Below are 72,089 nucleotides of genomic sequence, written 5' to 3' on the forward strand. Positions count from 1 at the left end.
CCGGGAGTAAAGGTGGGCTGCAGTTTCGTGGCCCGCCAAAAAAATCCTTTACTCCCGGTTGGTAATACGCACCGGGAGTAAAGGGTTTTTACTCCCGGTTGGTGGCTAGCACCGGGAGTAATTCTCTCTGGTATATAACCTCCAGCGCCTGGCGCAGATCGATCCGCTCGTCTTCTTCCTCGTCGAACACCGCCGCCCTCTTCTTCCTTGCGCCACGTCCGTTCGCCTTCCGTGACACCGGCGCCGCCCTCTTCTTCCTCGTGCGGCCTCCACCGCACGCGCCCATGCCCCTCCTCCGCACGCGCCCGTGGCCCTCCACCGTGCCCTCCTCCGCGCCGAGGCCCTCCACCGCGCATGTTGCCCCACCGCGCCCGAGGCCCTCCACTGCCGAGCTTGAGGTGATATGTTCGTCGATCTCTTTGTACATTCGCCCGAGCCCTCCACTGTCGAGTTATAGATCACGTCGAAAACTACAACTTTGGTGTAAGCCATGTCAACGCTCGAGGTCGATTGAAAATTCCAAATTTTGAATCACAAAATCTAGGAACTAAAAATGAATATTTGGAACTCTAAATGATTTTAAATAAAAAACATATCTTAATGCAAGTTTTGAATATTTGGATATTATATGGATAAATTAGCAAGTTTAATTAGAGTGTCAAAAACTGCATTTTATGGTACTAAAATACATTTTAAGATCACTGGGACCTGAACTCATGACAAGTTTAATTAAGGACCACCAATGAAATTACTTTAGAAATTAATTAGATCGATGTAAATCCATGGCTTGTATAATAAACATGCTATATATTATTTGGAAACAACGCTACGAACCATCCGTTAATGAACTTTCGTACAAACTCCTCAGGATGGCAACCATTGTCGTTGTCACTAAAGCTGAAAATGATCCAGCCCATCAACCGCCATATATTCATCACTATATGATATTGTCGTTGTAGGATATATAATGGTCAAATAGGAACTCAATTTTGATACCCAATTTGTAAACTAAGCGTTTTTTAGTTTATAAAAAAATATCACATGTGATGATGTAAGCAGTTTTGGTTGGACTTGCATGCATGGCTACAGACAAATGAAGGAAAACTTCAATGTTTCTTCATTTGTGAACTTTGAATATACAGATATAATATATTAATGTTGCTAAAGTAATATGAGCATTACATATTTTTTCCGGGAAGACTATCTTCAAACTTTATATCATAGCATCAGAGATCGCCTGTAGAAGAAGAAAATAAATTCTTATCATTTCGGAAATAGTAATGGTTATATTAGCAATAAGACACATATACTTACATTTCATAATGACTTATACTTACATTATTAACATAGAATTTTCTCATATGATGAATGACTACATGGTTCACATGGTACATAGGATCACAACATCACGCACCGACACCGCCCCGGCCCGCCTCACGTCGTCGTCGTCGTCAGCACGCCGGCCCGCCTCACGTCGTCGTCGTCAGCACACCGGCCACCGCGTCGACACATATATATACGTCATTTGTATTCATATGCATGTATATATATACGTCGCGGAGCATCGCCGCCATCGTTCGTCCATGCGTTTCTATGTATACGGCAGAGCACCGCCGCCCTCGTTCACCCATGTGTACAGACATATATACGGCGGAGTGGAACACCACCACTCTTGTCTCACCGCCCTTTCTCGTGGCCTAGTTGATCAACATTCGTATTATCATTATCGTTAATGCTAAACAATCACACCAGGGCGAACCACGCTGTTGATGTCACCGACGTGGTTCGCCCTAGTCACCGACGCAATTTGCCCTCGGTCGTTTATGTATAGCCCTAATTCACCCTAGTACCAACGTAGTTCGTCCTAGTGTGGCAAATTGCGTCCGTGACCGAGGGGCAAGATTTAATAATGCATATTGTTCGTAGATTTTACGCATGTAAGCAAAGATTTGACGTACTATATATTGGTTTTGTTTTTTGAAGCTAGATGGCCGACCCGAGAAACATGAATGAGGAGGAGTTGATGATGAATTTGATCAACACTGGCACTCAAGTTGCCGGCGATGATGGTGCTAAAAATAACGTGCAAGAGGATGCAGATGATGGGAGTCAGTACTTAGCTCTTGAACAAAATGAGCAACAACATATCGGCCAAGTATATATTTTTTATTATTAGCTATATATATTATCATATGTCTTATGTGTGCTCATGACATTAAAAATAATATTTATGTTTTGCAGCCCTCTGGATCGACATCAACAACTACAACGAAGAGTAAAAATGTTCGAGGTCCCAAAAAGCCATTGGAGGGTCGCTTCATCATCTTGGAGTTCAATGTGGATACAGGAGAAACGGGGGGGCCGAATAAAATGAAATTTGTGCACCACTGTGGTTACCTTGTACGGGACCGGCTCCCGATTAGTACCCGTAAATGGAAGAAGAAGACCAATGCTCCTTATATCAGTTTTGTCTCCGATCATGACAAGGCGTTAATTTGGAATGATGTCTTGGTACATTTCACGCTCCAAACAGATGGTTATGATGATATAATAGATGGTGATGAATTGATGGAGCGAGTTAGGGATTGGGCAATGAAGAAGATGGCCACCCAGTTTCAGACTTGGAAGAAACACCTATACACGACGTATGTCAAGAAGAACATAGCACCAGATTTTACTGTCCTAGGCCCGATCTCAAAGCAGAGGCCCTATTGGGATGAGTTTGTACAGTACAAGACTTCGGAAGAGGGTGTGAGTCGGGTAATAAAGAACCAACATAATGCCCAACAGAAGACATACCACCATACCTTGGGATCAGGTGGCTACCCGACTGCCATTAAGAAGTGGAACAAAATGGAAGCAGACCTTCTTGCCAAGGGTATCAGATCAGAATCACTCGAGTGGGGGAGAACGTGCAAAGAATTGGTTTTTCGCTCATGGGGGAACACTAGACCAGGAGACAGGGAAGTGCGTTTATGGTGCAAGACTGCAAGAAGCAGCAGAAAGATTGTTTTATGCTCAGAGAGCTACTGCTAGTGGTGCGTTCAGGCCCAATAGAGAGAAGGATGAGCTGACATACGCCATCGGGACTATTGAACATGGTGGCCGAACTAGAGGCAAAGGAAGTGTCTCGTGGGAGCATGGATTCCCTTAGGACAGACCTTCCTATAGAAGTTGCCAGAGAAAGAAGGAAGAAGAGGCACAGTGGCTCTAGAGGTTGGAGGAAGCGGTGCGTGAAGCACAGGAGCGGGAAAAAAACCTTGAAGCGAGAATGCAAGAGGAAATCAGAAGGCAAGTGCAAATAGTAGTGAGTGCAAGCAAGCAGGCATCAGAGCCAGGAATCAACATTAGCCAATCTGTTCAGTTGAAAAGCAGCTGCGCTTCCATGGAGATACCAAATCAAGGGGACACAGGACTGCGCTTCCCTATGGATGACGTCACTGAACCTTGTACAACGTGTGAGCTACACATTCTAAAGGAGAATTCCACAATCAAGGTGGCTATCGGTCTTGTTAATCCTATCGACCAAACCAAGACACCAAGGATTCATGGGAATATAATCCAAGAAGGATATGCTACCATCTCGGTAGATAAAGCTGAAAAAGGTTTTAGTGATTTGCCTCTTGACATTCCTGGAGGTGATGGCGAGAAGACTCTAGGAGAAGCGGAGAAGACATTCAGTCTATGGCGCAAGCGCTACATCATCATTCCAGGGATGTCGGCTCCACCTCCTCCTGAACTACCTCACCATAGGTACGTGCGGATGAAAACACTACATCATTAATTTGTATTGGCTTAAATAATTAACAATCTGCTCATAATAATATGTCATTCCTTTTTTTGTAGCAGATCCTCCCCCAACCTAAATCCAATTGTTCAATCGCCAGATCATCATAGTGCTCTGTACGATGACATTGTGTTGGAAGACGAGGCTGCATCCACACCATCTCCAAGGAGGTCTCCAACGCCGTAGCCGCCACCTCCAAGGAGGTCTCCAACGCCGCTGCCAACACCTCCAAGGAGGTCTCCAACGCCTCCCCCGCCCCCGCCTACCAAGAAGCCTAGCAAGAGGCCAGCCCCTCAAACGAAAAACCAGTCCCCACCTGCAAAGAAAGCCACCGTGAAATCAAGGGTGTAACACCCTAGAATTTGAATAAATTTAAATTGGCTAAATTGGTTTATCTTTATTTATGTGAGCATTTAAACCACATTAAGTTTATAACAATGAAATCAATATCAAAGTTAAATACATGCTTGAGCATTCATGCTGGTGCATATTTTGTGTTGAGTTGGTTTGGATTTTGTTCTAGTTTAAAAAGGGAATTCAAATTCATCTGAAAAAGGATTCAAAAACTTAGAAAATAAAAAGAAAAGGGAAATTTTCTCTCTGCCTGGTTTCTAGCCCAGTTGGCCTGCTCCGTCCTCCTCAGCCCAGCGCTATGCAGGCCAGCCCAGCAACCGAAGCCCGCAGCGCAGGCCGCCTGGTTTCCTTCCCCTTCTCCTCTTTCTGGGCCGAGCCGAGGCCCAACATGCAGCTTGCTGCTCACGCGTCGCTGCAGCCCGCCTCCTTGTGCCACCGACAGCTGGGGCCCGCACCCGTCTTCCTCTCTGAGTCGGCAACGAGGTGGACACCGACCCGGTGTTGATCCACGTGACTTCCTCGCGTCACGGTGCAACCCGTGTGCCGTGTCGTCTATAAAGCCCAGCGTCCGCGTCCGCGACGCCTCTGCAACCCTAGCAAACCGCCGCCTTCACTCCTGCACTCAGGATCGCAGCAGCACCGGAACCCTTGCCGCAAGGCATCCAAGCTGCTGAGCTTGTTCCTGGCATTCCGCAGTTCTTTCGTCACCGTAAGTCTGAGGCCGAGTTTCGTACCAATCTCGCAAAGCCGCCGAACATTCCTTTCTCCGTTTTTCGCTCGGTTTTGGTCTCTGACCGTCGCCGAACCTTGCAGAGCGCCGTTGACCAACCGTCAGCGGCACGCCGTCCTTGGATCGCCTCAACTCACGCTGTTGCCCTAGGTGAGTTGCCTTCGATCTCCTCTATTGAATCTTACCGGCCCTGTGCAGTTTGGTGCACGAAATCGCCCAAGCCGATGACGCCGGCGAGCTTCCCCCAGCCGGTAATGGCAGCCACCGCGCCGGCGTACTGTGCCGGCGGCCAGCTCTTTTTCCCCTTGGATCTGATCTCAGCCGTCCGATCGGGATCGGACGATCCATAATGGAGGATACCCCTTCGGCGGCAAACTTCATAAAGAGCCCCTGCAGTTTTTAAATATAGAACCCGCAGTCCCATGGCGTATTCCTGTGAAGACGTTTTCTCGTTTTTGAAAACGTATTTTCTAATTTGCAGATTCAAATGGAAGTTCTAATTAATTATAGTTTTGCCATTGCCTTTATTTGCTCATAACTTCTTCGTTTTAACTCCAAATTGATCCGTTCAACTTGCGTTAGATTTGTCTTTCCGAGATCTATCTGTTCATATAATTTGTCACCATGTTTTTGAACTCTAAATTTCGAGTTTAGATTTGATCTATTTCTTTAATAGGGAAACTTGTTTTAATCCTAACTTTCTCGTTGTAAATCCGTTTTTCGTGATCTTCGTGTCTGTGTGATCGTAGCAACGTGTAGAATAGTTTTATGAACTTTTCAAAACTGTTTGCCTCTGTTGGTGTACTGTTCTAATTGAATTTATTTGTTTGCCTCGTGTATGATTGCTCGGATGATTGTATGTTGCTGCTTGGTGTTGTTGATCGAGTTTAGACGGTGAGGTTTACGTTGGCGATCAAGAGAACTTCTACGACCAGCAAGACCAGCAAGACTTCCAGGAGAACTCTGATCAAGGCAAGTATAGCTAAGGACCTTCCTTGTTGTCCTATTCATGATGCTCACTAAAATACATATGCATGCGTCTTCCTTGCTACCTATGGTAGGAATTCCTAGATTTTGAACACTCAGTTACCTTGTCACCTTGGGAGGTTTGCATTGGGTAGTTCTATTGCTAGTGCAACAAAACATGATCTTGAAACTTGATTAATGAATATGCTATAAACATATACAAGATGACTTTTTAGCAATAGAAGGACTTGTCTTGTAACTGATTATCCGGGATTAACGTACAGCTGTGAGGGCTATATGGCTCTGGCTCTAGTTATTTGAGAAACCCTTTTCTAGCTGGTTAGAGGTCTGCGAGTTGGGTATAGGACAGCCTCTGTCCTGTTGAGCCTAGCTTTGTAAGCGGCCTTTTATATGATTGGAAGGGGGGTTCCTATATCTGATGACCCTGCGACCCTGGCCGGTTAGACGAGCTCTTGGGTGGCTCTATATGGTTTCCGGTGTTTTGGGAGTAATTAACCCACTCATTTGGAAAACATGACTTACAGTGAAAGTGTACACCTCTGCGCAGAGTTAACAAACTGGTATACTAGCCATGCTCATGGATACGAGCGGCCTTGGAACACTTACATAAGAGATGATGACTTTTACTTGTTAAGATGATCATTTATGTTAATTGTTTAAGATATTGATTATTCATGTTCATTGATTATGTGTTAAGGGGTTATTGCTATCTTGTTGTTAATAAATGCTAAACTTGATGATGACTTAAATGCTAACCGCAGTAAACCAGTGTCAGCTATTTGAGCCTCATGAACCCTTAGTTATCTTGTTAAGTACGACATGTACTTATGCCTTGCTTTATCTTTTATATTGGAAAAATCCTGGATGGGTAACAGATCAAGATTGGATTGAAGATTATCGTGAAGAGTATTAGGCTTGATGTTCACCAGTTGACGTCCCTATTGGAGCTTCCGCAAGAGAGTTATCTTAGTAGTTATTATATTTATGCTTGAGACTATGTATTGAATACTTATTCGCTATGTAATAAACATTGTGATGGTACAATTCAAAATTTGTCCACTTATGTGTGCGACCATTCCTGGGGTGCACATAAGACTTTTATACACCCTCTTTTGTTCTTAAAATTGGGTGTGACAAAGGGCTATTCCCAAAATAATATCTGAAGAGAAGGATGAAGGAACTGATGCATATAAAAAAGACATGTCTAGATTCTATGACAAACTTAAAATGAATCAAGAAGCAAGGAGAAACCCGGAGAAACCGTACTTCTTCGTAGCTCCAGATATTCTAAGAAAAAAGGTGACTTCTTACCAGCAACAACAGCGGGAATCTCGTAAGCCGTCCAAATCAACGTTATCAGACTATGACCGCACTCTCACCAAGTCAATTGAGGCGGCACAGAAAAAGAAGCGGGCAGGGAAAGGAGTTGCCCAACTCGGACAACAAGCGCACCAATCAATCCCCCCGCTAGTTGTTGGTAATGAATATGGTTCGAATTTAGGATTAATGCATCAGGCAAACATACCTCCGGATGTCGATTTGGATCACCTTGGTGAATTTCTTGATGAGACTGGTCTCGACCTTTACCAGATGTTTGGTGATGGAAACATTGAGAGTGCGGCGGAGGTTGATATTTGGAAGAAAAAATTTGTACTAGGCCAGAGTCTATACAACCCTCAAGCCTTATCTGATCTGGGGACGCAAATGTACCTGCTAAACAAGTGGTACCTGCAGGCGTCTACCTATGGAGACTTCTGCGTTGGTGTCAGAATTAGAGACGAATATTGGTTCCGTGGCGATGATGTTATGTATGTTGACTTTGCAGAATTTCATCAACTATACCACCTGACCTCTCTGGACAAAGTTATCATTAGCTGCTATTGCCTGTAAGTAATAATTCTTTCGATCTATTATTAAACTCATCATATGTGTGTATATGCATATAAATTATCCTAACAAGTACTATATATATGCAGATTTACAATGACAGAGCTCAGAAAAGAAGGCTACAATGAAATTGGTTTTGTTGATCCCCATATAGTATTCAAAGACCCAATTACTCCAAAGACTAATTGGAAGTCTGAGTCAGAGAGTAACCTCATGAACTTCTTAGTGAACCAACGCCACAAGAAGGATATACTCTTTCCCTATAACTTCAAGTGAGTGTTAATCATGTCGATCATATCCTTAATGGCTCATATGTTGATTCTAGTTAATTAATGAGTGTTATGCGTTATATCCTATAAACACATGCAGCAATCACTGGATATTGATGGACATCGATCTGGTGAAAAGTCACTTGATAATCTATGACTCGATGAGAAAACCACAACAAGACTACCAAGATATGATAGATATTATCCAGAGGTAATTTCGGGATCTCTAGCAACTATATATACACACAAACATGATGATTAACTATATATGATGACGTGGCAAATTTTTTATTGGGCAGTGTTTGGAAAACCTTTATTGAGAAGCAACACATGGAAAAATGCAAAGCGCCACTGAATGTAATCCCTTTGAAAGTAAGTCCCCTGAATCGCATCATCTTTATTAATTAAACATATAGCTTTCACCGGATCACCAGATTGGATGACAAATCTTTTTCTCGTAAAGTGGTGTTTGAGGCAGGAACAGGGGAACAACTACTGTGGTTACTATATTTGCAAGTTTATCAAGGTGCTCTCTCAAAGAACTCCTACAGAGAGACTCAAAGTACGTTAAAAAATACACTATATATTCATTTAATTATTATTATTGATTGTGTTACTATGTCTTTATATATATATATATATATGTACATATATTAATTTATTTTCCTTTAATTCAAACCTGTAGACTCGATGGTTGGAGGAAAAGGTCATACGGCAAGACCAAATCAAAGCAATTCAAGAGTCTATAGCCGGATTTTTTAATGAGCAGGTCATCGATTCCAAGGGCGAGTTCTAATTCAACCCAACACTGCCATTGAAAGCAAGCTAGAGGATGAGAGGAAACTTGTTATGTCACAACAACTATAATGCAATCTTTTGTAATATATGCACATGAAATAATATAATGTAAAATACACATATGCATGCATGCATGTAAATATATATATGATGCATGCATGCATATATATATATATATATATATATATATATATATATATATATATATATATATATTTCTATGCTTGAATTGTGTGATTTAATACGTTCATTGTGCTTGAACCGAAACATACTATATGCGCGTATAAATGTATAATTAGCAGCGTACAATACGACTTCGAAAACCTATTTTGAAAAGAAAAAAAAAATGAAAAGAAAAGAAAAAAGAAAAAAACCTTTAGTCCCGGTTCGTATTACCAACCGGGACTAAAGGTGCCGGCCATCGTGGCATGTCAGGAGGCACCTTTAGTCCCGGTTGGTGTTATAACACCAGGAGTAAAGCTCGGTTCTCTACCAGTGGTGCCTCCTGCAAGCTACTCCTACATACATTGACCAATAAAATATATTTAGGCGTGCTCAATTTCGTCTAAACTAAACCTACGTAATATGTACCACATGAGTAATGTTCTTGGTTGAAACTGTATACATGCATGCATATGCCTCATCAATTTAGTCGTCGATAAGAGCTCTTCAATTAGTCTCGTGAACAGTACAGTCATCACCAGTTCGTACCGATCTACTTTCCTATATATGTTGGGATTATTGAATGAACCAATTAATCAAAGTAGCCCGTATACATACACTTGTTTTCGAAATGCATGGCACAAGTCAATGAATGCCAAATATCTTAGATAAAAAAATAGAAAAAAACGTATGAATGCCAATTATAACACTGATTTGTTTATTTGCTGCACTACACGTGCTGGCTGAAAGGACCGGCCAAATATCTTAGACATTCGAACATGTTGTCCCTGTCTTCTTTGCTAAGCGTGTAGCTAGCAGGACTTAAGTAACGATGTCCATCATTTGTCTTCTCTAGATGAAGGTTGTCTCATTCTTTCATGCCCTATAAGTCCTGGCGTGCTTCAAGTGAATCTTTTGGCTTCCCGTACACACTCATGAATCCTAACAGGTTCACACAAAGATTCTTTGTTAGGTGCATCACGTCGATTGCGTTGCGGACCTCTAGGACTTGCCAATAGGGTAGCTCCCAAAAGATGGACTTCTTCTTCCACATGGGTGCGTGTCCCTTAGCATCTTTGGGAACAGATTCGCTGCCTTGTCCCTTTCCAAATACTACTTTCACATCCTTGACTATTGCGAGTACATCTTCCCCGGTTCGGTTATGAGGCTTCTTCCGGTGGTCTGGCTTACCTTTAAAATGCTTACCTTTCTTTATTACTTGGTGATTCAAAGGAAGGAATCAACGATGGCCAAGGTACATGACCTTTTGACATCTTTTCAAATATATACTATCAAGGTCATCAAAACAATGTGTGCATGCTTTATATCCTTTGTTTGTTTGACCTAAAAGATTATTTAAAGCAGGCCAATCATTGATTGTTACGAACAACATTGCTCGTAGATCAAAGTGTTCTTATTTGTACTCATCCCAGACACATACACCTGGTTTGTTCCATAAAACTAGAAGTTCTTCAACTAATGGCTTCAGATAGACATCAATATCATTGCCAGGTTGCCTCAGACCTTGGATGAGGATCGGCATCATAATGAACTTCCGCTTCATGCATAACCATGGAGGAAGGTTGTAGATACATAGAGTAACTGGCCAAGTGCTATGACTAGTGCTCTGCTCCCCAAAAGGATTCATACCATCTGTACTTAAGGCGAACATTAAGTTTCTAGCCTCATTTGCAAACTCTAGAAATTCCCTGTCTATCGCTCTCCAGTGGGACCCATCAGCTAGGTGTCTTAGCATATTGTCTACCTTACGGTCTTCTTTATGCCACCGCAACAACTTTGCATGGTCTTTATTTCTGAACAAACATTTTAAGCGTGGTATTATAGGAGCATACCACATAACCTTGGTAGGGATTTTCTTTCTAGGACGTTGTTCACCCTCGACGTCACTAGGATCATTGCGCCTGATCTTATACCGCGCTGCTTTACATACTGTGTATTCATCCAAATTCTCGTATTCATTGTCATGGTAGAGGATGCAGTCATTAGGACATGCATGTATCTTCTGGATTTTTAATCCCAAAGGGCAGACAACCTTTTTTGCTTCGTACATAGTGGTGGGCAATTCATTTGGCTTTGGAAGCATCTTCTTTGTGAGGTTCAATAAATTCGTAAATGCCTTGTCAGATACACCATTCTTTGCCTTCCACTGTAGCAATTCCAGTGTTGTACCCAGCTTTTTTTGCCCCTCTTCGGTCATTGGGTATAGCAACTTCCTATGATCCTCAAGCATGCGCTCGAACTTAACTTTTTCTTTTTCACTTTCGCATTCTTGTTGTGCATCACGAATGGCATCGCCAAGAGCATCACCGAGATCATCTTCTGCTGCTACCTCTTCTTCATCTCTCCCCATTGTAGTATCATCAAAGGCACCATACTGAGCAATAATGTCATCAATGTCTAAATCTTCTCCTTCACCTTCTTCCATCATGATCTAGCTTTCTCCATGCTTAGTCCAACATATATAGTTTGACATGAAACCTAACTTAAGCAAATGTGAATGAAGACTCATTGAGCTTGAATATTCCTTTAAATTCTTACATATGGCACATGGACAACACATGAAACCATCCTGCTTATTTGCCTCGGCCACACCTAAGAAATAGTGCACGCCCTCAATAAAGTCTTGGGTGCGGCGATCGGCATTGTACATCCAATGGCGTGACATAATCTGCATTACACGACAAATTATGAAAACCTTGAACATAATTAAGTATTTTATTACACAACATAGATGACACACATACGGTTGATTAATTAACTAAGCCTGGCTACAACGTAAGCAATCCCAACTATCACTAAACAAACTAAAACTACAATGCACTTCAGTAACATAATTATTTCGTGATCGTACGCAACTAAAACAGACAAATCATTCTTCTGTTGAATATCAATAAGCTTCTCCTGCTGGTTCACTGCCTCATCATCAGCAGCTGCTACCTCAAGTGCACCCGAATTCTGCACGTATGTAGCATAATCTTCCTCCCAGTACCAACCATCGCATCCATTGCCCTCCCATTGAAATTAAAACCAAAAAATATTTAGTCAAAAATATTCAAGAAAAGCATGTCAATTAGCCATAATAATCAAATACGTAAGAAACTCACATCGTGATCCGAGCACTTGTAGAAAACACGACGCTTATTGGGTCCCTGTCTCTTGACTCAGTACTCCATCACAATCTTCTGCTTACACTTTCCGCAGATAATGAGAGGGAGTTCTGGCCTCAGTCGTTTCACAACCGAACGAGAGGCCGAGGATCCGGTACCAGTTGTCATCTACTTTCTATACTTATTTTTGCAAACTAGTGTAAATTTCACATTTTCTAAAATGATATATTTAAACAAAACTAAAATTATTTATTTATCTAACTAAACCATGAAATATGTACTATGTATAATAGTAAAATACCAAACTATCAAGTGATTTTACTATTGTAAATCATCATGTGATTTTGAGCTAAAAATAACATAGAAATCACATAGCTCAAAAATATGTTTCAATAAATAACCATCCGTACTAGTTGACCTTGCTTACGTGATCATCTCGGCGAGCATTTCTCCACCGGACAGCACCGTACTTGGCCAAGGAAGAGCTCTGATTCTACGAGAAAGGGAACACGGTCTTCCACGACCGTTGCCGCCCTCCCTCGTAGAATCAAAGCTCCTCCTTGACGTCCGTTACCGCTCGGCAGAGAACATGCTCGCCGAGCTGAACACGGTCCGCAAGTTGAACTAGTACGGATTTTCTATAATTTTCTAACTATTTTCTAAGTTTTTCATTTCATGGAAAATTTAATTCTAAAAAATAAAAGGCATGATTTCTAAGTAGTTCATTTTATGGAAAAAATAATTCTAAGTGACCTGCTCGATATCGACGAGCTCGCTGGCGTTTAGGTTGCCGAGGATAGTAACATTTGTAGATGACATTTGTAGGTCTGAAGTTATCAAATATCCATCAAATTATTACTCAAAAACATTTTTCAATAAATAACCATCCGTACTAGTTGACCTTGCTTACGTGATCATCTCAGCGAGCATTTCTCCACTAGACGGCACCGTACTTGGTCAAGGAAGAGCTCCGATTCTATGAGAAAAGGAACACGGTCTTCCACGACCATTGCCGCTCTCCCTCATAGAATCAAAGCTCCTCCTTGACGTCCGTTACCGCTCGGCAGAGAATATGCTCGCCGAGCTGAACACGGTCTGCAAGTTCAACTAGTACGGATTTTCTACAATTTTCTAACTATTTTCTAAGTTTTTTATTTCATGGAAAAATTAATTCTAAGATCACGTAAGCCGCTGGGGATGAGGATGGCGCGTGCTCCAGCGAGGACGAGCGAGGCGTGATTTTGATGAACTAATTTAACTTTTGTTTATCCAAACATATATGCAAATCATCATGTGATTTTGAGCTAAAAATGACATATAAAATCATAATAAAGTCCAACATATAAAGTTACACATGCATCTATATCACAAAATGAGATAAGCTACTGATAAAACATAAGAGGATTAAGTTTGTTACCTCCAAAATCGAAGAGCAACACCAATAGAGGGGGAGAGAGCAAGAACAACAGCAAGCTGAAGAACAGAGGCAGTGAGTTTGAATGGAATGGCTCGGGCTCGGGGAGGAAGAAATAAGCTGGATTATAGGCCAAGATAATTAGTTCCGATTAGGGGGTCAAACCGGGACTAAAGATTAATCTTTATTCCCGGGGCATCACCCAAACCGAGACTAAAAGCTTTAGTCCCGGCTGGTATTACCAACCGGGACTAAAGGTAAACCTTTAGTCCCGGTTGGTAATACCAGCCGAGACTAAAGATCCCTGCCCCACGGACGACCGTTGGGCAGGGACCTTTAGTCCTGGTTGGTATTACCAACTGGGACTAAAGGGTCCTTTAGTCCCGGGGGCAAAAAATGCCGAGGCTAATGCTAAATTGGGACATCGTTCTAAAGTCTGTTCTCTAGTAGTGAGATTGTTTCCTAGTTTGTTATAATAGATTGATCCTCGCTATCATCTAAATATGCCTACCTTGGTTTGCCTTGATCTCCATGTTGGTTGATCACATCAACCCTTGTGGGCCTCCTCCTTGATGGTTGCTGGGCTAATAGCTCAGTGGTAGTCATATATATAGGCAGTGTAGGTACCCCTAGCCCATATCTTTGACAGTAGCCCCCATAGGACTTAATGATAAGCTAGCATGTAGCTTTAAGCCCTTGGGACGTCGTAGTCTCCCCTATAAGTTCTGCGTATTGTAAGTACATAGTGAGCATCTTTGGGTGCCAAGGTGTTGAGCAGTGCAATTAGATATTCCCAAGAATTGGGGAGCTAATATGTTGTCATTCGAGTACCAAGAGCATTTCTTGGGTAGCGTGAATCTTCTTCAAGCATCGAGTGCGGTAGTGGTACACCAAACATCAAGGAATGTTGTTTGCTGGCAGCTATAAGTGCTTGGCTCGGGTGGTTCACCCCATATCGGGAGCAGAGGGGGGTTAGTAAGCCTATGTTGAAGCTTTTATACACTTACCTTCTATTGTTAGCCGTAGCTTTCCTTGGACTTTTATTCATCATCCATGGCCAGCGGCAAACGCGTGAGGGTGGAGACAGAGGAGGAGGGAGGCACCGAGAAGTGCATGTTCTAGGGTCCCATTCTTCTCTGCGAGGCATTGGTGCAACCTGGGTAAGTATGAATCTTTCTCTTTTTCTTATTGACAGGAGGGAAGATCTGAGGGAATTATACATTGCAGGGTGGTCTAGATGGCGCATCATGCTCCATGACCCCCCACTAATGGGGGCGCTCTGTCGTTGTCATGAATCTCATTAGGATGGGGAGGTGTTCTTGCCATGGTATAGGAAGCCGATGTGACGCGTGAAGCCCTTCATGATGTCACCTAGGAAGAGAGGCGACTGAGAGAGTATATCTCGGTCGTGAGGGCTATGCTTGACGCCATGAATGAGGAGGCTGGCAAGGCCAAGGCCGTGGTTGTGGCGACCTAGGCAGAGCTCGCTGGTAAGTTAGATCCCACCTTATTTGGGATTTGCCCGATCTGGATAGGGACAGTTTTGAGTGTTTCTTTTTTTTCTCCCTAGGTGCTAGGGAGCAACTGGCTGTCGCACAGGCTGAGGTGGTGGAATTGTGGCAGGCCAGCGAAGATCTGGCCGGGCAGTTGGCGTAGGTGCCTGTGAGCGGGACAGTGCTGCTGTTTGGGCTTGTTCCTCCGTGGCCCTAGCACTATCTAGCAGTGGGCGTCACTCGACGCTTCATAACGCGGCAATTGTCACCGTTACGATGGTATTGCCAGCGGGGGCAAATGTTTCTGATTGGCTTCGATATCTCCCGATGCAGATCCAGGAGGTGGTTGCCCATGGAGTCCGCCATGGAGCTGTAGGGACCTTGACTATGGCTTGTCTCTGTCTTAGTCATAAGATGGATTTGCACGAGGTGGCACCCAGGTTCTCGATGGCGGACGTGATCCTCGATGACATCAACATTAGCCGGTTGATTGCTGAGTTTAGCAATTATGCTGAGGCAATTGCCACCATTATTGATGTAGAGCAGGCCATCAAGGACACCCCCTTTAGGAGTAGATTTTGTACCTCTTTGTGAAAGAAAGTATAACAAAGTTCGGGCTTTACTGTTATGCGATGTCTCTATAGATCAGATTCTCTATGCATGGTGATTATGTGTGATAGTATGTAGCCCTCAAACGCTCGGGTGGATTAGTGTGGCACACCTATGGGTTGGAGTCGCATCACGATCATCATGATCCCGTGGGATAGAAGATGTCCTAAGACCTTTTTTGATTCCATGACAAGTATTGTCGTTTGCGCATAGCCCCCGAGTATTTTGGTTGAGCATCATTCGATTGATTGCCGTCGCACTTCAGGTGGCATGCTTATCGGTTGGCGTAGCTGCACCGATATTAGCCACACTTAAACAAACATAAATTTTGAGTTTAAACAAACATAAATCTTGATTGGTTGGCTTGCTTATCGCACTCCTCTAACTTTGAGTTTAAACAAACATAAATCTTGATCACTAAAATTAAACTCAATTTATCCCTAATATCTTCTCCTAATGAACAATGCCCCTATTCACCACAGAAGCTTGCATAAAGTTTGTTCCATATACATACACTTGTGCTTGTGGGAAAATATTCTAATAGGGCAATCATGTTGACTAAGTTGTTGTGAGGTGTGATATAGTTCTGACTTAGAAATCCTACCATTTCTATTCAAGGTACTTGGAGAATTTATTTTGATAAAAAATTGTTATAAAACTGTAGTATCACATACTCCTCAGTTGGTGAGCAATTCCTACCAAAGCCAAATATAACATCTTGCAAGTTTCAAGCCTTCCACATACGCTACTTGTTATTGTATTGAGTTTGGTCGAGTCTTGTTGACCCTTGTTGAGAGATTTATCATGCTCCCAAGATCAAGATCTACACTGGGAGTGCACAAAAACATGCTTCCATTTAGACCCACCAAAAACTCTGCTCCTACACTAGGAGTAGATAAAAAACGTTTGTTAGGTAAATACTCCATATTCTAAAAGATAGTGATCTCTCTCTAAATATATGGTTTAGAAAAAGAGACATGGGCTATGCAAAAAGTTTATGATAAAAAATGTGAACACATGAAGGTCCAGGTGACATGAAGGTCCAACGTTCAAAAAGAAAAAAATGATGAGCACTTGAAGGCTCATGTATTGAAAAAAGAGAAACGAAGAAAGATAGCCATGTTTCAAAATAATAAGTTATAGAGAGATCATATCTACAAAAGGAGTATAGTTTTAGTTTACCATTTTTCCACACACATGCACATCTTGATCTAAGAATATGACACTTCTCTCCTTGGATCCTCGATTTGACTTTACAACATGCAATACAAGTATGCTATATTGTTTATCCCTACCTAAAGCTCCACATAAACCTTTTTAGAAGTAGGTGAAGGCAAAATATTGCTATGCCTTGGTAAGGATTTATACACCATTGAGTGATTTGAGAGTGCCATTTGAGGAGTATAAAGTGAGCTATACTTTTTCTTGAGAAAAAAAACTCTCCAAAACTCCAAGGTGCTAAGATGTGAAATTAGAGAGATGACTTTGTTTCAAGCACTATTCCCCTTTTCAACAACCCAAGGACACATGTTAGCTAACACCACATATCCCACTGGTATAAAAAATGTGTTGGAATAACTTTTATGTAAGGCATATATATTAGGATGTTATGCTCTTGATTACTTTTATATCTAAACTTTGCTCGAGGACAAGCAAAGGACTAAGTGTGGGGAGCTTATTGGCGGTCCTTAACGACCAAATCCAATCACCAATTAAGACATAAAAGGAGAGAAATTAACAAACTTAAACACATATGCATTTACCACTGACCTAGTTCCACATGTATTTGGAAGATTATTGTTTTTGCAGGACATATACACAAATACCTAGGAGAATACACCAAAAGGCGCTTCCCAACGCTGAATTGCGCAAAGAATAAATAGAAAGGTCCATCAATTTAAGATATCTGCGCAGAATACCACCTAAGGAGTGGCCTAGGAGCACTCACCAATCCACCAAGTGAAGGCGGTGGGAGCCAGTCAAGGGCCGGCCGCCCCCTGGGGTCAACTGCCCCCACCTGGCACCACTCGTCCTCTCCTTCATGTGGCAGTTGCATGCCTCCATGCAGAAGGCGGTGGTGCATGGGCTTCATGCCAGGAATAGTCACAACACCGCCTCTCATTCATGTATAAATAGAGGGGCAACCCCCCTTTACAACACTCTTGGAAAGCACACAACACAAGATACACAATGTAGCAAGAAGAGAAGGAGCTCCACTTTCATATCTTAGCTCTTTGGCTTAGTTTAGGGAGTGAGTGAGGAAGGAAAAGAGATGGAGAAGTACTAGAATTGTTGGCTACCTCCATTTGTGTACTTGGGGCCCCGTGTACACATAGCGGAAGGAATGCCGGCTCCCTCTTCACTTGTACCTCGATGAATCTAGTACTATTTGGAGTGTAAAGGACCGTGTTTATCTTTGGTGGTGAGTTCTACTTTAAGTTAGTCTTGTTTACTATTTACTTGTGGGTTCATCGTCCATTCTCGTAGTAGATACTCTAGTAGAGGGCTCCTGATAAAGATGAATAACCCTGTACGGTGCTAGAGTAGTAGTCGATAGCGTAGACGTGGCGTCTAGGCTAGAGGCTACCTTTGTTTACCTTGTTCCCATGGTTGAGGGGTAGATGGTAGGTGGTGACAGCCCTATCCGTCCCTCGTATTTCCCCATGTCTAGGTTCAACGTAGGCTACTGGCTAGCCTCGCCTGGCAGACCAGGTGTGATTCGGTGCCTATACCTGGCCATGCAGCCTGCGGGCTCGTGGCCCGACAATTTGGCCCAGCCCAAGCATGGAACAGCTCGGTGGCCATCAAGCCCACGTCAGCCTGGTCCAAAGGACCAGGACATGCCTGGGCCACCACCTAGGCCCGCGGCATGGCATGGGCATGACCTAGTGAAAGAGGTGGCCCGGTGCCTCCAACGGCTAGTGAGGCAGGCCGTAGGTAGCCCAGCCCACGAAGCCGCCTCCCCTGTGGCCGTATATATGCTGCCCCCCAGCCCACCCCTGATCCCTAACGCTAATCCCACTCCATTCTCACCGCTTGCAGTCGTAGTCATCTCATCTCGCTCGCTCTCGATCCGCCGCCTAGAGCTCACCGCCGCTCGCCTTGAGCTCACCAGCCCTGCTTCGGTGACCTCGTCACCGCTCATCCACCTTGACCTGAGTTTGCTAACCATATCCTCCCTCTTTTCCCTTCCTATCCCCTCTTCCCCCCTCCTCTGGTGTACCATGTGAGTTCGTCGTGTCTATCCTTCTGCCGCCGCTCATCGTCGTTCTAACTGTTGTCTGTCTCCTCCTCTGGCTGCCTCCCTGGCCTCTTCTCTAGCACTAGGCTCCGGTGGCATAGGTCAGGGTTCACCCTAACCCTAACCTTAGATCTGTGTTGTGTCTATCCATCTTTCACTCACTCATTGACTCACCCTTGTTCTTCTGTTCTGTCCTCTGTTCTTTGTAGGTTGGTGGTGCCTGACGCCACATCTTCCTCCTCTGGAGGTGCCATGGCTAGGTCACCAACACCAAAGCGCCAGCGTCCACCATTAAGGGACGATGTTGGAGCTAGAGGTCAGGGCCGTGGCTAGCCGTCTGGCCCTTCATCTATGAGCTTTTGTGAAAATGGTGATGAAAATGATGGAATCTTGTTCAAAACTGGTGAAAATGAAGAAGTGGTTCAAACACTCGGTGAAAATCTGGTGAAAATGAGATGTTTTTTTGGTTGTCGGGCTATGGACCAGCACGGCACGGGGAAAATGGCCGTGCCCATCGGGCGGCACGGCATGGTCAGATGGCCCGTGGGCCGTGACATGGGCCGTAGGCCAGGCACGAAGCCTGTGGAGGCACGGCACGGTAGGCACGATAGCCCATCGAGGCAAGACCCCCATTGGGCTGGCACGACCCGTTGGCCATCTATATCGGTGCCCAAAGTATATAGTGGCAAAACAATCTTAGCTTAGGATCTCTATCCCTAGAAAACCTCGCTACCCGAGCTATCTTTCTTCTTGTTATCTTAGGTGAACTAGTTAAGAGACTCTAACACATCTGTTCCCTGAGGAAATATGATACCCTAAATACTTCTGGGTGAAAGCTACAATGGTAATTTCGTGCGCTTGCGGATTATTTTTGTATGCGTTAAGAAACACCAACAAGGTTTTTAGGGTCAAGGTGCTCGAAGGTATTTGTTGCATGGGACCATGGCTTCACTCAATCTAGGGAAGAAGCGTGAAGCTTTGGTTCATGATAGATATTGACCAAGTTTGGGTGGTTCACCCGATGTGTTCGGAGTGGAGCGATAATGCTTGAAGCAAGTTTTTGCTCAGCTTAGCCTGCAGACCTTTCTATTTCTCATCTTTCTTTGTCTTTAGTGTTTGATGCTGGTTTAAGCTTTTGGACTAACTAACTAGGGATTATTCAACCAAAACGGAATGTCTTGGTAGAGTCCACGCATGGTCTTGTTAAGTCACTTATACCATTTCAAGGCCTATGAGACTCCGATCGGTGAAAGGAGAAAGGGGAATAGGTGTGCGGTTCGTAGGATGGCCTTTGCGGTTTCTGATCGCCACAATAGGCTAGTATAACCTTTTGAGCATGACGGCTGCAAAGGGTTGTAGCTAGGTCAGTTTGATACAACCAACCCCTGAGTAATTCAGGAATTTCCTTATCGAGGTGCCCAAGAGGTGTTGATACATTCATATGAAATGGATATATGTGAATTCTTGCAAAATGTAATGCAACAAGAAGAAACATGGAATGATAGAGTGGGATTAGACATAACTACCGGCTATCGGTTATTGCCCTGATATTTGTCAAGTTCTTGCTCTATTGGATCCATCCTCATGATCCTTCGCTGTCCATCTCGCTCCTAGGTGACCTTTTCATCGATGATGGGAGATCTATTTAGGTTTCTGACCCTAGGTGATAGGGGAGTCGAGAGCGATTAGATCTTTTGGAGGACAAGAACACGACAAGATGACTGGTGTAGTCGTGCAGTTATGCTCATAGGCCGACACGTGGAGTTTCCAGCCTTGCTTAGCTTGGGAGGTGCGACTAGTCATATGGGCCCTCTCTTTGGGTGATACTATTGGTAATCTATCAGCTAAAGGGGGTTCCCTTCTCATCGAGGGAGGGACAACGACCCCCTCTTACCGATGGCCATTGACCACCAGATGCAAATGCATAGCTTAGATTAGGCGTGTGCTGAATATAGATGAAAACATATCGGATATGAACGAATATCCCTGATGTTACATTTGTTTTCATATTTCTATCTGGATTTAGATTCAAATATGGATATTGTCAACCATGACGGATAGGATATGATTGGATATCGACGTCATAAATATGCGATTTGATGATTTGGATATGGATTTGGTATCGGATGTTGAATGTCTGGACTCGGATATGGATAGATCTGAACTCCTCTAAACGGATTCAATCTCGAATACGGTCAGAAAATATCCATACTATTTTCACCCCGAGTCCCGAAGCAGGGTCAGTGCTCGAGTAATCACCGTGCTGCCCCATTACCCTTCCCGTTCGTGGAAAAGGTCTCATTCTTTCATCGATGGGGACTACCCAAGTTTTGGTTGCCTGTCCGGTGACAACCTGATGTTAATGCTCGATGCTCGCGGGATGGCCTCATCACCATCACTATCGGAGTCCGAGTTCTTGAGTAGCTAGTCACAACCATGAAGAAAATGGCAGAAGGCCTCCGGATCATTGACTCCGGATACGTCGGCATCATCCCACCAATTGTTTTGATTGAGGGCGCTGTTGATGTCATCATGGTTTGTCGGCTCCTGTGGCTGGTGTTCTGCTGTAGGAGGTTCGGTGGGTTCCACTATAGCCTGCGAGAGTGTCCCGCTGTGGGACATCATTGCACGCCCTGATCTAGAAGATTGAGGGGCATGGCAGTGAGGTATGGGTATCGGATCCAAAGCGGAGTCGAGATCCATGGTTTTGCTGATGTGTAAAGTGGGGACGATTTCACCTTCTCGCCCATCTTTGACAAAATGATGAGCATAGCATTTTAGGTATACCATGAGGGCATCCAGTCTGGTGTCCATAGCCTTCTCCTACCTAGCAATGAGAGCATGGATCTAGAGGGACTATTCTGCTTCTTCGGTTGGCTTGGGTTCCTAAAGGCACAGGTCCCCGAATTGATCGGCGATGAAGTCAAGCTTGATGAAGGTGATCCTCTTGCCCGGCTGCTCCTGCTTTGGTTCATCGCCGATGTTCAAGATGACTCCCAACTAAAACACAAAATTAGTCTAAACACGAAAGGCCCCTACCTGGCGCGCTAACTTTTAGATTATTTTGATCTGATAATATCCAGCAACGTGATCGCATAGATGGAATTAGATGGTAGCACACAAGACATAAGGATTTATGCTAGTTTAGGGCGTGGTGCACGCTAGTACCTACTCTAGTGGTGCGGCTGCTCTTATATTTGTATGCTCAATTATAGGGGTTGTTGCTCCTAGCTATGCTATAGATGGAGTAGGTGGAAGATTGAATCCCAAGCCCAAGGTTCCTATCCTCCTTTATATAGGTGAAAGGTCCTAATATGGCTAGAGGGGGGTTAATAGCCTATTTAAAAAATTTACAAGATCACTAGAGCAATTTAATTAGTATGACAAATAGCGAAATGCGAAGTTGCTCTAGCTCTATAAGGGTTGCAGGCCACCTATCCAACAATTTTAGTTACTATAATCACTTGGCACACAAATGGCTAAGTCACTACTCACTAAGAGCTTTCACACTTGCTACACTAAAGAGCTCCACTAGATGATCTTAAGCTACAAAGCAAGCTCTAAATTCTAGCTATACTAAAGAGCTTGCTACAACTAGTTTGCGGGAATATAAACGAGTGAGTAGGGTGATTATACCGCCACGTAGAGGAGTGAACCAATCACAAGATGAATACCAATTCAATCACCGGGAGAATACCAAAGGGCAAGAGACAACCAATTTTTCTCCTGAGGTTCACGTGCTTGCCGGCACGCTAGTCCCCGTTGTGGTGGTTCGGCGGCTAAGAGGTGTTGCAGAAACCTCGTCACACATTTGGACACCATAAGAACCTACCCACAAGTGAGGTAATTCAATGACATGAGCAATTTACTAGAGCTACCTAGCGGCTCTCCACCGGGGAAGGTGCAAGACCCCTCACAATCATTGGAGTCAACCACGAACAATCACCAACTCATACCAAAGCTCCTCTGCTAGTCCAAGCCATCTAGGTGGCGGCAACTACCAAGAGAAACAAGAAATCCACAGCCACAACTATCCCCAAGTGCCACTAGATGCAATCACTCAAGCAAATAAACTAGGAATCACTCCCAATCTCACTATGATGATGAATAAATGATGGAGATGAGTGGGAGGTGTTTGCTTAGGCTCACAAGGATGTCAAGTATGTCAAAGTGTCAAGCGAGTGAGCCAAGAGCCGGCCAAGACACTTAAATAGGGAGCCCAAACAAATAGAGCCGTTGGCCCCTTGCTCCCTATTTTCTCGGCATGACCAGACATGCAGGTGGATCATGACCTGACGTAGGTGCCAGCGTTCGATCATCCACAGCTATCCACATGTTGCCTCCCTTCAAACCTCAGCCGCCAGATCCCAATGGTTAAGTTTCAGATGCTCATGCATTAAGTGACGACTGGACACGCAGCTCACGTGACCTGACACCGTGTGAAGCTGAGTCTGATCATTTCCAGAGATGATCTAGAGCACAAAAATAGCGATCGAGCATGTCAGGGCAATGTTAACCTAACACGCCCAAGCGTCTAGTCATCCCTTCTTCACTCTATGCGCGCCCATGAGGCCAACATCACCGTATGTCAGCATGCACCCGACTTAGAGCCTACACATCAGATCGCCACAACATGCCTACGTTCGATCATGCCACCGAGCGGCTTCTTCTCTGCTTGAGATGAATGGACATGGCCGCTGCGTCAGGTCCCAATGTAAGATCACTCACAGGCCTTCTTAGCCTGAGTTGCTCCACTTCGCTATAAATGACCTGACGGGGCACTGGAGTCAGGTCCAGCGTCTGGTGCAACGTCCAATCAGGGACCGATGCCGCCTTTTCATTTTCTATCTGCTCAAACACTTTGCCCTTCCTTCCAACTTGCTAACCACAAAGTGTAGAACTTAGGTGCACGTTTGTTAGCATTTTCCAAAGCATTTTACAAGGGTTAAAGTTAGCACACTAGGTTCCTAAATGCATATGCAAAAGTCATCTCACCTAGTGGCACTCGATAAACCGTTTAGCCAGAGATTTCCTCTCTTTATAGTACGACTATCGCTCATAAGTCACTCACACCCTCTATGGTGTCTTGAGTGCAAAACAGAAACCTATCATATACCTTTGCCTTGATCATCTCGGTTTTTGTTTCTCTCTTTCTTCTTTTCCAAGTTGAGCTTGATCATCTTCAACATATGTCCATCTCCATCTCCATGGACTTCATCACCTTGCTTCACACTTGGATTGCACCAACCTAGCTCATTTCACAACTCATGACAAAGGTTAGTGCTAGGTTTAATCAATCATCTAAAACCAAATTAGGGCTTTCAATCTTCCCCTTTTTGGTAATTGATGACAACCTATTTACAAAGACATTCAATTAAATCTTTTTGGATTCATGTTGCTTGCCCAAGCATATTATAATGTGTAAAGATTATGGACAAGTTTCATCAACCCAATTTGGTAGTATTAGCTCCCCTACATATGTGCTAAGAGTTTGGATTTAAAAGCTTTGCACATATGCATGGATTAGAAGTTTTGGAAAGTAATAGCTACTAAATGATGCTAAGGTGTAAAAAATGGACCTTTAAAGCGTGATACCAATCAAAGTTGCCATTTGAACACCATCCTTAGCACCATGATTTTCTAGATACCACTTGAAAAACAACAAAGAACTAGATACCTCGTGAGATCAAAATTATAAGTAAGGTTCTAGTACTACTTGTAAGAACAATTCAAGTGTCTAGGTATCCTATGCATGCTAGTTTTTCATTTCATCAAACATTTTCTATGATTTAGCATACACCACACAAGCATGGATAGGAAATTTTAAACTTGTGCCATGCAAGCAAACATGTGTAATGCACATACAAATGCAACATACAAGTTTATGAGCTTGCTCCTCTACTTGTGTGCTTCAAAATTTTAATTAATCCCCTTACAATGTTATTTCATTTATTGATTCCCTTACAATGTCATTTCATTTCCCTTATAATGTTATTTCATTTGTTTGCTCCCCCTATCTCTTACTCTCACAAAAGGTGAGCTCAGATTTTTGATAGGTTGGGGGTGAAACCATGTGAAATGAGGATCATTTTTCCAATTTGGTTCAATCTAGATCACTTGCAAAAGATATTTAACTCGGTTTGATCCAAGGCCAAGCTTCTTCACACCTCCAAATAAGGGTTATCATGCACCATGTTGAGTTAAACACTTATATCTCATTTTCTAGATTAAACACTAGGTTCACAAACCCACAAACATGTCATATGCAACCACTAGATCATTTCAAGCATACAAGCAATAGTGGTATCATACAAGCAATAAATTCATTTGATTTTCATGAATGAGCCTAAGACATGATAAGAATAACTAGATGCACTAAACAATTCCTTAGCAATGGATGAATGACATGTCAATCAACTTTACCTTGCTTTGCTTGAAGGAGAGGCATGTCATATATGGGGGTGCATCAACACATATTGGAGAAGTCAAGTATGTTCAATTCATTCCTTATCTTGCAAAACCTCTTCTTGTCAAGTGGTTTCGTGAATATATCAGCAAGTTGATTATCGGTGCCCACACTTTTAATGCAAATGTCCCCTTTTTGTTGGTGATCTCTAATGAAATGATGGTGAACATCTATATGCTTTGTTCTTGAATATTGAACTAGGTTGTTGGTGAGCTTCACGACACTTTCATTGTCACATAGCAATGACACTTGTTTGAATTTGATTCCAAAGTCACTCAAAGTATCCTTCATCCAAAGTAATTGAGCACAACAACTGCCGGCCGAAATGTACTCCACTTTGGCGATTGAAAGTGCTACACTATTTTACTTCTTTGATGACCAAGACACAAGTGATCTTCCCAATAGTTGACATATGCTTGATGTGCTCTTTCTCTCAACTTTACATCCCGCATAATCCGAATCGAAATATCCAGTAAGCTCAAACCTTGCACCTTTGGGATGCCACAATCCAACATTTTGTGTATACTTCAAATACCTCAATATTCTCTCTGTTGCTTTCAAATAACTTTCTTTTGGTGAGGCTTGAAATCTTGCACACATGCATACACTAAACATTGCATCCGGCCTTGATGCGGTTACATAGAGTAGGCTTCTAATCATAGACCAATACAACTTTAGATCCACCATATTGCCACTAGTATCACTATCCAAGTTTCCATTTGTCCCCATTGGTGTACTAATTTGCTTCGCATCATTCAGTCAAAAATTCTTGAGCATGTCTTTGATGTACTTGCCTTGACTAACAAATGTATCATTCTTCAATTGCTTAATTTGAAGACTGAGGAAGTAACTAAGCTCTCTAATCATGGTCATCTCAAACTCATTAGCCATCATCTTTCCAAACTCCTCACAAAAATCTTGATTAGTTGATCTAAATATGATATCATAAACATAGATTTGCAACACAAACAAGTCATTGCCTATCTTCTTGGTGAAGAGAGTGGTGTCAACCTTACCCATCTTGAACCCTTTAGAGAGCAAGAAATCTCTTAATCTCTCATACCATGCTCTAGGTGCTTGCTTCAAACTATACAATGCCTTTCTTAGCTTGTAAACATGGTTGGGCTTCTCATCTTCAAAACCAGGAGGTTGCTTAATATATACTTCTTCATTGATGTAGCCATTGAGAAATCCACTCTTCATATCAATTTGATATAGCTTGATGTTGTGGGCATAAGCATAGGCTAACAAGATCCTAATTACTTCCAATTTTACAACGGGGGCATATGTTTCTCTAAAGTCAAGACCTTCAACTTGAGTGTAACCTTGAGCCACTAATCTTGCTTTGTTCCTAACAACTATCCCATCTTGGTCTTGCTTGTTCCGAAAGACCCACTTAATTCCAATCACATTATGATCCTTAGGCCTCTCAACTAACTCCTATACTTGATTTCTTGTGAAGTTGTTTAGTTCTTCATGCATAGCATTGACCCAATCAACATCCAACAATGCTTCATCTATCTTCTTTAGTTCAATGGATGACACAAATGAGAAATGTTTACAAAATGATGCTAATCTTGATCTTATTTGTACACCTCTTGAAATATCACCTATGATAAAATCCAATGGATGATCTCTTGCAATATTGGTTGGTTGGAGCACTTGCACTTGATTGCTTGCATTTGATTTATCATTTGGTTGAGATGATGTACTAGCCACTTATTTATTTTGCACTTGAGATGATGAACTAGCTTGATTTTGATCATGAGAATCACTAGCTCGCACATTTGAGTTAGAGAGCACTTGATTCTTGTCATATTTAGCTTCAATCACTTCTCTAGGCCTTATGTCACTAACATCCATCTTCTTCATTGCATTGTCCAATTGAGTGCCTCTCACATCATCTAGATTCTCATCTTCTTCTTGGGAATCCTTGGTTTCATCAAATTCAGCATCATGCACCTCTTCAAGAGTACCACTAGCCAAATTCCAAACTCTATAAGCTTTGCTAGTAGTTGAGTAACCAAGCAAGAAACCTTCATCACATTTCTTCTCAAACTTTCTCAATCATGTGCCTTTCTTCAATACATAGCATTTACAACCAAAAACTTGAAAATATGTAATGTTGGGCTTTCTTCCATTCAAGAGCTCATATGGTGTCTTCTCCATCATGGGGTGACAATAGAGTCAATTGCTATAGTAGCAAGCCATGTTGATTGCTTCGGCCTAAAATGAATGACTCATATTGTATTCACTCAACATTAATCTTGCCATATCAATTAAGGTTCTATTCTTCCTCTCAACTAGGCTATTTGATTGAGGAGTGTACTTGGCTGAGAATTGATGCCTAATTCCAAACTCATCACAAAGCTCATCAATTCTTGTATTCTTGAACTCACTTCTATTGTCACTTCTCACTTTCTTGATGGTTGTTTCAAACTCATTGTGAATTCTCTTGATGAATGTCTTGAAGGTTGCAAATACATCACTCTTGTCAACAAGAAAGAACACCCATGTATATCTAGTGAAATCATCCACAATCATAAATCTATATTTTTTCCACCAATGCTAGTGTAAGTGGTTGGTCCAAACAAATCGATGTGCAACAACTCAAATGCCTTAGATGTACTCATCATGCTCTTCTTAGGATGTGTGTTACCAACTTGCTTTCTAGCTTGACATGCACTACATAGCTTATCCTTCTCAAATGTGACATCTTTCAAGCCTCTAACTAGATCATGCTTGATCAACTTGTTCAATTGTTTTATTCCAACATGACCAAGCCTTCTATGCCATAACCAACACATGCTAGACTTAGTAAGCAAACATGTTGACAATTGAACTTTACTAGCATTGAAATCAACTAAGTATAGATTATCATATCTAAATCTTTTGAATATCAAGTCAGAGCCATCTACACTTATGATTTCTACATCATCCACACCAAATATGCACTTAAAACCAAGATCACATAATTGAGCTACCAACAATGGGTTGAAGTTCAAGCTCTCTACTAGTATCACATTAGAAAATCTCAAGTCATTGGATATTGCAATCTTACCAAGACCTTTGACTTTGCCTTTGCCATTGTTGCCAAATATGATACTATCAATCCCATTGCTCTCATTTTTATTGATTAAATTGAACATTCTTGAATCACTGGTCATGTATTGTGTGCACCCATTATCAAGCACCCAATACCTTCCTCCGGCTTTATAATTGACCTACAAAAGATGATTAATTCTTTTTAGGTACCCAAACTTGCTTGGGTCCTTGAAGGTTAGTCACCAAGGTCTTTGGTATCCAAATGACCTTCTTCTTTGGGCCCACAATTGGTGTACCAATGAACTTAGCCTTCACACCATTGGCACCCTTAACAAGCATATAACAAGAATCAAATCTAATTAAGGATACATTAGGTTGCTTGTTCTTGTAAGTCTTGCAATATTACTCTATATGGCCAACTTGCTTGCATTTATTGCAAAACTGACCATTGCCCTTCACAAAGCTAGCTTTGGGAGTGACAAAGGCTACCTTGCTTTTCTTGGGGGTATAGCCTAATCCCTCTTTGTTGAGAGAAAACCTTTGGCTACCCAAGCACTTTAGCAAGCGAGCATCTCCACCATAGGCATTGCCTAAGGCACAAGTGAGCTTATTCACCTCCTTTTTGAGGGTCCCATTTTCCAACATTAGTGAGGCATCACAAGTGAAACGACCACTCAAAGGTGAAGTAGTAGTGGTGGTGCTACAAGAGGGGTTAGTGGGAGCAACAACAATGGGCTTATAAAAAGATTCAACAAGAATTTCATATGTTAGTCCCACATCACATGACACAATTACTTGCTCCTTCTTGGCTACTTCATCCTTGACTTGCTTGAGGAGAGAGGAGTGGGCCTTTTCAAGCTTGGAGTGAGCTTTGCCAAGCATCTGATGGTCTTCTCTTAGAGTCTCATCAGAGGCATTGAGCTCATCAAAGTCTTTCTTAAGAGATTTGATTTTCTTGCACAATTCTTTGCACTTCTTTCTCTTCATCTCAAAGTAAGTGTGCACTTGCTCACACATATCTATGAGCTCCTCCTTGGTGTACTCCTCCTTATCATCACTCCTACAATCATCACTTTCACAATCATCATCACTTATATCATATTTTACCTTGGTAGGCTTTGCCATGAGGCATGTCGATGGAGTGTCGAAGATGAAAGGCTTGATGTTGATGGCCATGCTTGCTAGTGCCTTCTTGATTGACTTCTTGTCATCATCACTATCCAAAGACCCATCACTATCCCAAGTCACCACAAGGCCTCCACCCTTCTTCTTTTTTGGAAGGTCATTTTCTTCTCCTTCTCCTTCCTTTTTCTTTTCCTTCTTGTGCTTCTTCTTGTCATCCTCATCATTATCACTATTGTAGGGACAATCTACTACAATGTGATCTGAGCTCTTACACTTGTAGCATCTCCTCACATACTCCTTGTTATGATCTCTTCTCTTTCTTGCACCATAGCCCTTCTTCATCATGAATTTACCAAACTTGCACACAAAGAGAGCCATAGCTTCATCATCAATGTCACTAGCATCTTCATCACCACTTGATACTTTCTTGGACTTGCCCTTGTTCTTGGATAATGAGCTAGCCTTGAATGCTACACTCTTCTTCTTCTTGTCTTCATCTTCCTTCTTCTCATCCATGTCAACCCTCTCCCTTTCCACATGATATGTTTCTTGTATCATGACATCACCTAGTACTTAGTTAGGGGTGAGTTGCTTCAATCATCCTCTAATGATAATCAATCTCAATGTCTCAAATCTTGGAGGTAAGCGCATCAAGAACTGATGAGAGACGTCATCATCATTGATCTTTTCACCCAAAGCCTTCAAGTCATTGACAATCACTTGCATCATCTCCGAAATGCTCTCATCATCCTTCATTTTGAAGCTTATCAACTTGTCCTTGAGGATGTATAGCTTGGCACTCTTCACTGCCAGTGTGCCCTCATATGTTTCTTCTAATCTCTTTCACACCTCACTAGCTCTCTCACAATCCTTGATTTGCTCAAACACCTTGGAATCAATGGCATTGTAGACGGTGTTTAGAGCCGTTGTACTGCTTTGCTTGTTGGCCTTGTCATTGTTGGTGAGATTCTCTAGATCAAGAATCACAAAGTCACTCTCAGTCACATCCCACACTTGGTCATTGATTAAACCAAGGTACATCTTCATCTTTCTCTTCCAATAGTCATAGCATGTACCATCAAGAATGGTGGTTTGCCCCCCACATGATTGAACACAATTTGAGCCATCTTTTGACACCAAGGTTGTTAAGCCTTCAAGCAAATGGTGACCATAGCTCCGATACCACTTGAAAGGTCCTAATATGGCTAGAGGAGGGTTGAATAGCCTATTTAAAAATATACAAGTTCACTAGAGCAATTTGATTAGTATGACAAATAGCGAAATGCGAACTTGCTCTAGCTCTACAAGGGTTACAAAGCCATCTATCCAACAATTCTATTTACTATAATCACTAGGCACACAAATGGCTAAGTCACTACTCACTAAGAGCTCTCACACTTGCTACACTAAAGAGCTCCACTAGATGATCTTAAGCTATAAAGCAATCTCTCAATTCTAGCTACACTAAAGAGCTTGCTATAACTAGTTTGCGAAAATATAAACGATAGAGTAGGGTGATTATAACGCCACATAGGGTGATCAGGGACCGACGCCACCTTTTCTTTTTCTATCTCCTCAAACACTTCGCCCTAGATTCCAACTTGCTAACCACATAGTGTAGAACTTGGGTGCACATGTGGTAGCATTTTCTAAAGCATTTTATAAGGGTCAAAGTTAGCACACTAGGTTCCTAAATGCATATGCAAAAGTCATGTCACCTAGTGGCACTCAATAAACTGTTTAGCCAAAGATTTCCCCTCTTTATAGTACGTCTATTGATTCTAAGTCACTCACACCCTCTATGGTGTCTTAAGTGCAAAACAAAAACTATCATATACCTTTGCCTTGATCATCTCCATTTTTGTTTTTCTCCTTTTCCTTTTCCAAGTTGAGCTTGATCATCTTCAACATATGTCCATCTCCATCTCCACAGACTTCATCACCATGCTCCACACTTGGATTGCACCAACCTAGCTCATTTCACAACCCATGACAAAGGTTAGTGCTAGGTTTCATCAATTATCCAAAACCAAACTAAGGCTTTCAATAGGCAGGAGAGGTTGGGTTATAGAGAGGGCGATCGGGCTAACATATTGTTTCCTAGTTTGTACAATAGATTCATCCTCGCTATCATCCAAATATGCCCGCCTTGGTTTGCCTTGATCTCTATGTTGGTTGATTGCATCATTCCTTGTAGGCCTCCTCCTTGATGGTTGCTAGGCCGATAGCTCGGTGGTAGTAATATATATGGGTAGTGTAGGTACCCCTAGCCCATATCTCTAACAAACACGCACTCAATCATCTTTAAGAATGGACATAGGGCTCTGGCTTGAACTAGTGTAAATCCTCGTGTCTTTTGGATGCTACCATCGTCTTCCTAGAGCAGCGCGACAATCGTATAAATTTACTAGTCAGGTTTATAAAACACCGACAGTTGGCACGCCAGGTAGGGGATAGTCTCGCACTCTTGATTGTTGAGAAGGAAGCGATGGCTCCTCACACCATTGGCAGACTCGCTCACGGAATGGCCCACGGTGGCCACATTCGCCACAAAAGCTATGAGTTCATCGGCATCGAAGGGCCAGTGCTCATGTCCACTTTCAGCCATGATCCGAACCTCTACTCCAGAGAGCTAGATCCCATGGTCTACGATGGACACGCTCTTAGAACTGCCCTCCATGGTAGCATCCCAGAGTTCACCTACATAGGGGGGACAATACCCTCTCTTGTCTTCGGTCATAGCCAAGTTGTAACACCCTCGGTGTTACACTATAAATCTTTTGCTAAAACACTACATGTGCATCATGTTTATGTGATAGTGTATGAATTACAGTGTGTAAATCAATTTCTGTGACTTGAAATATTCATCGGAAACGCGAAACGAATGTTATATTTCATGTCGCGTTATATCACTTAGGGTTTTTAACAAATTTTTATTGAATGAAAATGTTATAGAACACATGTATAAAACTTTAATAAAGTTTATAGTACAAGTTTTGTAGGTGGTGGTGAAATACTTACGGTCAAGAATGGGATTCGCTAGTGAGCTTACTTAATAGCTTTAAAATCACATTCGACGAGAAACCGATCAAGACATGGTCAAGTTTCTTAAGTTAGAAACCGGGTTGACGAGGCTAAGTTTGAGAATTTTTGTAGGAGAATTGGGTTAAGTAGTGGTATGTTCTTAGGGTTTGTTTTGGTAGCTTGACATGCCATCTCGAGTATGGAATAGGTGATATAGCAATTGGATCATTGAGTGGGATTTTTGAGACGCTTTATAAAGCATGCAAGGCATGTTCCTGGCCGGCGTCAGCGTCTAGACGCGGTCACTGCCTCAGCTCGGCTCAGCGCCATAGCCTTGGCTTGCCTAGGCATGCATCGTCACATAGGCCACACCGCCACTGCCATGCACTGGCACACGCTCACACACACGACACGCACGCACGCCGCACGCGAGCCACCGCGCTGGCCAGGCCTGCTGCTGGCTCCACGCTGCTAGCCACTACCACCTGCTGCCACTCCCATGCATGCTCACCCGCACCATTGCTTTGCTGCGTGTGGGCCTGCCTCGTTTGCCTTACCATCACGTCCACGCTTGATGTGATGCCACGCTGTGGCCTCTTCCTTGGCCGACGTCGTCCACTATGGTGCAAAGGACCGAGCCACCATCGGCTTGCTAATAATGGCAATGCGGCCAACCATTCCTGTGCATGTTGGCCGGTTCTCCATCGCCCTATAGCACATGCACAATTGTGCTTCAAGTTAATAGAGGCGTCCCACCACGGCAATGTTGCACCAAGCCTTACCGGCCGTCCCCTATTCCTCTATCGCCTTGGTCGTTGGACCCATGCTTGCAATTCGACCTGGTGGAGCCACCTTGGTCCAATTAACTCAGTCCACAGCTTTGTGTAGGCAGCCAGCCACTTGACCCCATCACACCATGATCCATGCTGTGTCATGCTCCAATTTTTAGTTTTCCTCCCACCAAGTTGTTAAGACCGCCATGGCACGTGTTGTCGACAAAGCCCCAATCCAGAGCTCCTCGTGTTCAATTCGTTGCACCGCCAGATTCGCCTCCACCTACTCATCACCTTGCGCAACCTTTCCTAGTCGCTACCACCTTCTAGCCTCACCTGGCATAGCTTTGCCACCATCATGCACCACTACACCATCCGTGCGCATGCGGCCAGCTTTCCTCGGACCGCCTTCGGTCAAACCACCACCTCGTCTGGTCTATGGTGAGTACCTTGAGCTCGGACGCTACCCCTACTTTTCGGCATTGCCGTAGCTCGCCGGAACATCACCATTGTCATTAAAGGACCTCCGTCGCCATGGACCGGCCTTACTATGGCATCCCGACTCATGCTTTCTTCACCCAATGCTTTATGCTCACTCCTAGGCAGGTATCAGCTCCGTAGATAGGGCAGGGAAGGGCTAGTCTGGCCGGCGTAACCACCCAGTGCCAGCACTGCCGTGCCAGTGCATTGCGCGGGGGGGGGCTAAGGGTATGGGCATGGTAAAGATGGAAAGGGAGAGGGGCATAGTTGTAAGATAGTAGACTGGCGAAATAGTGCTCTTAGCGCTCGCATGATTACTGGGTAGGCCGAGGGCATTTTCGCAAGATGACCAGCGCACGTGGGTCTTCCACATGTGGGCCGTGCCATGTGTCGCATGTGCGCGCGCGTTGCGGCAGAGTGGGCTGAGCCACTTGTGCCTTGGCCCGCGTGGTGGAATGCGTTTTTCAATTTCTAGTGAAGTTATGAACGTTTATTCAATTTAGTTTTGAGCTAAACTTTGAAAAAAATAATAAATTCTATAGATGTCCAAAAATAGTAAAACAAAATTTGTTAGGTTCATAAAAATGCTATCTATCTGTTGTTGTAGTTTATAGTTAGCTATGATAATGATAGATTTATAAATTCAATTTAGAAAGCTTATTATTATTTAGCTTAATATTTGTAGGTATTTTTGTGGCAAATTGATGATAGCTTTAGCCATAAAATTTTTACAGTAGGTTCATTAGATTATTATGTACTCACTGTAATTTTTGTAGCCCTTGAATAGGTTGATAAATAGAATAGCTAGTACTCCTTGTTTTATCATATGTAGAGTAAATCGGTATTAAGAGTAAGAATGCCTTTAGTTGCTAAGGTAGTACATGCCATGTTTCATACTTGTTAGTGGTAATAATAGGTAGCGTAGCATCTCAGTCGGTAGAACTAGCTTAGTAGCTTAATAGATGTATTTTATTTTAAGAGATGCTATTGCCATATTACTAAGTGTTGCTTCATCATTTCATGCATGTAGATCACGAGTTGGTAGAGTTTGTACCTATAGATGAATAGGACTACGAGGAGGTCATTGATGAGTGAGAGGAGGAGATTCCTATACAGGAGGGAACTTCGGAGCCGTTCGGTGCTGACTTTGTTGACCCACCTCCTGTCCAAGGCAAGCCTCGGTGCATAACCCCTATTTTTGAATGATAAGTGAATGTATATATGATGTGCATTTATCTTACAGGCATTTTATGAAAACGACATGCATAAATATATCTACCTATGAGTCCTACTAGTATAGGTCGAGTAGCTGCTATGCTCAGGATTTTGGTAGCATGAGTAACCTGCCGTTACTCACAATATGTGATAATTATGATCACTCATGATAAAATGGTGGAAAAGGAAAATGGTGACCGGGCAAGAATATGGTTTGGGTATTGGTGGATGTAAGAGGTTGTTTCCTACGGCCAATAGGGCATAGCTTGGTTACACTTTTTCCCTATCTGTGTCGGTTAAGGACCGGCCATTGCATAAGTCTCTGGGCAAGTCAAAGATTTATTATCCCAAGCACATACTTAAGTATGGACATAGGGAAGACTTGTTGCTCTCTTGTCATGGGTTCTGGCTCTTTCTGGACCGACTGATTGGAGGCGGGGATGGTGGAGGTCCTTGCACCGCACTGAGTCCGGGACTTAGGAGCGGGGGCTTGGAGTCCAAGTTTGGACGGGGACCTAGACCCTGTGACTAGAGGGTGATGGGTTAGTCCTGCTTGTGCCTGAGGTACAAGCGAGGCGTGTGTTTTTGGGGTACCCAGCTAGGGGCATTGATTCGCAAATCACCGGGTGATCTAGTACGACTTGTTTGGGGTCTAGCACCGTAGTAAGAACTGAAAGATAAAAGGTGAGGAAATAGAACTAATTGCTCAACTCTTGCTTGAAAGTAGAACATGTGCTTACATAGAATGGCTAAAGAATAAGTTAACCATGGCTGCTAATAATAACATAAGTTAGGACTCACTATTAGTATTGCTTTGGACAAAAAGGAAAACCTGCAAACCATAAAGCTTATCATATTCCTTAGAGTCGAGAAATTATTCCCACTAGTCGGATATGTCTTGCGAGTACATTGTGTGCTCAGGGTTTATTTACCCCTGTTGTAGGTAATGCTTGAGGAGTATCATTGTATGAAGGATTCTACTGGTGGGCACAGACGGATCCTTGTTCATTATCGACAGATGTTTATTTTTAATTCCGTTGTTTAATATTCCATACTCTGACTTTAGAAATGTAATAATGTAATTTTTAAGAACTCTAGATGTATGAAATGGATTAAGTATTGTAACTTATTCTCATTATTGGATCCTTAGGTAAAAATGTGGATCTTTTGGGCTCTCCCTTAGGGTGTGCCTGACAGAATCCGCCCGCTGTAGCTCGTTTTCGGCGTGCTTAGTGTGTGGTGGAAGATGAGCGCCTCCATAAGTGCGTTATTTCGGGCAGTTCTAGCATAGTTGGTATCAGAGCCAATAATGAGTTTATGAGTTTCATCACTCTTTTCTAAAACTTAAATTTTGACCAATAAAAGTTTTGCGAAAGTAGGATGCGCTAAAATGATGTAAATAAGTATAAGCCCTAGCAATATAGTCTATCTAGGATAGCGGCACTAGTTTTATCTAATTAGTTTTCTATAGGCACACTAACTTACATTGTGTAAGAAATTGCTTAGTATACGGAAAGTGAGTGTGCGATGTGTCGAAATTTTGTGAATGTCGCTATATTCTGGCTTGAGTGAGCGTACATGCCGATGCATGCATCATGATAAGAGAATCCTGCTTAACTAAATTCCCCCTACACATATAATTTGAATTTGTAAATTGATAGGATTAACTAAAAGAATGCTTTAATAAATGTCTTATCATTTCTCTAATCCCTTGTTTCTGATCTATAGGGTTGTTCTAAGTGGATGGTTCCTATCTCTTACAGATGAACTTGAGATCCGGTCACGAGAGCACCAGTGCCGGGGAGGGCCAAGGTGAAAGTGGCTGGGGCAATGATCATGGCAATAGGGAGGGACACGAGGCTCCATGTCTGGCTCCTCCTCCTCCACCACCGCCACCTCCGATGACTCACGCGGAGATGATGGCAGAAATGATGGCTGCTCGCCGCGATTCAGCCCGTGCCATAGAGCTGCTAGCACAGGCTATCGATGGCTTCACCCATGGAGGCCACGAGGGTAATGTTGGGAATGGGGGTGGTGCCCATGGCCTAAGGGACCCTGCTCTTATTAGGATTTCCACAAGACGCACCCGCCTATATTCACACTATCGGCTAAGCCCCTAGATACAAAGCATTGGCTTCGTATTCTGGAGGAAAAGTTACTTTTGCTCAACGTGACTGATGAGCAGAAAGTGCACTTTGCAGCATAACAGTTGTTGGGGTCCACGAGTGCATGGTGGGATACCTTTAATGCCATGCAGCAGCCAGATCAATGGGTGACCTAGCAGGAGTTCACCGCAACATTCAGAGAATTTTATATTCCTATTGGTGTTCTCAATAGGATGCTGACTGGGTTTCTAGACCTATGGCAAGGGAGTATATCCATAATGGACTATGTCAATAAGTTCAATCACTTGTCATAGTATGCTGGAACTCATGTGGACACATACAAGAAGAAGAGGGGCCGCTTCTATCGTGGCCTCTCTTGCAGCTTACAGAAGGAATTGTATGCTAGGAATTATCAGACCTTTAGGGCGATGATGAATGCTGCCATGGCCATGGAGGGCTTGCAGTGTGACTCGTAGGCCAAATGGAAGCGCAAGTGGGTGGCTACAGGGTCTTCTAGTCACCCCATACTCAAAAAGTATAGGTTGTTAGGCGGGTGTCCTATCAATCTTCAGGTGGGCATTCATTTTGGCAGTCTCCGTAGAATTTTCAAGCTCCTTCCACATAGTACCGTGCACCTACTCAGCAGGTGCAACATTAGCAGCCCTAAGGACAGCAGGCCCCACCTCATCTAGGATAGGGAAACAAGCTGGGTGCTTGTTTTAAATGTGGCAAGGATGGCCACTATGCCCGAGAGTGTCCACAAAACCAGCCAGCCCAGTCTGCTTAACCATCGGCTAACTCCAGGATAGTCAAGCGGACAGTGATCAAGAAGAAAGTGCCAGTCAGCCGATCGGGATAGGTGAATTTCACAGAGGCTGAGCAGATATTGGAAAATGAACCGGTGATGGCTAGTATGTTCACCATTGATTCTCATCCAGCTTATGTATTATTTGATTCTGGTGCATCACATTCATTCATGAGCATGGATTTTGCACACCGACACAATATACCTCTTATGGCTATACTGTTTGCCTATAGAATCAGTACTTTGGGTGCATAGATGTGCATTAATACTTGAACGAACATAGTAAGCTTGGTATTAGCCACTCACACTTACCGTCTTCAGTTCATGTTACTGCCTGGGCAAGGCATTGATGCTATTCTGGGAATGAACTGGTTATGGGTATATGGGGTAGTCTTGGATTTGAAGTAGAGAATTGTGGAGTTATGGCTTCCTTCTTCTAAGGATAGGATGTCTCTTCTTGTACCCTCAGATCCAGTCTTACCTATTGCTGCTCATGCTAAAGCCTCCTGATCTTGCCTTTATTCTTGTAATATGTGAGTTCCTGGATGTTTTTCCTAAAGATCTACCTGGGTTGCCACCGGATAAAGAGGTGGAGTTCTCTATTAAGCTAGAGCCTAGTACTACTCCTAGAGTTCTCTATTGAGCTAGAGCCTAGTACTACTCCTATCTCCCAGCGCCCATACCGCATGGCTCCAAAGGAATTGGCTAAAATGAAGAAGCGATTGGAAGAATTGTTGGAAAAAGGCTTCATCCGTCCTAGCTCTTCACCATGAGGTTGTCCAGCCATTTTTGTGAAGAAAAAGGATGACACTCTATAGATGTGTGTGGATTACCACCCTCTTAATGCGGTAACTATCAAGAACAAGTATCCTTTGCCCCGCATAGATACTTTGTTCGATAAGCTAGCTGGTGCAAAGGTGTTCTCCAAGATTGACCTTCGTTTAGGCTATCATCAGATCAAGATTAGACCATAAGATATACCAAAGACAACTTTTTCTACTAGATATGGGCTGTATGAGTACCTAGTAATGTCTTTTGGTCTCACCAATGCTCCTGCATTCTTTATGTACCTAATGAATTCAGTCTTTATGCCGGAGCTGGACAAGTTTGTTGTGGTATTCATTGATGATATCCTGATATATTCCAAGAATGATGAAGAGCATGCCCAACACCTTTGGATAGTATTGGCTCAATTGTGGGAACACAAGCCGTATGCTAAATTCAGCAAGTGTGAATTCTAGTTAGATCGAGTACAGTTTTTGGGGCATGTTTTGACACCTGGTGGTATCTCCATTGACCCCAGCAAGGTGCAAGATGTGCTGAATTGGAAGTCTCCCAAGTCTATGCACCATATTCATTAGTTCCTTGGTCTAGCTGGATACTATCATCATTTCATTCTAGACTTCTCCAAGAGAGTTCAACCGATGACCAAGCTGCTCCAAAAAGAAGCCAAGTTTGATTGGAGCCTAGCCTGTGAAGAAGCCTTCCAAGCTTTGAAGATATTTCTAACCACTGCTCCTGTGTTGGCCCAACCAGATATTGATAGACCTTTTGATGTATATTGTGATGCCTCAAAGACAAGGTTGGCAAGTGTGCTTATGCAGGATGGGCGTGTGATAGCTTATGCTTTGCGCCAACTAAAAAAGCATGAAGTGAATTACCCCACTCATGATTTAGAGCTGGCTGCTATGGTCCATGCTCTAAAAATTTGGAGGCATTACTTGTTGGGCAACAAAGTACACATCTTTACAGATCATAAGAGCCTCAAATATATTTTTACTCAGTCTGAGTTGAATATGAGGCAAAGGAGATGGTTGGAATTGATTAAGGATTATAACTTGGAGGTACATTATCACCTAGGAAAGGCCAATGTGGTAGCTGATGCCTTGAGCCAAAACACATATCAGGTTGAAGAAACACCTTTGTCTCTCAACCATGCAAAGGTGCTGGCTCACATTGCCTTGACCTCAGAATTGCTGGAACAGATTATTCTAGAGCAAAGGCAAGACACTTTAGATATTCCTCCCATCAAGAAATTAATTGCCGAAGGGCATGGTCCTCACTTTAGTATTGATGAGCAAGGAGTAGTGAGATATAAGGGCAGATTGGTGGTTCCATCAAATGAGGAGCTAAGAAGGAAGATTTTGAATGAAGCCCACCATTCAAAGCTGTCTATCCATCCTGGTAGCAACAAGATGTACCATGATTTGTGCCACTTGTATTAGTGGTCCAACCTAAAGCAGGACATCACCTAGTATGTCGTGGAGTGCGACACTTGTGGGAGAGTTAAAGCAAATCATATGCGTACTTTGGGATATTTGTAGCCCTTGCCCATTCCTATTTGGAAATGGGAAGATATCTCCATGGACTTTGTGGTGGGTTTGCAATGCACATCCAAGGGCTATGATTCTATTTGGGTCATTATGGACCGTCTCACTAAGTCTGCTCATTTTATCCCAGTGGACACTAAATATACAACCAAGAAGTATGCTGAGATATATTTTAATCAGATTGTGACCCTACACGGAGTTCCTCTTACTATCATCTCTGATAGAGGGTCAGTTTTTGTCTCTCATTTCTGGGATCGACTATAGGAATGTCTTGGTACTCATCTCCTCAGAAGCTCAGCATATCATCCACAAACTGATGGCCAAACTGAAAGGGTGAACTAGGTGCTTGAGAATATGTTGAGAGCTCGTACCATTTCTTTTCCTAAGAAGTGGGATGGATGCCTAAAGTTAGCTAAATTTTCTTACAATAATAGCTACCAAGAGAGTATTCGTATGGCACCATTTGAAGCTCTGTATGGAAGAAAGTGTAGGACACCACTGAACTAGGTTGAAGTGGGAAACCATGGATATTTTGGGCCTAATTTCATCAAAGAGGCTCGAGAGCAAGTAAGCATTATTCAGAGTCACTTGAAGGCAGCTCTGAGCCAGTAGAAAGCTTATACAGACAAGCGAAGAAGGCCCTTATAGTTTGTAGTTAGAGATTATGTGTATCTCAAGGTGTCTTCTATGAGAGGGGTGCATCGGTTTGGTATCCATGGCAAGCTAGCCCCTCAATATGTGTGTCCTTACAAGGTTTGGCATAGTGTGGCCCAGTTGCTTATCATCTCTAGCTTCTCGATATTTTATCGGTGGTACACGATGTGTTTCACGTCTCACAGTTGAAGAAATATTTGCGGGTACCTGATGAAGTTGTAGAAATTGAAGGACTTCCACTCTAGCCTGATTTGACTTATATTGAGCACCCTGTTAAAATCCTAGATGAAGAGGAAAGAGTGACAAGGAATAATGTGGTGAAGTTCTATAAGGTGCAGTGGCAAAACCACTCTGAGGATGAGGCCACATGGGAACAAGAGAGCTATATATTGAAGCATTACCCCCATCTTCTCTCTGGTTCAGATAGGTTATGGTTTACATTGAAAGCATCTAGGCCCCTAGTTGTATTTTGGTGATTAATGACAATACATGATTACTGTGACTAACGTGTGTTTTGTAGATGCAATTAAGTTAGGTCATGGTAATGACAATTGATTGGGCAATCTTGGTTAGCATGCCCCTATGATGGAAATCATTTCTTTTTTTTCAAAGGATGGATGACAAGGTTAAGGATGGACTAGTTCTAAGTGTCGTTTAGAGTTGAAGAGATACTTAGAGTAGTTTATGACTTTGTTTTTCCTTTGGCCATACTATTAAGGGGGGTATGGATGGGTAGCTTGACCTAGGTGAGTCTAGTGGGTTAGGTGTGGTGCACACTTGATAAATCTAGCACTAGGTAGCTCCAAAATAGCCTTTAGATTAATTGGAGCAAACTTCATTCACATATGATTGTGAGGTGGAAGTGAATGGAGGGTCGAATGCTGACCAGACACTAGCGCAGAGTCTGGTCAGTTCATTTGATCAAGGTGAAATCGTCTGGTGCGACCGAACGCTGAGAGGTGAGTGACCGAATGCTGGGTCCCAGCGTCTAGTCGACTCTAGTAAGGTTCCAGAGAGGGAAAATTGTGACCGAACGCGTCCAGTCACAACTTAATCACTGGGTTTTGGGGTGAACTGACCGGAGCGTCCGGTCAACTTGACCGGAGTGTTCGGTCATCCCACAAAGGCACATAATGGTTTGTTTTGAACACGGGTGTATAAATACTTCCTCCATTCATGTGAGGGGAGACTTTTGCTCATTCCAACAGCTCAGAAACACCCTTGAGAGTGCTAAGAAGAGCAAGGTCCTAGTTTGGTGATTGAGATTTGAGAATCCAAAAGAGAGCCCTCATTAGTGAAAGCAAGAGTAGCAAAGTGTGTATCCACCCTTCTCATTAGGCTTGTCATGGTCAAGTGAGAGTTCATGCTTGTTACTCTTGGTGATCGCCATCACCTAGATGACTTGGTGGTGATTGAGAGCTTGGTGATCATCCAGCGGAGCTTATGGATGACCCAACTCAAGTTGTGTGTGGTTGTGGGTGATTCACTATAACGGAGTGTCAAAGAATCAATCCATAGAGAGCACTTGATCCTTGCGTGGATCAAGGGGGAGCTACACTCTTGCGTGGGTGCTCCAACGAGGACTAGTGGGGAGTCATGACTCTCTGATACCTCGATAAAACATCGCTGCGTTCCTCCTTCTCTCTTTACTTTGAGCATTTACTTTGAGCAATTTAATTCTTGTCTTTACATTCGTAGAATTGCCATGCTAGAGTAGGATTGGAACTTAGGTTGCAAGACTTTTTGTGTGGTAGAACATTAGAAACACTTTCTAGGCACAAGGGGTGAAGTTGGGCTAACCATAGGGTTTAGTTATTGCAAAGAAATTTAGAATTAGCCCAATTCACCTCCCTCTTGGGCATCTTGATCCTTTCAATTGGTATCGGAGCCTCATGCTCACGAAATTAGACTTAACCATCTAGAGAAAGATGTCTCATGGGGATAGACCTCCTCCTATCTTTGAGGGGGATGATTTTCCTTATTGGAAATCCGCATGGAGGCGTATTTAGAAGCTCTAGATGTTGGTATACTTAGAGCCGCCTCATAAGGATTCCTAGAACCTTGGGAACCCATGTACTTACAAGGCGATGAGGTTAATTACAAAAATGGAATGCAAAGGCTAGAAACACCATCTTTAGAGGCCTTTGCAAAGATGTGTTTAATCGGGTGAGGAACCACAAAGACGCCCATGCACTATGGTTGGATATTTGTGCGCTTCATGATGGAACAAAGAGCGAGCGTGAGGAACGCTATCATCTTGTCATGAAAAAGCTAAATTCGTTTGAGATGCTTCCTAAAGATAGTGCTAATGAAATGTACTCACGCTTGAATATTTTTGTAGAGGAAGTCAATGGGCTTGGACTTACTCAAATGCAACCATCCGATGTTGTAAGAAAAATCTTGAGTGTCCTCCCCATTGACAAATATGGGCATATTGTGACCATGCTTCATCAAGGTGATCTTTCCACTGCTACACCAACACAAATCTTGGGAAAGATCAATGCTCATGAGATGTACATGCACATCACACCACAAGATGTCTCATCCTCTACTAAGAAGAAAGACAAGGACTTAGCATTCAAAGCTAGCCAAGAGAAGGGTAAAGCAAGGATTGAGTATGAAAGCTCAAGTGATGATGAAATTGATGATGCAAGTCTTGCTCTCATGGTGAGAAGAACCGCCAAGATTCTAAAGAAGCTTAACAAGAGTGGCATCAAGTTTGATGGCAAGAAAAAGAAGTTCTTCACTAGCACAAGAAGGAAGCCAATCTCGGAGATGGATTGCTACAATTGTGGAGAACTTGGTCATCTAGCACATCAATGCACTAAGCCCAAGAAAGACAAGTACAAGGGCAAGAAAGATGACTCAAGCAATGAAGATGAAGATGGGAAGAAGAAGAATAAGCCATACAAGAAGAAAGATGGCAAGAAGGACTTCCACACGAAGAAGAAGAATGGGAAGGCATACATCGTCGGTGATTGGCACACGGACATTTATTCATCAAGTTGCTTATCCGATGATGATAGTGATAATGAGAAGGTGGCCGCCATTGTGATTGACTCTTCATCATCTTCACCGACACCACCGCCATCATCCTCTACACACCTATGCCTTATGGCCAAAGGTGAACGCAAGGTATCAAATGATGATGATAGTAGTGGTGATGATCATGCTAACAATGATGATAGTGATAGTGATGATGATGAATATGAATATGAATCACCTTCTTATGATGATCTTGTTAAATTGCTAAATCAATATACTAAGATCATTAGAAAGACTAGAGCTAAGAATGATAAGCTAGAAGCTAAGAATGATTCTCTTTTAGCCAAATGTGATGTAGCCAAAAAGGCTAGTGTTGATCTTAGAGAAGCAAATGATGCTATGTCATCCAAACTCAAGGAGCTCAAATCTTCAAAGAAAGAGCTTAAAGATAAACATGATAAACTTGAGAGGATACACAATGAGCTCATCACTAGCCATAATATGCTAAAAAAAGAATATACCATTCTTAAGATTAATCATGATAATCTTGTCATTGCTCAAGAATTTTTATCCAATGAGCCACATGATGCTACTAACAATGTTGTTAAGATTAATATAGCTACATCATGTGATGATTTGATCATTGAGAGCATTGAGCAAAGTTCTAGTAGCAAGGGCAAGCAAGTGGTTGAGACCGATAATTATGATGAGTTTGTCAAGCTCAAGAATGACAATGAAAAGCTCAAGAAAGATCTTGAAGAGATCAAAACCCACAACACTATTGTGCTAGAAACTCTTGATCATGATGGTGATTTGATTCTTGAGAATGAGAAGCTAAAAGAAGAGAAAAAGAAACTCAAGGAAGAGAAAAATAATGATGCACTCAAGGAAGAGAACAAGAAGCTCAAGTTGGAGAAAGAGCATCTCAAGATTAGATCGAGCAAGTTCACAAGAGGCAAGCTTCTTCAAAGTGAGCTACTAATGAACACCATCATGAAGATGGATAGTAGTGGCATCGGGTACTTGGCAAACCAAGAGAAGAAGGCTCATGCTCAACAACAACACAAGTCAAAGCCAAAGCCAAAGAGATGTTTTGAGTGTGGACAAGAAGGCCACTTTGCCCATGAGTGCCAAACTCCACCACCACAACCCTTGCCCAAGCATGCTAGACCCTTTGCCTTCAATGCTCACTACATGCTTAGAAAGGACTCTAGTGGGAAGATGAAAGTCATGTTCTTAGGTCCCCGTAACAAGAATAGGCCTAAGAAGATTTGGATGGCTAAGTCACTTGTTGAGAAGGTGAAGGGCCCTCAACAAGTTTGGGTTCCTAAAGCTTGATCTCTTGTGTGTAGGTGAACTACAAGACCGGTGAAAGTCATTGGGTAATTGATAGTGGTTGCACACAACATATGATCGGTGATCCTCATATGTTCACCTCACTAGATGAAGAAGTAGATGGACAAGAAAGAATCACATTTGGAGATAATTCAAAGGGAAAGGTTAAAGAATTGGGCAAAGTGGCAATATCAAATGATCATTCAATCTCAAATGTGCTATATGTTGCTTCATTGAGCTTCAACTTGCTATCCGTTAGACAATTGTGTGATCTTGGCTTTCAATTCCTATTTACTGAGAAGGAAGTAGTTGTATCCAAGAAAGATAATGATCAAGTGATATTCAAGGGATTTTGATACAACAACCTATATCTAGTGGACTTCACCTCCGAAGATGCTAATTTGAAGACTTGCCTATTCACCAATACAACACTTGAGTGACTATGACATAGAAGACTTGCTCATGTTGGGATGAGCTCACTTAAGAAGTTAATGAAGAATGATTTGATGAGAGGGTTGAAGGATGTGAAGTTTGAGAAGGACAAGCTTTGTAGTGCATGTCAAGCCAGCAAGCAAGTTGCAAATACTCATCCTACAAAAGCTTTCATATCAACCACAAGAGTGCTAGAACTCCTTCACATGGACTTATTTGGACCAACAACATACAAGAGTTTGGGAGGAAATCTTTATTGTCTTGTGATTGTTGATGACTACTCAAGATACACATGGGTGTTCTTCCTTCATGACAAACCTGAAGTTGCATCATGCTTCAAGAAGTTTGCCAAGAGAGCATAAAATGAGTTTGAAGTGAAGCTCAAGAAAATTAGAAGTGACAATGGGAAAGAATTTGACAACACAAACATAGAAGCCTATTGTGATGAAGTTGAGATCAAGCATGAGGTCTCCGCAACATATACTCCTCAATAAAACGGTGTAGTTGAGAGAAAGAACCGGACATTGATAACACTAGCAAGAACAATGCTTGATGAGTACAACACTCCCAAAGCTCTATGGACGGAAGCTATCAACACCGTATATTATGCATCCAACCGCCTATTTCTTCAAAAGTTTCTTAGCAAGACACCTTATGAGTTGCTCAATGGGAAGAAGCCGGACGTCTCCTTCTTTAGGGTGTTTGGTTGCAAATGCTACATCTACAAGAAGCGGCAACACCTAGGGAAGTTTCAAAGATGTTGTGATATTGGTTTTCTTATTGGTTACTCATCAAAGTCCAAAGCATATAGAGTATTTAATCATGCCACCGGCTTGATTGAAGAAACATATGATGTGGAATTTGATGAATCTAACGGCTCCCAATGAGCATATGAGAATCTTGATGATGTAGGTGATGAACCATTGAGGGAGGCTATGAATAACATTCTGGTTGGAGACATCAAGCCTAATGATGATGACGATGATGTACAAGTGATCAATCCTCCTTCTTCATCAAGTGTGCCACAAGATAGTGAAAAAGATGGGAGAGTAGAAAATGAAGACACTCATGTCTCCCATGAGCAAATGGTGACACAAGCACATGATGTTGATGCTCCACAACCCCCCCTCAAGTGGTTGATAGAAGAAATTCACCTCTACTACAAGCTCATCCACAAGATCTCATCATAGGAAATCCATCAAAGGGAGTAATGACTCGCTCTCAAAAGCTTGCTTCGTTTATTGAACATCACTCTTTTGTCTCTTGCTTTGAGCCTACTAAGGTAGAAGAAGCTCTTCAAGATCTGGATTGGATAAATGCCATACATGAAGAGTTGAATAACTTCACCCGCAATGAAGCTTGGACTCTTGAAGAGCGGCCACAAGGTGCAAGAGTCATTGGAACAAAGTGGGTGTTCCGCAATAAGCAAGATGATCAAGGCATTGTTGTGAGGAACAAGGCAAGACTAGTTGCAAAGGGGTTCTCTAGAGTTGAAGAGTTGGATTTTAGAGAGACCTTTGCACCGGTTGCAAGACTAGAAGCCATTCGTATCCTCCTTGCATATGCATCACATTATGAAATGAAGCTATATCAAATGGATGTGAAAAGTGCATTTTTAAATGGCTTTATTAATGAACTAGTCTATATTGATCAACCTCCTGGGTTTGAAGACCCTAGATATCCTAATCATGTTTATAGGTTGTCCAAGGCGCTATATGGGCTTAAGCAAGCCCTAAGAGCTTGGTATGAGCGCCTTCGGGATTTCCTCATTGAGAAGGGCTTTACCATTGGGAAGGTCGACACCACACTATTCACTAAGAAGCTTGATAGACATTTGTTCATTTGACAAGTGTATGTTGATGATATCATCTTTGGATCATCAAATGAAGAATCTTGCAAAGAGTTTGGTGAATTGATGTCGAAGGAGTTCGAGATGTCAATGATTGGAGAGCTTATATTCTTTCTTAGGTTTCAAGTCAAGCAAATGAGAGAAGGGATTTTCATCTCTCAAGAGAAATATACAAATGATCTTCTCAAGAGATTCAAAATGGATGAATGTAAGCCAATCAAGACACCAATGCCAACTAATGGACATCTCGACCTAGATGAGGGAGGTAACACAGTTGATCAAACTCTCTACCGCTCTATGATTGGTAGCTTGTTATATTTAACCGCATCTAGGTCCGACATCATGTTTAGTGTGTGTATGTGTGCTAGATTTCAAGCTAATCCTAAGGAAACTCATTTGATTGCCATTATAAGAATCCTTAGGTATCTTAAGCACACACCAAGCATTGGCCTTTGGTATCCCAAAGGAGCTATATTTGAATTAGTTGGCTATTCCAATTCGGATTATGCCAGTTGCAAAGTTGATGGAAAGAGCACATCCGGAGAGTGCCATTTGCTTGGTAGATCACTTGTGTCTTGGTCCTCCAAGAAACAAAATAGTGTGGCTTTGTCCACCGCTAAAGTGGAATACATTGCTATGGGTGCTTGTTTTGCACAAATACTTTATATGAAACAAACTTTGCTAGACTATGGTGTAGTTCTAGAAAAAGTACCTCTTTTGTGCGATAATGAAAGTGCGGTAAAACTTGCAAATAATTCGGTTCAACACTCTCGCACCAAGCACATAGATATCCGCCATCACTTTCTTAAAGATCATGTTGCAAAGAATGATATTTCATTAGAAGGTGTAAGGACCGAGAATCAATTGGCGGATATCTTCACTAAACCACTAGATGAGGTGACTTTTTGTCGATTGCGGAATGAGCTCAATGTTCTTGATTTTAGCAACTTCACTAGAAAATGAGCTTGTGTTGTCCCTTGCATTGCATTGTAATATACAACATGTTTAATTTTTGGTAATGCATATAGGTCTAACATGGTTAAGATAACCGCCGAAAAGCGAGTGAAGAAGCTTAACCTTGGATCAAACTTGACAAGCAACTAGATTTACTTTCAAGTATTGCATTGCATACGCATGAATGTTGTTTTGTCATTTCTCTTCAATTGCCCTCTTATTGCCTTTTTCTTAAAAAGAATTATAGCCTAAGGCAAAATATTTTGAAAATTTTGAGGGTTTGAGAGAGGTCACTCACATCAGTCCCAATTGGTGTTTATTTGGATCTTATTGAAGTTAGGACTTGATTGTGAACAGGCAGCATGAAGGACTTTGAAGATTTACAGTAAAAGAGTGACCGAACGTTGCACCGGACTCTGAAGTCTAGCGTTCAGTCAGTTCACAGGAGGTGAACCTTGCTACGAAGGAGTGATCGGACTCTGCTATCCAGCATTCGGTCAGAAGGCGTTCCTACGTTCGGTCGAGTGAAGACAAAGGAGACAAGTTGGACCAAACTTTGGCTACATCTAGTTAGTGGTGATCGAATGCGTCCGATCATGATTCCAGGGGTTTTGGATCTCTCTAGAATCGATCAGACTCTGGGTGGCAGCGTCCGGTCCTTGCCACCGGAGCATCCGGTCAGTAGAAATCATGTGAGTTCAGGACTTTTTCTCCATTTCCTTTTCTGTCAAGATGGGGGCCACCATATAACTGTACCATGCTGGTGTTCTGACCTAAAGCTACATACGCCTCCATCGCCGCCATGCCTCCATCGCCCGAGCCCTAGCCACGCCTTGCTCCACACTGCTGCATCACACGCCCTGCTCCTGTACCGCATTGCTGCGCCTCTCCGTGCCACGCCACCACCGCAGTCGCTGCGCTCTCTCCCATGCCACTGTGCCCTGCTCTAGCACCGCCCTATGATCCTCGCCGGAGGCCCTGCGGACATCACTGGCACCTCCACTATAGAGCGGCATTGCTCCACGTCGGTGCCCTAGTCCGCCACTACTGTGCCTCAACAGTGCCGCCGACCATCGAACCCTAACCCTAGCCTCGCTTTGCCGACCCGATGGTTCCCCATGTATCATTCCTCTGCTCTTCGGTTCGTTGGTTTGTTAGGTAGCAAGCTCTCGTTTCTAATCTCGTATCTATTGCTTACTTTCTTAGGGTTTCGTATCTCTAGATATATATTGAAATTATTTATATATCTGATCTATTATAACGTGCAATGAGTCGATGTTTCTGAGTTCTCATTGGTAGTTGTCAGTTAACTCGGGGCCAAGCTTGCAAGTATGGATCGAGGCCAAGCCTCAGAAGTGATAGTTGGCAGTTGATTCTTGTCAGTGCAGTTGTTCTTTTTAGCTCCATCAGATGGCTCGTGTCAAGAATATCGAAGGTGGCCTCGGTGATGAGGATTCGAGTCCCCCGCCTCGCCTGCCTTCTAAGGCAAAAGGCAAGGCAACAAAGAAGCTTGCAATGAAGAAGCACAAGTATCCAGATGTAGATACAGTGAGAGTAGTCATAGTTGCAGTCGCCGTAGAGCTAGCTGAGAGAGGAGGTGCTCGGAGTGGTGTAGTCATTGCAGATCAACTTTCACCTTCTCAGTGGGCTACTGTCTAGGAGGTTGAGCGTCATCATGGTGGTCCAGCTGGGACAACCATGGTTGGAGGATGATGTGTTGCTATAGATGAGAGTCAGTCTTAGGGGGAGCCATAGCAGTAGGCACAGCCAGCTAAGCAGACTCAAGAGGGACAACAGTCAGAGGAGATAGAGCAGGCACCTCAGCCATAGTTACGCCACTCTGGTCGTACTCATGCCCAGGTGACAACGAGGGCAGAGACACAGTGGAGAGGTTCTCATCCACCTCTGAGACCATAGGGTCCACCTCTAGTGACTCATCTGGACTTGAGGGCCACCACAGCCAAGTAGGTGCAACAGCTCAGGTTCATTCAATTCGAGGAGTGCTTTCTGCCAAGGCAGGATGAGAGTGCATCAGAGGGCTTATATACACCACTGTAGGAAGATTTTTATAATGCATGTCTTAACAGTGGGGCAACATTTAGGTCTCAGAGGGTGTGCAACATTGAGTCCATTGTAGCAGCAGCTAGAGAGCATATTTGCCCTTACCTATCTTACTTGCCAGGGCTGATAGACTTACTCGGATGGACAGGCTTATATGTTCCATCTTGGGTCCATGAGTTCTATGCTACACTTTGGATTTACCCGTAGCACAGATTTATACACTTTGCATTCAGAGGCAGAGATTACAGGCTAATGAGTTTTAGGGTCAGGGAGATTCTTAGGCTTCAGGAGCAGCTAGTCCAGCTACATGAGGTTTGGTATGGACAGACAACGCCTCCTAGATGCCCTCATGGCGGTATGGTGCCTCCTATAGATTTGGTTCGCCATTGCTTCATAGAGCCATTCGGTGAGGGGTCGAGCAGGACATCCAGTGATCTCACTCGTACAACTAGAGTGCTTGATGCTATCATGAGGAGGACACTGCTTCTAAGGATGAGATATCGCGAGGGATTGACTCACATTCAGCTATGGCTTCTAAACTCTCTAATGCAGCAGACTGTATTTGATATTTGGGATCTTTTACTATCTGAGATGGAGGATACTATTGCAGAGGGGTTCAGAGGTCACCGATAGTTGCCCTATGCTCACTAGATTACATTCTTGATTCACAAAGCAGTTATAGTGAGGCCACCTGAGATGCTAGCTGAGTACAATGGTGCTACTATAGAGTTCCCTACATACAACATGACTCAGATGCTCCGCCATAGTGCAGGGAGAACACCCAGCCAACCGCACCATCGTCTAGAGGTGCCAGAGTCTACAACCTAGCAGGATGAGACCATTAGGGGCATAGCAGCTATAGAGGAGGAGCAGCTTGATGCTCAGCAGGAGGGGATGGTCGAGAGTGACCCTAGTGATAGTACTGATGATGACTACCGGGACATCCCTCAGATGCCTCCATGACGACATGACTATGAGGCCGATAGCTCTAGTTTAGCTCCACCTGCACCGCAGATAAACCCCGCTCTCCTTGCTATACTTGAGTAGATGAGGCAGGATCAGGCTCGCCAGACCCAGGAGACTGCTGCTACATTTGCAAAGTTTTAGACCAGGTAGGATGAGTTTTAGTGACAGCAGCAGGTGATCCAGCAGCAGTAGCTCCTCATGCAGCAGCAGTTACTCAGATTTATGCAGCATGTCGTCTCTGCTATTGGAGCTCCACCGCCATAGCATACACCTCAGCTTGGTTAGCCTGCCACCACTTCACAGACTCTAGTTGTACAGCCTAGTGGGCTTTAGAGTCAAGGATAGACTGCTACTCAGTTTGCTTCACCTATAGAGCAGGTGTCTCAATGGTTTACTTCGCTAGTGCCAACCCCGCAGTTCACACCTTTTTAGATGGGCTTCACACCGGCACAGACTTCCTCGCTGCTTGTGCTAGATACAACAGTCTCTAGGAGCCTTGGTGCTACCTTCAGTGAGTTGACAGGGCAGCTGACTCCACCATATCTACATGTCCTAGGTCCTTCCATAGTTGCACCTATTACTAGGACTACAGGGACGCTCTCTTCTTCAGTGGCATCATCAGAATCGCCTGCTACAGTGATACCTACAGAGTCTCAGGTAGCACCAGTCCCTAATCCGACCCAGACCACTTTAGCATCACTTCTAGCTATAGAGGGTCAGACTGCTTAGAGCTTAGGATCAGATGATGATGGCACATAGTTCTAGCTCGCTCCTCGTACCTCAGCGCATGACTCATCCGCTACAGCCCCGTTGACCGACCCTTAGGTTTTGGTGTTTGATGCCAAAGGAGGAGAGGGATCGAGTATGTTAGACTTAGGGGGAGCGATACATTTAAGGGGAGTTTATCTATTATATTTGGTTTTTATGTGTGATACACTATTATGCATTCATGTGTTTAATTTCATGTATCGAACTATATTTATGTGATAGTGATATCTACGTGATCATGATATTTATGTGATATGTGACATGTGTGCTCTCTACTTTGAATTATTTATATGTCATATCACTTTGTTATGATCATTTGCTTTGCTTCCGCGTTTTACTCTAATGCAAATTAGCTTTATTACTTGTACTCATGCTTATTTCATATCTTTTGAGTACATTATGTTGGCTTGGGTCATATAAGCTTGCCTAACTCTTTTGTTCTTATTGTCAAAAGTTTATATGAACCAAGCATGTTAAAAACCTCATCTCTTTTATATACTTGAGGTGGTATTGTCATCAATCACCAAAAAGGGAGAGATTGAAAGCATCTAGGGCCCTAGTTGTGTTTTGGTGATTAATGACAATACGTGATTACTGTGACTAACGTGTGTTTTGTTAAGTTAGGTCATGGTAATGGCAATTGATTGGGCAATCATGGTTATCATGCCCCTACGATGAAAATTGTTTCGGTTTTCAAAGGATGGACGATAAGGTTAAGGATGGACTAGTTCTAAGTGTCGTTTGGAGTTGAAGAGACACTTAGAGTGGTTTAGGACTTTGTTTTTCCTTTAGCCATACTATTAAGGGGGGTATGGATGGGTAGCTTGACCTAGGTGAGTCTAGTGGGTTAGGTGTGGTGCACACTTGCTAAATCTAGCACTAGGTAGCTCCAAAATAGCCCTTAGATTAATTGGAGCAAACTTCATTCATATATGATTGTGAGGTGGAAGTGAATGGAGGGTCAAATGTTGACCGGACGCTGGTTCTGGTGTGACTGGATGTTGGCACAGAGTTCGATCAGTTCATTTGATCAAGGTGAAATTGTCTGGCAGAACCAGATGCTTAGAGGTGAGTGACCGGACGCTGGGTCCCAGCGTCCGGTCGACTCCAGTAAGGTTCTAGAGAGGGAAAATCATGACCAGATGCTTCTAGTCAGTGCTAACCGAACATTGTCCAGCGTTCGGTCACAACTTAGTCACTGGGTTTTGGGGTGAACTGACCGAAGCGTCCGGTCAACTTGACCGGAGCATCTGGTCACCCCACAGAGGCACATAACGGTTCATTTTGAACACGGGTGTATAAATACTTGCTCCATTCGTGTGAGTGGGGACTTTTGCTCATTCCAACAGCTAAGAAACACCCTTGAGAGTGCTAAGAAGAGCAAGGTCCTAGTGAGGTGATTGAGATTTGAGAATCCAAAAGAGAGCCCTCATTAGTGAAAGCAAGAGTAGCAAAGTGTGTATCCACGCTTCTCATTAGGCTTCTCGTGGTCAAGTGAGAGTTTGTGCTTGTTAATCTTGGTGATCGCCATCACCTAGATGGCTTGGTGGTGATTGGGAGCTTGGTGATCATCTGGCAGAGCTTGTGGATGACCCAACTCAAGTTGTGAGCGGTTGTGGGTGATTCACCACGATGGAGTGTCAAAGAATCAACCCGTAGAGAGCACTTGATCCTTGCGCGGATCAAGGGGGAGCACAGGTGCTCCAACGAGGACTAGTGGGCAGTGGCGACTCTCTGATACCTCAGCAAAACATCGCCGCGTTCCTCCTTCTCTCTTTACTTTGAGCATTTACTTTGAGCAATTTAATTCTTGTCTTTACATTCATAGAATTATCATGCTAGAGTAGGATTGGAACTTAGGTTGCAAGACTTTTTGTGCAGTAGAACATTAGAAACACTTTCTAGGCACAAAGGGTGAAGTTGGGCTAACTATAGGGTTTAATTATTGCAAAGAAATTTAGAATTAGCCCAATTCACCCCCCCCCCCGCTTGGGCATCTTGATCCTTTCATACATTGAAATGTATTTCCTATCTCCTTTCCCACACTAGTCAGGTTTACAAAACACCAACAGTTGGCGTGCCAGGTAGTGGATAGTCTCGCACTCTTGATTGTCGAGAAGGAAGCGATGGCTCCTCACACCATTGGTGGACTCGCTCATAGAATGGCCCACGGCGGCCACATCCGCCACAAAAACTATGAGTTCATCGGCATCAAAGGGCCAGTGCTCATGTCTGCTTTCAGCCATGGTCCAAACCTCTACTCCGATGAGCTAGATCCCACGGTCTATGATGGACACACTCTCAGAACTGCCCTCCACAGTAGCATCCTAGAGTTCACCTACATACGGGGGACAGTACCCTCTCTCGTCATCGGTCATGGCCAAGTTGTAACACTGTCGGTGTTACACTATAAATCTTTTGCTAAAACACTGCATGTGCATCATGTTTAAGTGATAGTGTATGAATTACAGTGTGTAAATCAATTTCTGTGACTTTAAACGTTCATCAGAAACGTGAAACGAATGTTATATTTCATGTTGTGTTATATCACTTAGGATTTTTAACAATTTTTTATTGAACAAAAATGTTATAGAACACATGTACAAAACTTTAATAATGTTTGTAGTACAAGTTTCATAGGTGGCGGTCGAGAATGGGATTCGCTAGCGAGCTTACTTAATAGCTTCGAAATCGCATTCGACGAGAAACCGATCAAGACGTGGTCAAGTTTCTTAAGTTAGAAAGCGGGTTGACGAGGCTAAGATTGCGAATTTTTGTAGGAGAATTGGGTTAAATAGTGGTATGTTCTTAGGGTTTGTTTTGGTAGCTTGACATGCCATCTCGAGTATGGAATAGGTGATTTAGCAATTGGATCATTGAGTGGGATTTTTGGGATGCTTTAAAAAGCGTGCAAGTCACATTCCTGGCCGGCGTCAATGTTTGGACATGGTCACCACCTCGGTTCGGCTCGGTGTCATAGCCTTAGCTTGCCTAGGCGCACACCGTCATGCAGGCCGCATCGCCGCTGCCATGCCTTGGCACACGCTCACATACACGACGCGCACGTGCATGCACGCAGCATGCGTGCCACCGTGCTGGTTGGGCCAACCGCTGGCTCCGCGCTGCTGACCACTGCCACCAGGTGCCATGCCCATGCATGCTCACCCGCACCATCACTTTGCCTTGCGTGGGCCTACCTCGCCTACCTTACCATCAGGTCCATGCCCGATGCGACGCCACGCTATGGCCTTTTCCTTGGCCGGCGCCGTCCACTGCAGCGCAAAGGACCGAGCCACCATCGGCTTGCTAATAATGGCAATGCAGCCAACTATTCCTATGCGTGTTGGTTGGTTCCCCATCGCCCTGTAGCACGTGCACAATTGTGCTTTGAGTTGACAGCCATGTCCCGCCATAGCAACGTCGCGCCAAGCCTTATCGACCGTCCCATATTCCTCTGTCACCTTAGTCATTGGACCCACGCATGCCATTCGACCTGGTGGAGCCACCTTGGTCCAATTAACTCAGTCTATAGCTTCACGGTGTAGGCAGCCAACCACCTGACCCCATCTCACCATGATCCATGCTGTGCCATGCTCCAATTTGGAGTTTTCCTCCTGTCGGGCTGTTAAGACCACCATGGCACGTGTCGTCGGCAAAGCCCCAATCCAGAGCTCCTCGTGTTCAATTCGTTGCACCGCTAGATTCACCTCCAACTACTCATCACCCTATGCAACCTTTCCAAGTTGCTACCACCTTCTAGCCTCACCTGACGCAGCTTTGCCACCGTCGTGCACCTCCACACCATCCGTGCACATGCGGCCAGCTTGCCTCAGACCACCTCCGGTCGAACCACCACCTTGTCCAGGTCCGTGGTGAGTACATTGAGCTTGTGCGCTACCCCTACTATTTTGGCGTTGTTGTAGCTCATCGGAATGTCACCATTGTCATTGAAGGACCTCCACCACCATGGACCGACCTTACTATGGCATCCCAGCTCATGCTTTCTTCGCCTAGTGCTTCGCACTCACTCCTAGGCAGGTATCGGCTCCATAGATAGGGCAGGGAAGGGCTGGTCTGGCCAGCGTAACCACCCGATGCCAGCGCCACCGTGCCGGTGTGCGTGGGGGGGGCGAGGCTATGGGCGTGGTAAATATGGAAAGGGAGAGGGGCTTAGTTGTAAGATAGCAGACTGGTGGAATAGTGCTCTTAGCGCTCGCGTGATTACTGGGTAGGTTGAGGGTGTTTTCGAAAGATGACCGGAGCGCGTGGGTCTTCCCCGTCATGGGCCGTCATGCGTCATGCGTCATGTGTGCATGCGCATTGCACCAGAGTGGGCTGAGCCACTCATGCCTTGGGCCACGTGGTGGAATGCGTTTTTCAATTCCCAGTGAAGTTATGAATGTTTATTCAATTTAGTTTTGAGCTAAACTTTGAAAAATAATAGTAAATTCTATAGATGTCCAAAAATAGTGAAACCAAATTTGTTAGGTTCAAAAAAGTGCTATCTATCTATTGCTGTAGTTATATTATAGTTAGCTATGATATGATAGATTCATAAATTTAATTTAGAAAGCTTAGTATTATTTAGCTTAATATTTGTAGGAAGTTTTGGGGCAAATTGATGATAGGTTTAGCCATGAAATTTTTACAGTAGGTTCATTAGGTTATTGTGTACTCACTGTAATTTTTGTAGCCCTTGAATAGGTTGATAAATAGAATAGCTAGTACTCCTTGTTTTATCATATGTAGAGTAAATCAGTATTAAGAATAAGAATGCCTTTAGTTGCTAAGGTAGTACATGCCATGTTTCATACTTGTTAGTGGTAACAATAGGTAGCGTAGCACCTCAGTCGGTAGAACTAGTTTAGTAGCTTAACAGATGTATTTTATTTTAAGTGTTGCTGTTGCCATATTACTAAGTGTCGCATCATCATTTCATGCATGCAGATAACGAGTTGGTAGAGTTTATGCCTACGGATGAACAAGACTATGAGAAGGTCATTGAGGAGTATGAGAACGAGATTCTCATACAGGAGGGAGCCCCAGAGCCGTTCGGTGCTGACTTTGTTGACCCACCGCCTGCCCAAGGCAAGCCTCGGTGCATAACTCCTATTTTGGAATGATCAGTGAATATATATATGATATGCATTTACGTTACAGGCATTTTATGGAAACTACGTGCATAAATATATCTACCTGTGAGTCCTACTAGTATAGGTCAAGTAGCCGCTATGCTCAGGATTTTGGTAGCGTGAGTAACCTGCCGTTACTCACAATAGGTGATAATTATGATCACTCGTTATAAAATGGTGGAAATGGAAAATGGTGACCGGGCAAGGATATGTTTTGGGTATTGGTGGGTGTAAGAGGTTGTGTCCTACAGCCAATAGGGCATAGCTTGGTTATACTTTTTCCCTGTCTGTGTTGGTTAAGGACCGGCCATTGCATAAGTCTCTGGGCAAGTCACAGATTTATTATTCCAAGCACATACTTGGGTATGGGCATAGAGAAGACTTGTTGCTCTCTTGTCATAGGTTCTGGCTCTTTTCGGACCGATTGATTGGAGGTGGGGATGGTTGAGGTCCTTGCACCGCACTGAGTCTGGGACTCAGGAGTGGGGGCTTGGAGTCCAAGTTTGGACGAGGACCTAGACCCCATGACAGGAGGGTGATGGGTTGGTCCTACTTGTGCCTAGAGTACAAGCGGGGCATGTGTTTTTGGGGTACCCAGCTAGGGGCATTGATTCGTGAATCATCGGGCGATCCGGTATAGCTTGTTTGGGGTCTAGCACCATAGTAAGAACTGAAAGATGAAAGGTGAGGAAATGGAACTGATTGCTCAACTCTTGCTTGAAAGTAGAATAGGTGCTTACATAGAATGGCTAAAAAATAAGTTAATCATGGCTGCTAATAATAACATAAGTAAGGACTCACTATTAGTATTGCTTTCTACAAAAAGGAAAACCCGCAAACCATAAAGCTTATCATATTCCTTGGAGTCGAGAAATTATTCCCACTAGTCAGATAAGTCTTGCGAGTACATTGTATACTCAGGGTTTATTTACCCCTGTTGCAGGTAATGCTTGAAGAGTATTGTTGTGTGAAGGATTCTGCTGGTGGGCACAAATAGATCCTTGTTCATTATCGATAGATGTTTATTTTTAATTCTGCTGTTTAAATTTCCACACTCTGACTTTGGAAATGTAATAATATAATTTTTAAGAACTCTGGATGTATGAAATAGATTAAGTATTGTAAGTCGTTCTCATTATTGGATCCTTAGGGGAAAATGTGGATCTTTCGGGCTCTCCCTTAGAGTGTCCCCGACAGAATCCACCCGCTGTAGCTCGCTTTTGGGGTACTTAGTGTCTGGTGGAAGACGAGCGCCTCCATAAGTGCATTATATCAAGTGGTTCTGCCACACAAATCTTCCACCTAGGAAGCCGGAGGTCCATGGCTCACAACGAGCTCACCCAAGGAATGGCCTCGACTCCTTTTGTGAAACCATGAGGTTATCCATACTAATGGGTCAGTGCCCACACCAGCTTCTACCCCATCTAGGTTAACCATGTGGGAAGCCTAGGTCTGACGATAGAACCACACCTTGAGTAGCGTCTCCGCAACCAATGGAGTGCCGCATGTTAGGGCACGCACGAGCGACAAAATCACCCGCCTCCATGAGGTGTTGTTGCAAGTGATTAGGTGGCTACCCAGCGCCACGCTTTGCATAGTCAAGCATGGAACCAGGACCCGGTCCTGCACAGTGGACAAACTATCTATCACGTCTCAATGGGCTATCAGTCTTCATTCGGAGGCACATGCATTTGAGGAAGCAGGCTCCCTAAGCGCACCATGCACCGCACCGAGTGGACCGAACCACGTTGCCCTTAGAACCTGCTTTCACCATGATAGGATGCACCAGCTCTCCCTTGAGAGCAGCAACCGCACTCAAAAGTGGAGACACGATGAGTGCAATGTCATCGCGCCATGAAGGCTCAAGCACTAGAATGCACAAGCCCTCCTAACCAGAAACCATGGCAAGCCAGACATAAAGAAGTCATCCTCAGGAGCTCGCGAGCCCACCAAGGATGTTGAGTCGGCAAGGGTCGACCCAAAGCCAACCGAGAGGTCAACCCACACTGATTGCGTCCTCATCAACTTGCGGCCCAAAGATCTCAATGACTTTGTCACGAGCAGACACTTGGGGGCTCGTTGCACCCCGAGCGGCGACAACCAGTTTCACGATAGCTTCCGGTATATCGGTCAGTCACATCCACTTTGTCCTTAGCTTTTCTACCTAAGCACATCCACATACACATACAAGCCCACCAATAGTTGTAGAAACTTAGGGCCCACTAAAAGCTCTAGTTTGGTTTTGGTGAATTGATGAAACCCTAAGTGCTAACCAAGTTTATCAAGTGATCATGAGATAGGTAGCACACTCCAAGTGGTGAAGCAAATGAAGATCATAGCATGATGATGATGATGCCATGGTGATGATCAAGTGCTCGGACTTGGAAAGAAGAAAGAGAAAAACAAAAAGCTCAAGGCAAAGGTATAAACCATAGGAGCTATTTTGTTTTGGTGATCAAGACACTTAGAGAGTGTAGTCACATTTAGGATTGATAGCCATACTATTAAGAGGGGCAAAACTTGTATCGGAATGCGGTTATCAAAGTGCCACTAGATGCTCTAAGTCATTGCATATGCATTTAGGATCTAGTGGAATGCTAACACCCTTGAAAATATTTGTGAAAATATGCTAACACATGTGCACAAGGTGATACACTTGGTGGTTGGCACATTTGAGCAAGGGTGAAGAAGTTAGAGGTGAAAAGGAGTTAGTCTCGCTAGTCACAAGGTGACCGAACGCTGGTCTTGGTGGAACCGGCGCATCCGGTCAGTTGTAACAGCAGAGATGCTAGCATCGGTCAAACGACTAGACGCTAGGTCGCTCAGCATCTAGACGCTAGTGGGGAGTGTCCGGTCCTATTGTCGAGTAGCGCATAGAGGCTAGGGTCTTTGACCGGATGATGGCAGGGTCCGGTTGTGCTTGACTGGACACGTCCGGTGGGCAAAATGTGTTTCTAGAACCTTACTGAAAATGACCGGACGCTGGTGGCTCAGCGTCCGGTCAGTTATAGCACAGCGTTCGATGAACTCAAGTGACCATTGAGATTGGGACACGTGGCTATCGTCGGGTGACCGAACGCTGAGGTCCAGCATCCGGTCAACATGATCGGAGCATCCGGTCAGCCCGTGTTGTGCCCAGTGAAGGGGTACAACGGCTCTATTTCATGGGGTTTCTATTTAAGCCCCATGGCCGGTTGAAGCTCATACCTTTGGCAATTTTCATTGACATAGCAACCTTGTGAGCTTAGCCAAAGCCCTCCCACTCATCTCTATTATTGATTCATCATCTTTGTGAGATTGGGAGAGAATCCAAGTGCATTGCTTAAGTGTTTGCATCTAGAGGCACTTGGTGTTCGTGTTTTGCTGTGGATTTTGCTTGTTACTCTTGGTGGTTGCTGCCACCTAGACGGCTTAGAGCAGCAAGGATCGTTGAGCGGAGGGTGGTGATTTTCTCTGGCTCCGATTGTGGTGATTGTGAGGGGTTCTTGACCTTTCCCCGTCGGAGAGCCAAAAGGTACTCTAGTGGATTGCTCATGGCTTGTGTGATCCTCATCTTGTGTTGGTTGTGTGGCACCCTATTGAGGGTTTGGCGTGTGAAGCCAATTAGCACGTGAACCTCCAAGTGAGTGAATTGCCACAACGAGGACTAGCTTGCCGGCAAGCAAGTGAACCTCAGTAAAAATCATTGTGTTCATCATTGATTCCGAGGTGATTGGTCTTCATTGTTATTCATCCTTGAGATTGATTAGTTCCTTCATCTACACAGCGGTATAACCTTCTTGATCACTCTCTTTACATTACCGCAAACTAGTTGTCAAGCTCTTTAGTGTAACTAGTTGTGAGAGCTTGCTTGCTTGGTTGGTGTGGCTCTTTAGTTAGTCTTTGAGAGCACACTAACATAAGGTAGTGTCATAGCTATTGTGTGAATAGATACTATCTAAACTAGAATTGTGGTAGGTGGCTTGCATTTTGAGTAGGCTAGCGTAACACTTGTATCACCTCATAATTGTCTAACCATTTTGTTAAGTGTTGTTGTAGACATTTTTATTAGGCTATTTACCCCCCTCTAGCCATTAGGACCTTTCACCCACCCATAGAGCAAACTAGATAGCATGATGCCCGTACATTTTGTCCCACTGATGCTCAACTATTGAGTGACTCGATCCGACTCGCGCTTGTAGCCGGACACAACTCACTCGTGGGGGCAACACCTAGCTGCATACACATGACCTGTGGCGCGGCACTGTTTGTCGTCATCACAGTGACCGATCCGCTTCAAACTCTGTCCAATCTCACTTCTCGTTGTGACAGACCTATGACCCGCACCATGACTTCCCGTTCATACGGGTCTAAAAGGAAAAGGGAATCTCGCTCGATCAAGGCGAAAGGAGCAAAAGGAAAGAAATATTTTGCTGCCTAATCACTTTCTTCTCACATCATGCCAGATCTATGACCTACCCTTGACGCCTAACCGTTCCAATGGATTGCGTACTTTTTAGCCCCTTGGGTCAGCCCCTAGGTTAAAACGCACACCCATGAGCACAAGGCTAGGGGAAACGAAGCACATTCCAATTTGAATGAAAAGAAAAGTGAAAAGGCAGCAAAATGGCAAATGAATGCGCCGACCACGCATGATACATGCATAAAACATAGACATGTTCATCAAAGCAAGACCACACTCACAACACTTGATGCCCATGCCAAAAACTCTCACACACCAGAAAACTAGTACTGGCGATGGATGCTCGCAGCTGACATTTTGCCCACAAGGACATCCGCACCTTGAGCGACAGTACTATCGATGGCAAGGATATCACTCTTGGACTTTCCTAGCACATACCTATAAGGGACCATGATGCCTAAGAAGGTGGGGGTGAATTAAGCAACTTAAAACTCTAACTCTAAACTATGGACTCTTTTTCTATCCTTAGCAAAAACCAATTGAAAAGATAAACTATCTAAATGTGCAACTACGGTTTTGCTAGTGAGTTGCTATCTCTACCGCAAAAAGGAGTTATGCAACCTAGGTTCCAAACCTATCAACTAGCCTATCACTAAGCTAGGAAAGTAAAGTACAAACCAAGATTGCAATGTAGAGATATGCAAACTCCTATCGATGACTCTATTATTTTTATTGAGGTATCGAGAAGCGCGCAAGCTTCCCCCTAGTCCTCGTTGGAGTCCCTCATAAGGAATCCCTCACAAGGGCCAAGCTCCTAGTCAGGTAACTCCGTGGATAGCCCCAGGCCTTCCCCACATGCAAGTGGGTCTCCGATGTGCCTTCTGGCAAGCCTCTCCCGGATCGCTCTCCACTGTCTTCACTATCAAGCTTCTGGCCGAACTGCCGTGGGCCTTGTTCCCTTCGATACATGGTGGCGGCCACACCACAAATGCAGTTGGTGTGATCTCGCAAGACTACAAGCCCCTCTGATGTACAACAATGGTGCATGAAAGCACCGAGTGGTAAGAGGTGTGCAAACCACACTAAACACTAGGCCTAAACCTAGAGCAAGCGCATAAGCGATGGTCTAATCAATCTAAGCACTTCGCAAAGCACCTATGCTAATCACCTAATGAATCACTAAGCACTATGTAAGTGGAGATCACTAAAATGGTGTATTAACACCCTTGGTACATTTTCTCAACTCTCCACATCTCAAATGGCCGGTTGGGGGTCTATTTATAAGCCTCACCGAGAAAGAAGTTGTTGGGGCGTAACCTAGCTTTCTGCTACTGACCAGACCCTGCTATCGTCCTGGCTGGACGCGTCCGGTCTACACAACCGTTACAGCGCGCGCATTGATCGGACTCTAGGCCAAGTCTGGTCTCACTTGATCAGACGTGTCTGGTCATGCTGGCGCCGCTCTAGAACCTCTCTGGACTCGATCGGACGCTATACTATGTGCGCCCGATCATCTAGTGCCGTTGCATCTGGTCACGCTGAAAACATTGTCATGATGAAGAATAGTGTCATCGGTGTGTCTAGTCACTGCCTCGCTCAGCGTCTGGTCACAACTACTAATGCTTGCTGTTGTCGAGCAACTGATCGGACGTGTTCGATCCCTATATGGGCCATGTCCGGTCACCTCTATCGAGCTTGTTTCTTCATGATCTTGCGTTCGGCTTGGTTCCCATCTTCGTGCTTGGACTTTGCTTGATATCTTGGGTCTTCTCTTGTGCTTCTAGGGTCTTGCTTATGGTGTTGATCATGAGATCATCATGTCGCCTTTGTCCAAGTCACGTCTTGCACCCTATTGAACTAAAAAACAATTACTTGTAAATTCATTAGTCCAATTTTATTGTATTGGTCATCAAACACCAAAATCCAAAGTAAATGAGCCTAGGGTCCATTTTCCTTACAATACCTCTACCAAACAGCATTAAAATCAATGCCGCCATAGTGTGAGCTGACCGACATTAGAGCGGTGTGAGCGCCGCAGTGACCGACATCAGAGCTAGTGCCTCAGGGACGGACAGGGCTGTCACCACCTGCCGCCTACCCCTCAACTGTGAAAAGGGACAATGCATTCACCTGTCTCTCCATACTCAAGCACAACGCTTGCGTATATAGAAACTACCCAAATCCCCCTGTGTCCCCGACCCTACAGATCGATAGGTAAAGGACTTGGACACACCTAATAGCATGATGAACCGCCACCTCAACTTAGTTATAAGTTATATGAGTGTTTAAGCATAAAGTTAAGTGTGCTACTTTCATAATACACAAACTATAGACTAGTTCATATATTAAGTTTATAACACAACAACTATACTCTAGTTCATAAGTATGACTATAAATATCATATGAGAGTATAACTTTGGAAGAACTCATATTTCTATACATACCCAGAGGTCTCTTCTTCCAAGGAGCCAAGCTCTCCAAGGTTGCTTTGTCTTGTTCTAAACTACTAAAAAGTAAAAATACAACTAGAGAGTGAGGGAGTGAGGTGTTGCTCAAGTGGAGTGTGTGTTATGAGAGGGGGGTACCCCCTCTATTTATACAGGGCTCAAGGGTGGTGCTTTGGCTATTCTTGGCATGGACAGAGCTGCGCCGCCTTAGAATGGGAGCATGCCAACACCTATCGAAGGGGTGGCTGAGCTACGCCGATAGGGGGTCAGGCGCCCCTAGGGGTCAGGAGCCCCCTAACTGAGCCGCCTTGCCATTGCCTTCGCGTGGTAGGCTCTGGGCTTGACCTGGATCAGAGCCCGGTGGTGCTTTGCCTAGTTTGCACTAAGTTGATGGGTGTCTCCCTTGTTCCTTTGTGCAAATCAGTGTCGAAAAGCGCCTTTCGATGAATTATTCCATGTATTTGTGTTTGTAACCTGCAAAACAATGTTCTCCAAATATATGTGGAACTTGGTTAATAGTAAATGCATATGTGTTTAAGATTATCAATTTCTTCTCTTTTTTGTACCTTAGTTGGCGGTCAGATTTGATCGTTAATGACTGCCAATAGGGTCACATGCTTGGAACCTTGTGGTTCTCTCCTGATCTCACTCCCATTACCACACTCTCTCAGTAGGGAAGTAGGGAGCGATTTGTAGTCGCAGCCATGAGTGGTTCGAACGGTAGGAAAACCTCCATTTATAAGCCTGGAACGGGCCAAATAGCTAGAGACCCCTACACCGCATGACAAACCATGGGTGGTCACAAGCCAATGTCAGATGCCCACATGAGGTCATGAAAATCAAGACACTCCCAAAGGCAGGGCTCGATACAAGATCGACAAGACCACTCGGCCCCGCCTGGGTCATGAACCCCGAAACACGGCACACTGACATGGCAGGGCTCAGTGGTCACATACCACATCATCAGGGCATCCTGACAAGGCTGAGCACAATGACCACCTACCGCATTGAGCACACCAGCTTGCAAGGGGTCGAGCGGCGAAGCTCAGATAGGCCAAGACTATGAACCCTTAGAGCTTTCATGACCAATTCGTGATAAAAAATTCTCTTTGGGGCTACTGTCAGGGTTATAACCCTAGGGTGTTTCAAGGGATTGATTAGTCAATAGGTCGAGCAGCCCAAGATGCATCAGTTAGCGAAGGCCCAAATGACTGAGGCCTAGCTAAATCAAGCGAACTAGGACATACGCTAAGGCCAGGGTTAGCCACGACCCCTTTCTTCCACCTTAACCAAACGATGCACAAAAGACTCATGACCTCTCCACCATCCTAACCCCTAGGAGGGGTGAGGAGAGGTTAGGCTCAGCCAAACACACCCGCTTTGACAAGAGTAGGCGCACCGCACTAACCCCGCAAGGACCGAGGGGAAAGCAGTCACCCTGGTCCGGTCAGACGCCATCCCTACACCACGCTGTGCAAATGAGACAACACCACCCAAGGCGATGACGGCTGGTATAGTACCCCCTATCCAAACATAGTCCAACAAGATGGATGTATGATTCTACCCACTCTGGGATGGGATCCATGATGAAGGGCTTGACTTAGAGGCCATCAAGACCAACGAAAGCCACGACCCAACGATTGGGATCATGGCCCTTAGCTCCATAAGACAACCAGGTGATCGCCTACCTGGGCGCGGCTACCAACTCCTGTATGATGCCTCTAGAAAACTAGGAGGTGATGACAAAGACCACGACGGAGACCATGTCGCACAGGACGGCTAACGAACCACCACCATGCCTATAGTGCCACCACAACTGGCATAGTAGCACCAAGTCACACCATGTCGCGACGTGGCTATAGGACTATGACGATAACCACGCCTAAACGTGCACCACAAGACGGTGTAGCTTGCAAGCCATGTCAACTAGGCCCTCCCTCAGGCTCACGACCCTTCGGTCAGGAGAACCTTCCTCTTTGTACATGCCCTGGTCCTGAACTCTATATAAGGGTAGCTAGGGCATCCTTCCAAGAGATTCTCTACCATTTTACACATTCTCTATCGTAGTAGGGCTCCTAGAGTCTCCCTTCAGGTAGACCATCTCCTAGCTCTAGATCTCCTATCTCTTCCACCATTCTTGCACCCCCCCATTATAAGAACTTCAGAGCATTCAAGCGAGGAACACGCACTCGATTATCTCTAAGACTAGACGTAGGGCTCCAGCCTAAACCAGTATAAATCCTCATATCTTTTGAATGCTACCATCATCTTCCTAGAGTAATGCAAAAATCATATAAATTTACTAGTCCAATTTACAAAACACCGACAGAAGGAAGTACTGAGATTCGTTGGTTGAAAGAATCAGCTGAAAGTGTATCTAAGCAAATTATAGAGAATCAAGGAGCCCTTGAGTCTTCATGGATCATTTTGGTTAGGAAAAAGGATGTGCTCATAATGGTCTTAGGTAGCCCAGAACAAATAGGGCGCGTGCATGGTGTGTCTAGTTATAGTGGTTGGAAGCATTGGCCGGACTGCACCAACATGTATAGATAGAGGAATTAATCAACAAGTGATGTGGCTATGGAAGCCATCAAAGAATAAGTTAGAAGCCAAGTGACAGAAGAAGTTACCAAGAAGGTCACACATGATATCATGGCCATGATATGTGACCAAGGAGTGCATTTGAGGTCACCTTCCAACACCCCTAGCCCTGTAGGTGGTCAGAAGAGCACCTGTGCCTTAGCCTCGGATGCAGTTGATAGAGACTACTTCAATGGACTTGAAGCAACTCCAGATCCAGATGGAGGTAGCAAGGGGTCAGGTGTTCCCATAGCAAAGAGAGCTATATTTAGAACCAGTACTAGAACATTATGTCATTGTACACATTGATTATGTATATCATGAACACGAGGATAGACCATTGAGTCCGTGCCCAACTAATGATGTAAGAACTCTTGGACAGGCTCTATACAAGAGGGTCCAGTGGAGGAGAGGCCATCTTGTGGTATCACCAAAGGTGATCTCTTCTCCAAAATCAGCAAAACCTCAAAAGCCTAGGAGCTCCAAAAGCCATCTAAAGGACCTTGTGGTAGGCAATGAGAAGGCAAAGAGTCCCTCTAAGAGTGCAACTACTGTTGAGCCGCTGATAGTGCTTCAAAGGAGAATGTGGCAGTGCTGAAGCCAGCTAAGTCCACAACTCCTCTAGCTAACCCACCGACACAGCCTGGAGCAACCAAGAGTGACAGCAAACTAGAGCTACAGGTGGGTGCCAAGCAGCAGAAGGTGCAGAAAGCCACCAAATCGTCTAAGAGTGCCCCTAGGGGTTCTATATGGACATAGGCCAACGCCAAGTGCAAATTTGGAGAGCCATTCCTATCAAAAGCAGAGCTTGAGAAGGCAGGACCTGGGTGTGTTGCTCTTCATGCTTGGTACATGAAAGAATGTGAAGAGCATAGGACAGGCAGGATCGTTGTTGTGATCAAGCGCTAGCATTTTTGGCATGATGCATAATCTAAGCCTTTTATTGTGGGATTAGAAGACTTGTTTGATCTCTTCACATTTGATGGATTGGATGTAGCACCTCTTCACATGTTGAGACTGTAAGTACAATTTCATCTATTTTCTAGACTTGTTTATTTTTAGCGAGGGATGTTCTTCATATATTTGCTTGCTAAATTGCTTTTGTATGCTTCTTTATTCCTATATGCCTAATTGTAGAAGCTAGGTCTACATCTGTGCCTATTGGCATTATTGATCTAGATCCAGTGTCAATAAAGACTATGAGCGCTTATAGAGGTTATAGCGTGGGGTATCTGGAATATTGCCTAAGGAAATATGCCAAGAAAATTTTTGTGATGTTTGCGCATAACTGTGGTAGGCACTGGATTGTTGTTGTCATTGTTCCAAAGAGGTAGAAGGTGTTGGACCTCGACTCCAATAGAGGCAGGACGTCATATTTGAGTCTGCTGAAATCTATGATAGATGAGTGAGTATTTTCTAAACTACTATTGGCCCATGTATTTATTTCTTAATTATGTTATTGGAAGTCAAAATAATTTGATAGCAACTCATGTACGTGTAGGGCTTTTGCCAATTGCCAACCCAGGCCAAAGAAAGGGCAGAAAAAATTGAAGTTGAGCCATGCAGCCAAAATTCCAGTAAGTAGTGCTTACTTCTGGTTGTGAAGTAGTGTTTCAATTCAATTATTAACCATGTGTTTCATATGTTTGTAGTGCCAGCAGCAAGGTCTGGACCACACATGTGGGTTCTTTGCGGGCCACAACTTGATGCTGGCAACGGGACAGGCCAATTTGGATAAGCCTTAGGTAATTTTTGGTACTGTTGTTGTCATATATATATATATATATATATATATATATATATATATATATATATATATATATATATATATATATTGTCTTCTCTTGTTGTGTAGCTTCATATAATGGATGATGGATATATACATGTGCAACTTTATCTTATGACTACCTTTCTTTGTCTTTGGAATTTAAAGTAATGTCCACTTCAATCAACATGGACTACATTAGAGAGAAGATCGTCTTGTTTATTGTGTTGCAGATCATTGACGAAAAAGGCGAGTTTCATTGTGCAGATACACCATGATTAAGTGCCTGGTATATATATATTCATTCCATCTGTCCTAGCTAGCTGAAGCTGTGCTCATGAGTTTGGAGCTGTGAGATACAATTGGAGATACATATGAATTACCTGGTCATGAACAATCTGTGAGTTGTGTATGATGAACAAATTAAGTTTTGAGATAAACAGTTGTGATCTATGTATATATATATCGGTAAGTTCTGTGTATATATAGTTGTGTGATTTGTATATCTGTGTTGTGTGCGCTGTGCTGTGGGCTACAGACGGGTCTCGACTATAGATGCGTCTATAGTATTTTCCTTACTACAGACGCGTCTATAGCCTAGACCCGTATGTGGTAAGGAAAATACTATAAACGCATATAGAATACAAACGTATGAAGCCTGCTATTTACTACAGACATGTGTTAAGAACACGAGTCTGTAGTATGCTATTTACTATAGGCGTGTTTAAAAATATCATCTGTAATAGCATCCTTACTATAGACGTGTGTACTGAACACACGTCTATACTATGGTTCTCATTACTGACGAGTTTACAAATATCATCTGTAGTAAGATTCTTACTACAAACACGCGTGTGAACCATGATTCTTCACACGGACGCGTCTTAATCTGGTTACGGACACGTCTTGGCAACACGCGTCTCGAGTGCAGACGCGTATAGACATCCACTAGTCTCTATTAAGATCTTATCACAGACGCGTGTTCGCTTTGTCCTAGTCGCATGTTGATAACACGCGTCTATAGTATATGCTTATTACATACGAACATACGTGCCTGAGCGCGTGAGTGATGTGCCTTTTTTACACAGTGAAGAGAGAGGAGTATACAAGCTAACACTACTGTAGAACCCAAACTACTACAAAATAGATTTCTCTAGCGGCTCAAAATCGGAATAAGATTTTAACCAAAGTTTGAAACTCCTTACTTTTCGGAACGGAGCTGAGAGCGCATGCAGCCGCCGGTATTTCTATTCGGACACAAAAGATCATTGCACTGTCCTTTTGTGGATTTCTTCTTTTTATTTGTTGGAATAAAAAGCATGGATATTCATGCAAGCGGGTCCCTGTTGAGTCGTTTATTGTTTGTTTACACTGTCCTAATCATCCATCACAGTCCGTGGGCCCACGCCCGGGCGGTGACCTGTCCATTCACCATTGGCGCTTGCGCGGGACAGCGTCGTTTTTAATGGCGGCTTTGTGCTGTGTAGGTGACCACCACCCGGGGTAGGGTGTGGCCCGTCCCAAATTTATAATATATAATATATACTCTCCCATCTTAAATTCTAAGTTATTTTATTTTATTAAAAAATCAAAATATCTTAAATTTAACTAAATTTATATAATAAAATATTAATATTAATAATACTAAATAAATATCATTAGATTGTTTATTAATTATATTTTTATAGTATAGCTATTTGATATAATAAATATTTATAATTTTTTTCTATAAAAGATGCTTTGACTTTTTAAAAGTTGGAATGATTTATAATTTTGGCAGGAGGGAGGAGTAGATATAACATAATAATTGGTGATATATACATTATATAAAAAAAGAGAATAATAAAGGTCTGTTTGGGTGATGTTTGTGAATGGGTAGGTTTTCTATGGTGGAACCTATATCGATCACCTCTAAAGTATGAAGGTTCCAGACGAGGCGCAAGTTTGTTCTTATTCTTTTTTGTATTTACTCTAGAAAGCTGAGTTGATATTGATTTTTATTTCATTCACGTAGCTTATGCGACGTATCTATTGACAACGAGACACTCATGTTGATTTTGTCGAGCTAAAATTTGTTAGTAGGGTGTACCTGCATGTATTTACAGGGTGTGGATGTGTGTATATGAGTGTGACTATGACGTTTTTGGTGAAACAAAAAGAGAATGAACCGCCCTACCCCTTCGGAAAGAAAATGGAGGAGATGCTGTCTGTAAAAGTCATAATAAAGAGGAACGGGAGATGCTTAGATCCATTGTGATGAGCACCTCAGCCTTCCTTTTGTTACGTTTGCCTAGGTTCACACATTTTTATAAATATAGAAAGATGCCTCAAGTGGAGCTGGGCCGTCGCTCTGAGGCTCCGCACCGAGCTTTGGAACCTATGCTGGTCGAAGTGGAAGCCTGTCTGCGCCCTGGGTCGCTGTCTGTGGGTGCGCCAGCCCCAGCCCCGTTTGGAGTGCTGGAGGCTCGTGAGAGTCCAGTACTCCGGGTCCAGATAAACCTAGCGTGGACTCCGAGGACTGTGGCGCGTTGGGGGTTGACAACGCCGCCACCTCCGCGTCTGGACTCGGGCTAGAGGATGCACTACAGCCTGTGGCCGAGGATCTGGAGGAATTGCGCTGCGACGAGGTTGCTGTAGTGTCCAGCGATCAACTTCTTCGCCCTCCACAGTTGTGGCCCAAGTAGCGACCCCAGGCGCTCAACTGACAGCGGCGGCTGTTGGATCACCTACAGTGGCAGTGGCCGTGACATCCTTGCATAGCTTCATCGCATCCCTGAAGCTGCCATGGGAGGAACCGCTGATCGCATCCACCCCGCTCCGGCGTGTACCGCGTCTTGACAACTCCGTGTTCGTCCCAAGGCGTAGTGACAGGCTAGCTGCGAAGTCCATCCACCGCGACCCTAACCTGGAGAAGCAGGCAAAACGCGTCCTTCTCACAAGTGGACGCGCAGGCCAGCCAACGGGTCACTGATGCCGGATGTGGCCGTTGCGGAGAAGTTCCATGAAACGTTTGCCGGGCCACTTTCTGCCTCCAAGGAGGCCGCCATGCGTGAGTTGTTCCTGATGACTGGAGCGCGCATGGGCGGAGTGCTGCCCGTGTCAGATTGAGCATGCGTAGCGGGCAGCGCTGATCCTGCTCTTTGGTTGCACAATTAGGCCCCGTTCGGCTTGCTGAAACTTGGCTGAAAAACATTATTCTAGCTGAATTGTTGTAAGAGAAAAACACTGTTCCGGCTGAAAAAACAAGCCGAACAAGTCGGTTTCTGGGTAAGCCAAACGGGGCCTTAATTTCTTAGTTAATCAAACTGGTGTGCATTCCACCGCTCTGCATTGCCTTCTGTTTGTGTTCAACCCCATTACTAATGGGATCTCGCTGTGATGTGATGTAGAGCGTGTAAGCTTCTAAACTTCTTCTTAATGAAATACGTGCTAAGCACGTTCTAGAAAAAAAGAAGGTGCCTATGAAGAAAAAGCCACTGGTGCTGGTACCCCATCGGCATAGGCGCTCTTATCCGCAAGTGGGCATATGTAA

This window comes from Miscanthus floridulus, chromosome 16 (assembly GCF_019320115.1).
Source record: "Miscanthus floridulus cultivar M001 chromosome 16, ASM1932011v1, whole genome shotgun sequence".
NCBI lineage: Eukaryota > Viridiplantae > Streptophyta > Magnoliopsida > Poales > Poaceae > Miscanthus > Miscanthus floridulus.